At 38.7% G+C, this 61,496-nt stretch overlaps 2 protein-coding genes across 4 annotated transcripts; both read right to left on the reverse strand.

Annotated features, from left to right (window-relative positions):
* Window positions 1-6,638: 6,638 nt before the first annotated feature.
* Window positions 6,639-12,206, reverse strand: LOC110934150 (probable LRR receptor-like serine/threonine-protein kinase At1g07650). Its single transcript, XM_022177338.2, has 11 exons — window positions 12,172-12,206; window positions 12,011-12,063; window positions 11,556-11,938; window positions 11,265-11,460; window positions 10,866-11,009; window positions 10,354-10,472; window positions 10,062-10,269; window positions 9,510-9,744; window positions 8,962-9,112; window positions 8,755-8,842; window positions 6,639-6,889 (listed from the first exon to the last, which is right to left on the reverse strand). The coding sequence occupies exons 1-11, from the start codon at window positions 12,204-12,206 to the stop codon at window positions 6,639-6,641; spliced, it is 1,863 nt and encodes a 620-aa protein (XP_022033030.2).
* A 14,220-nt stretch (window positions 12,207-26,426) lies between these two features.
* Window positions 26,427-32,839, reverse strand: LOC110935251 (probable LRR receptor-like serine/threonine-protein kinase At1g07650). 3 transcript variants are annotated; one of them, XM_035988760.1, is made up of 12 exons: window positions 32,617-32,839; window positions 30,883-31,011; window positions 30,644-30,791; window positions 29,689-29,760; window positions 29,520-29,588; window positions 29,314-29,385; window positions 29,122-29,193; window positions 27,587-27,658; window positions 27,262-27,333; window positions 26,931-27,002; window positions 26,744-26,815; window positions 26,427-26,657 (listed from the first exon to the last, which is right to left on the reverse strand). In XM_035988760.1, the coding sequence occupies exons 2-12, from the start codon at window positions 30,968-30,970 to the stop codon at window positions 26,582-26,584; spliced, it is 885 nt and encodes a 294-aa protein (XP_035844653.1). In that variant the 5' UTR covers window positions 30,971-31,011; window positions 32,617-32,839; the 3' UTR covers window positions 26,427-26,581. The 3 variants fall into 3 exon arrangements, with proteins under 3 accessions (XP_035844653.1, XP_022033418.2, XP_035844654.1); XM_022177726.2 differs by having other exon boundaries at window positions 30,883-31,058; XM_035988761.1 differs by lacking the exons at window positions 29,520-29,588; window positions 29,689-29,760 and having other exon boundaries at window positions 30,883-31,058.
* Window positions 32,840-61,496: the final 28,657 nt, after the last annotated feature.

The raw sequence follows: 61,496 nt of genomic DNA on the forward strand, positions 1-61,496 counted from the left end.
CTCGTAAGGCGCGTACGGTCCTAACGAGCGTCGAAACTAAGTTCGTCTTTAAAATATATATTTTTTTTATTATTTAGTCGAAGTCGATCCGTAAGGCGCGTAGGTCCCTAACGAGCGTCGAAACTAAGTTCGTCGTTAAAATATAAAACGACGAACTTAGTTTCGACGTTCGTTAGGGACCTACGCGCCTTACGGTTCGACTTCGACTAAATAATAAAAAAATATTTATTTTAATGACGAACTTAGTTTCGACGCTCGTTAGGATCGTACGTGCCTTACGAGCGTCGAAACTAAGATCGTCGCGTAGGTCCCTAACGGGCGTTTAAACGGCTGCAAACGCAGCCGCAAACCGCAGCGATTTCGCAGCCGTTTGCGGCTGCGTTTGCAGTCGTAAACGGGCGTTTAAACGGCTGCAACGCAGCCCCAAACGGCGGCGTTTTCGCTGCCGTCTGCGGCGGCATTTGCAGCCGTAACCGGGCATTAAAACGGCTGCAAACGCAGCCCCAAACGCCTGCGAAATCGCTGCCCTTTGGGGCTGTGTTTGCAGCCGTTTAAACACCGGTTTACGGCTGCAAACGCAGCCCCAAACGGCTGACGGTTTAGACGTCGTTCAATTTTTTACAAAAACGGCTGACGGTTTGATATATTTACACTTTGTTCCCTAATTTCTATTTTTTACAAAAATGGTCCCTGATGTTTCAAAAATTGACAAAAATCAACTAAATAATTCAAAAAAGAAATTTTGTTATAAAAAAAATCTGTTTAAAAAAAACTGTCTAATAACTAACGTACCTGAAGAGCGGATCCGCAATCAGCGTACTCCTCCCCTTGGATTGGTGGTGGTCCCAATGACCGATGTCCGCGATCAGATCCCAAAACCCTAATAGCGTGGGTTTATCAACCATTACGAGCCCCTGTTTACACGAATGTTTATTAAACGTTAAATTAATATTAAATCTTAAATGTTATATACTAAAAATAATAATAATAACAATACAAAATTTGTGTTAAACGTACCTTCGTATAAAGATCCGTAGCGATCTCAGCCTCCGTATACAAACCGCTATGCACCGCAACTGTGCAAGTGACATTTCGCGCGCCTGGCCAGCCATGCGAAAAGAAACCTCGGGCGGGGGAGGGGGCTGCGCGGGGTCCACAACCTCATTTGGCCGACGAGGATGAAACTCGAACGACGACAGAAACTCGACTAGTATCTCCCTGTAGGTCGGCGTAAACGAGAGCTCAAACAGACGATCCCACGGTGAATCAACGGGAACAAACCCCCGCACCCAATCTTCAACCTCAAGCTTCCGGAGGGTTTTCCACGAAACCGCAAAATGTTCACCAATATGCATCTTCCGAAGCTTCTCGCAACGGAGAGCAGCCTCGGACTCCGGAGGAAACTCCAAATACGGGTGATTCTCTAGAGGATCCGGCGGTGGACGCGCCCGCCGTTTCCGCTGCGGCTGCTCCGGAATATCTCCTTCTAAATCCATTTCCTCCATTTTTCTGTTTAAAAAAAACAATTTAAGTTTAAGTTTAAAAAAATATATATTTTCTGTTTAAAAATATATATTTTCTGTTTACACAGCAAAACCATGGCACAAGTGAAAGCATAAAGACATTTTAAATGTTATTAGACTAGTTATGTACTTAGTTGTAACTGTTATAATCAGAACGAGTCCGGGTCGGAACGGGTCCGGGTCAGAACGGGCCCGGGTCAGAACGTGTTTCGGGTCGACAACATTAAAGAAATGGGTTGATGTGGGTTAGTGTCTTAAAGAAACGGGGCAGGTTTCGGGTCGGGACGAGTTTCGCACCGTTTCGACCCGTACCATTTCGATCAGTACCGTTTCGACGCGAACTGACCCGTACCATTTCGACCAGTACCGTTTCGAATCGAACTGTTTCGACCGATACCGTTTCGATTCGAACAGTTTCGACGCGTACCGTTTCGACGCGAACCGTTTCGAATCGAACCGACCCGATTGTTGTGTTGCAAAAAAATCATTTTTTTAACCGACCCGACCCGAAACCCGTTCTGACCCGAACCCCTTCCGACCCGAAAAATAAAAGATAATTTCATAATCTCCAAAAGATAACTACCAGAAAAATAAAAGAAAACAAATATTCTACGATTCACATACAAAAAGAAAACAAATGTGCTACGAGTGTACATGATTCATAGTCAATCGTTTACGATTCACATACAAAAGGAAAACAAATCGACAAATACCCCTAATTCACTGTAAACCCTAATTTACCTATGATAAGCCCTAATTCACTGTAAACCCTAATCAAACAAATCAAACAAACACCCCTAATTCACTTTTAACCCTAATCAAACAAATCAAACAAACACCCCTAATTCACTGTAAACCCTAATATACCTATGATAAGCCCTAATTTACGGATAAAATACTAAAAAAATCAAAATTAGTTAAATAGGTTGAGTATATACCTCGTTTATACTTCGAATTCGAGTGTATACGATCGGAAATACGTAGTCGCCTTCGTAGGGGTTCGTAGAGGTTTTGTTTGTGTAATTTGGGGAAGAACAGAGATGCGTGGGGGTTTCCTGATTTAAATCAGAACCTATACGCATCGTAGAGGTCCATACGTAGCGTATGCAAAAGTCTATTTCTTTTGAAATTACAGTTTAGCCCTTCTACCAGTGCTATATACGGGGCTTAATATAAGGGCAAAAAGGTCATTGTCGACCTTTATATACGCTCCGTATTGAGCTCTACGATACGTATATAAAAGGTCATCACAATGACCTTTATACCCTTCTGTATAGCCTATACGAAGCATGGGTAGAAGGGTATAAAGGTCATTATGATGACCTTTATATACGTATCGTAGAGCTCCATATGGAGCGTATATAAAGGTCCGAAAATGACCTTTTTGCCCTTATATTCAGCCCCGTATAGCCCTAGCAGAAGGGCAAAATGGTAATTTAACATATTTATATTTTCAAACTTTAATTTGGGGGGAAAATTGTCCGCCTTTGACATACGATGCGTATTGATCAATACGCTGCCTTGATTTTTGTCATTTTACCTTTTTACCCTTGTTCTGAGGCTAAAGGAAGCCAAAAGGAGGGGCTTTATTGTCATTTGGTTCACATACGATACGTAGGGATCCCTACGCACCTTATAAAACCATTTTTTTTGTGTTTTTCTTGGTTTGTATTTAGAGAACCTAAAAATAATACAAAAATTTTGTTTATAAAAATTTGAATTATAAATTATAAATTATAAATTATAAATTATAAATTAAAAATTAAAAATGATATTATTTGAATTATAAAAATTAAAAATGATACAAACTTTATAAATTAAAAAATTTCTACAATTTACAAAAATACAAGTTTCCGCTTAATCTTCGATAACATTTAAACTCGGTTCTCTGTCTTTGTCTCGGTCTGATTTAGGATGCATTAACTCGTAGTAGTGCTCTAACCGCGGTCTATACATTTCTTCCCATCGTTTCGCAGCTTTTGATCGATGTGCCGACCACAACGGGTTCACTAAAGGCATGGGGTATAGTCTCCTTCCAAGTTAGCATGTATGAAGTGTCCCCCGTGAACATGTACAAGCGTTATCGGTTGAGGTCGTGGATCTAGTGGGGCATCCGTTAATGGGAAGATGGTAGAGCTCCATTCAATGCTTAGCACGTGGAGGACAACATTATACCTTTGCGCTACGAGAAGCCCTACCTGGGGCATTTCCATCCAGTGACTTTCATCGCACCCTTTCACTGAATGCCATTCGATGCTCTTACGTATTCGTTTAAAGTCTCCTTCGTTATATGTTTCGAATACATGCTTCCAACGCGGTTTGTTATGTTCAATCTCCAGTAGTAAATCTCTTCGAATATTGGGCCATGCGTGTTCCGTAAAACCTAACCCGACAGCCACAGACCTGTACCCACAATGACCGTCTGGGGTCACATCTTGTATATGCGATATGTAAGAGCGAAACTCTGATGGAATTTGATTCTTAAACCTCTTAATGCATAACAAGTGCTCGTCCCCCTTTATTAATGGAAAAACCTTATCATCCCGCGTCTCCTTCTTTTTAGAACTTGTTGAACTGTTTCGTTGCATTTTAGGTTTTTCAGACTTCACAAACGAACCAGTTCCACGAGAGCCCTCAGACGGTACGTATGAGCTGTGTCGGGGTAAATCGTACCTATGTTTGGGGAAGCGGTATATACGTTGTTGTCCTCGCCATAGGAGCTGTATCTCGCAGCTTCGTCTAGCCTCGCAGCTTCATCTAGCCTTTCTTGTACTTTCTTTGATGTAGGCCGACCGCGAGTATTTTGCTGGACGATCGGTGGTTTCTTGGTTGACGATTTCGGGGTGAAGACCGCTTTTATCTTTGAAAGCATACTCTTTTGCTGAACGGGGACTGCGCCTCTAAATGTTGCCGCACATTATTGAGCTCTGCTACAATATCGACCTCCTCGTCTACCAGTTTACACGGGAGCAAGTCTAGCTTACGCCAGAATACATCTATGTCGTCGAGTTGTATTATACGCCCTGCACAGTTAAGTTAATACGGTGTGAGAAACAGCTAAATCGTACAAAATAACAAAAGGTTTGTTGTTTTAATATTTTTACCTGTACGTTTGTAGTTTTCCAGCCTACAAGCACACGGCAATCCACAGCTAAGCCACGTATGGCAACCACATGATGCGTTAAGTTTCCGCAACACCTCCAGCTTCCTCGTTAGCTCTTTTGCCAGCAAATTAAGTGCTTCATGGGAAACCTTTCCACGTAGGTTGTCCAACAGCGGGTGTCTGTGGTGGTTCATCGTTTTTTCGATGCTCTCGGTGAAAATTTTTTGTATTTCATCGTACTGAGTTTCAACTATATCAATGATGCATCTTGCTATTCGCACCAATGAACTCCCGTGCGTAATGTATCTTTTTAAATTTGCGTGCTGGCTCTCAACTTTGTTAGTGGTGCGCTGACCAAAGTTGCGACACTTATCGGTCCACGCATAAACGAACATTTCTTTATAGTCTTTGAGCCAGTTTTCGTAGACGTAATCATAGACACCTGCAAAAAATAAAACAATGAAAAGTAAAAGCGTGTGTAAAATATAATAGATTGGGTGAGTCGTTTGTTGAAGAAACACTTACTTTCTCGGTTGGCAACCACGAGTCGGTTATACAATTTCTCCAAGTTGTACTTGTACATGGGCTCTGAAGTAGATTCGCACACTCTCCGCCAGTACGTCATAAATTTCCCCCAATCTTCTTTATTGAACCCTTCCTTGCACTTTCTAGCTATATTTTGTTGGATGTGAAAGTGGCATAGAAGCCTGGTTGCGTTCGGGAATACTTTAGAACACGCGTTAATTAGGGCAAGCTCCCTATCCGTGACTATCACACGCGGCATCATACATTCATGCAATATTGACTTGATCCGCTCAAGCACCCACACGTAGTTACCTCTTCGTTCTTTACAAATAACGGCATGTGCGATACAAAAAGACTTGTTGGTCGACGTCATACCCACAACCTGGACAAATGGCATGTTGTAGAGGTTTGTTTTGTAGGTCGCGTCGATCAACATCACGTGCGGGAATGCACGCCACATAGTGATTGAATAAGGATGAACAAGGAAAATCTCTGTTACGACATCTGTTTTGGGTTCCTGTCGGGTGTCGTAAATGAATCGGTGGTCATGCAGCAGGGTTTCCAGTGCCTGCATAGGAGTCTTTCCGTCCATTAGTGTCGCTCTAATTTTTTGTACCGCATTTTGCACGTCTTTCTGAACATGCAGGCTGTCGGGGAACTGCTTTCTTAAGGTTTGAAATATGATACGTGGCTCCATGTTTTGAGCAGTTAGCTGCTCCACTAGCTTGTATTCGGCATCAGTAAATCTTCGCACAAAAGCGTGGCCCAAAAGACTCGTCGTAGGTTCGTGGTTATGGTTCGCGTTGTCCACTTTTAACTCCCACGTGTCATTCGTCACGTCCCGGATGGCGAGTAATGAAAATGGGCAACCGATTTTTTTGCTACCAGCTTTCCTAACGGTTGCTTTACTACGGTGTTCACCACTACGGTCGCACACAAGCCATACCATCCCAGTAGTACCGCCAATATTTTTTGATCGGCGGGTAACAATTACGTAACCATACTCCTTTCCCGTTTCTTGTACCCAATTCTTCAAATCAGTTAGAGACATGAAACGCTAAAAAAAGTTACGTTAGTAATAATAATAATAATAATTGAAACTATTATGGTCATTTTTGTCAATTTTTGATACTTCAGGGACTACTTTTGTCAATTTCATGATTCTTTTATTTATTTACAATACTATTTTATTTAAATTTTTTTTATTAATTTAATTATTTAGAAAAAAAATAAATAGTTTATTTACTTAACTTTCTTAACTTGTTTATTTACTAATTCTTATAATTATTTGTTTTAACTAGACTAACTAGTATTTTAACAATAATAACAATAATAAAAATTATTATACTTATATTATTTTTAACAATAATAATAATAATTATTTTAATGTGATACCTCATTTACTTGAAATGGATTGCCCGGGGAAGATGGTTCATAAAGTGATGTGTTACGGGGCTCGTAACCATATCCACCATGTTCTTCGTATCCTACGTATCCACTGTAACCACTGTCACCCCCATATATCCACCGTAGCCCCCATATCCACTGTAACCACCTTCACCCCCGTATCCACCTTCACCACCGTATCCACTGTAACTTCCGTATCCACCTTCATCCCCGTATACCCCATAACCCAGATACGATTGCTGCGTCGGGTAATATGCTTCATCAACAGGTGCATTCTCAGCACCGTATCCACTTTGTTGCACGTACGGAGATTCATACCCGTATCCGTAATCTGGACACACTTGATGCGCCGGGTAATTTGGTTCATCAACAGGTGGAGTGGGGGTCTTGTTCAAGTCTGGCAACTGTGGTTTTTGATCAACAGGGACTTCAGACACAACCTCCTCCTCCTCATTGGCAGCATTTGCTCCCCATGTGTCGTTAGAATAGCGATTACCAAAATAATTATGGTTCCAAAATGATGACATTTTCACAAGATTGAACAAAAAACAGAACAAATGATTTTGGTTTGGGGTGTAAATTCTCTACTGAAGAAGAATATGAAACACAGAAGAAGAAGAAATAATATGTTCAATAGATGAAAAGAAAGCAAAGCTAAATAGACTTTCAAATTTATTCAAATAGGCAGCGTATTGATCTCTACTCCCCGTATTACTTTATTCACGTGCCTGGAAACCATCGTATCATTGTCAAATCAGTCTGTCAATACGCTTCGTATTGGTCAATACGCACCCTATGTTAGTCTGATTTGATATGGTACTAGGTTTGACTGTCAACTCGTGTACCTACCACTTATATACGTTGCGTATTGACCAATACGCAGCGTATACCATACCTACTATATATATGATTTAAGTTTCATATTCTATCAGCTCCGAGACGGAGGATAAACTGGTTAAGGCGATGCGGTTCTAAACGATAGGTCACAAGTTCGAATCTTGCAAGGGCCGGTTCTTTAAAGAAGACCCCCTTTTTTACAGATTTTTGACATATTTACACTTTAGTCCCTGAAGTTTCCATTTTTACACAAATGGTCCCTGAAGTTTCAATTTTTACACAAATGGTCCCTGAAGTTTCATAAATTTACAAAAATGGTCCCTGATGTTTCCAGGATTTAGAAAAATGGTCCCTGATGTTTCCAGGATTTACAAAAATGATCCCTAAAGTTTTAAAAAGAGGTTTATATACGCTGCGTATTGACCAATACGCAGCGTATAGGAACTTTGTTTTCTGTGCAATGATTGGTAATCAGGCACTGAGAACTATGGTCTATCTACGCTGCGTATAGGGTTAACCCTATACGCTGCGTATTGGTCAATACGCAGCGTAGATAAACCCTAATTGTGCAGATAGTCTGACTTGGTGTGCAAATAGTGAGGGCCTAAAAAAAACTATTTACTGTTTTAAGAAATCAACAAAGTTACGGTTGAATCAAATTAACGTAAAAAAAAAAACTGATCCACTTGGATCCAATTAGCCCAGTACCCAAAAACAAAACACACGCTTTTGGTCTGCTTCTTTGGATCTGTTAGTTATCAACAGACAGACGCAGTAGATGACCTAGCACACAATGTTGCTGCCTTGGTTTTGCTCTGATCAAATCATCGTTTTGAACCAACATACCCACAAACCAATTACTAATTCAATCAAAAACATAAATAAATAAATGTGAATAGTTAAACAACTGCTCCAATCAATTTCTTACACTCATAATTAAAATTAATGTGCACAATATCTAACCATAACGAACCCACAAATAGTTATTTGTAATACGCCAACTATTTAGAGAGCAAGGTGTTACCTTAACTCGGTGATCTCTGTGACAAAGGACTCCGTTTCCAAGGGCTGGGTGGATGGTCCAGCACGGGACTCTGTGATAAGGGACTCTGTCTCGACACTGGACTCTGTGACGAAGGTTTCCGTCACGAAGGGCTGGGTAGATGTTTCACCCATTAGGAGAGCTTTTCTAAGCTTCTGGAAATTGGCGAGATCTTTTTCCTTATTGACATTACGTTTTTCATCCTGAAATCCTGCAATGTCGGCCCGACCCTCTAGCAATTGGATGGTTTCACGCATGGTTGGTCTGAGGGGGGGGGGGGCATGACCCCATGCATAAGATGGCCACATTTATAATACGCAATGCTTCTTCAGGAGAGTACTCATTCCCAAGGTCTCGATCAACCAGTTCTAGTAGGTCTCCTTTCATATCTTTTAGAACATGTGCCTGTTGAACAATCAAATGATATAGTTGATTTTTTTCGGCCATACATGTTACCTTTCTTTTTTAAGTTGTGACTAAAACCTATAAAAGTTGATGAACCAATATATGTGGATTTTCCTTACCTTATCAAAAACGGATATATTGGGATCGTCGGCAAAGCTCTGCCTGACGGGTTTTCCACTAACAAGTTCTAGGGCCACCAATCCAAAACTATAAACGTCTGCCAAAGGAGTCAAACACCCACGCGTTGCATACTCTGGAGCCATATAGGCCCTTAAGAACAAGAAAATAAATAGATAAATATGAAAACTAAGGAATAGTTATTGACTAATGCGTAGTTAGACAGTTAGTTATGAATGCACATGTTACCGTTGTGTTTTATATCAAATCACTCAAACCAAAATATGTGCTAAAAGAGGAAAGGGTCAAATATATATGCTAAATCCTCCTGGATTGTTTTTATTTGAAGATTTAGATATTAATTGTAAATGCTATTTAAAAAAAAAAACAATTATAATGAATCTTTTATAGTTTGTTTATAACAAAATGAACAAAGAAGCGTTTAATTATGGGTAAACCCAACTCCCTCATTCACGGCCTATACTAAAAGATCGCCTCTTTCAACCCTAACCAATTTTGACTTGTATGACAGAGTGTTTAGATAAAATACCTTGTTCCCTTAATATTTATGGTGTGGTCGCTTTTTCTGTTTTCATTTTGCTTTGCTATACCAAAATCCGATATTTTTGGAATGAAATTTTCGTCAAGCAAAATATTGCTAGGCTTGATATCTCTGTGTATGATTTGAACATTTGAGCCTTCATGTAGATAAAACAAGCCTTGAGCTACACCCATGCATATTTGTACCCTCACAGGCCATGTCAGCCTCCCCTTAGCGCCTTTGTCTAATCATAAAAGATTTAATCAGTAACGGTTGATATTTCTAAATTAATTAACGTGAACAAGATGTTTCTTGTTTTTTTTTTCAAGTAGATATGATAATTAACAGAAGTGGAAGTTTCAACCCGAGGGTTGCATTTTATTTTAAACGGGTCAAATTAAAAAATCTGGCCATAAGTGCAACGGGTAAAGCACATAATCTTTTCCGACAAACACTTTATTCAAATAGCTATACAATTCTTGTAATTGTAGATAATTTCTGAAAAGAAAAATGAAAAGTGTTTGCAGATTTACATGACCCACGACCAAGTTTTGAGCTCACCAGAAAGGGCCTGAGATAAACTATTGTATCTCATGTATTCGTAAACCACACACGGCCGCTTGTGATCACAAAATCCAACAAGTCTGACCAGATTTACATGATTCATTGAGGAAATCATGCTAATTTCGTCTATAAATTCTTCTCGTCCTTGTTTTGACCTTGAAGAAAGTTGTTTTATGGCAACTATTGTCCCGTCTTTCAACTTGCCCTACATAACAAAAGTTTTATTAGAAACACAAGATGATAAAAATTTATGTTTTGATCAATTGACAATGTAACACAATAACACCACCTCATACACGCTACCGAAACCACCTTCTCCACGCTTGTTCGATGATTTAAAATTACTTGTTGCAGCTTTTATCTCCGAAAATTTAAAGACACGTATATCACCTAGCAGGTGTCTATGCCCTGCTAAACAAAAAACAATGTATAGCGAGTCACGTGCCTTGTTGTTGTGATATAAAGTCGTTCACAACAAAAAATTAAAGGTGGCAAAATGGGTGTGTTGGATTGTAATGGTTCCTTTATAGCACCGGTAGGGAAAGGCCGGGTGACACCGTTTTGTTTGTTTTAAAACAAAAAGAGATAAATGCTCAATATAGTTAATTAGAAATGACTTTGAAGATTGTATGCAATGCACTTAGATTTTGGGTGCTTTTCAACACGTCCCCCTTTCAGCTAAAACTTTTTATGTGACCCATTTGACATATTTAGACGACGACTATGAATAAATTAAATTGGTCGAAATTGCCATTTCTAATATTCAAAACCATCAGAAGATAATGAAAGATTCACCTTTACCTGCTAATATGTCGTCCCTCCTATACCTAAAGCAACATTTTTTCCATATCCAAAAGTCTAGACATAAGAACAAAATAACTCCACCAATCAGCCCCACTGTCAAACCAACATTAGTCTTTTTTCCAAATCTTGGTGGCTTAAAATCTGTACAAAACATGATAATGAAGGCAAAGATTAGTGACCTTAAAACAATATCCTCTCTTTAAATATTGTGATATTTAACTTGTAAAAGTTCCATTTAACTTTGACTTAAAAAGTCAAAGGATACCTTTGTCCTTATCTTTTTGCTGGACTACTTTGACTAATTGGTAACATATTTTTGCAATCTTCACAGGTGAAACAAATATATATTGGGGAAATTGAAATATAACTATTAATTAATAAATCATATCAACTTACCCGCGTCAACAGATATAGCTGATATAATCGGGCCGTAACATCCTCTGTATGGAATATTAGTAGTGCCTTTTCCAGCCCAGTAAAGTCGTATCTTGAGTGTGTTATTCTTCACATGAATTGAACAGGTTTTTATAACTGCCCTACCAACACCTCCAGCCTCTTTTGCTATATCAAAATCTTTTAACCATAAGTCCTCCTACGGTAAATAGTATTTTGCAGAAGTTGTTAATGTTAATCACAACAAGTAACGCCAACTTTAGTTATCCAATACATAAATTACATATGAATTACCTGCAGATAAACGTCGAATACACGTTTCCCAAGGATGTTAGATGAGTTATATTGGGTTAAAACAATCTCTGCAAAGTGGAGTTTGACAGTATAGTTCCCCTCCATAAGACACAATCCATAATATGTCAGAGAAATAGCGGAGCCCCGAGCTGTTGTATATAATTCGCTATCGTGTGTAGAGATATCATGCAGATTAGACGTGTTGGAAAGAATGTAAGGACTAGAATCCCGCTGATAATCAACAAAATGCCCTGTATTGCTAAACGCCCAATTTCCGTCTTTGTAGTATGTCGAGGAACATTTTCCATCTAAATCGTGCTCGTATTTGGTCTTGTTGATATATACTTCTTCCCCTCCACAATTGATGTGAAGAGAATATATTTCTGATGCAAAAATGACATTTTAACTAAGATATAAAATGAGGTTAATTTGTACACGTAAAAAACGTTACTTACGCTGTGCAACTGCATTACTACAGGGGAAATCTTTCCTTAGACAAGGATTGATGCTGTTGTACACAAAAAATACAAGGCAAATAAGTCATTTGGTATTTTGGTCTGTCAGTTCTTACACGCCATGCAATGTAAATAGTCTGAGCCTATATGAAGCTACTTACGTTACATTTTGTGACGAAGAATAGCCTTCCACCATGTTTCTGAGTCAGTTTAAATATTTGTTTACATAAGCCATAAATGGAAAATAAAACCAAACGCAAATATAGCATACATATGATATATACAATTTGTTGATGATTTCTTTACTACAATAGAAAAAACAACAACTTACGTTGCCCCTCTTGGACAGTTTTTTTGACCGGTAGCAGCATCCCAGGTAAAATGATTATAAGAAACATCCCTGTAAAACCATAAACAAATAGTATTATGATCATATACAAATAAGAAATTTCGTGGGAAGTGTACGGAGCGAAGGGAAAAACGCATGGGCATTTTTTGTAACTATTATAAATAGTGTAACTATGATATAATTATGCTATAGTTAACGATAGCGTTCTTAATTATTACTAATGTAGTTCTTTGTTGTTGTAGAGTAATTATTTGCTTAGTCACGGAAATGTAATCACGTCCTTTCTTCTTCTTCACTTCATACAATCCGAATTACATATGTTATATGTACCGGAATCCACCCTAAATAGATATAACCACAGTCCATACACTATTACTAGTTGATCAGTTTTCCAGCGTAATTACACTTGCTTGGAAACAAGGTTATCGAATATTTTTACCAAGTTATATTAACAATATGGTCACATTTTATCTGATATTTCATTCAACCATGTACAAATACCACAAACTAATAAGGTTCTACTATGCTGATCTTATTACCATTTCAAGATTTATATTATATGGTAAATGAAAACTTCAAGAAATAGTTTTTACTTACACATTGGTGCTTGTGTAGGTCCCTTTTCTCGGAGGATCGAGAACAAACCTAAACCTTGTTATACTAACCCACTAGCGAGTGCGGAATCCAAGCTAGCGGGCAAACCGGAATGATGCAAGAACAAACACAAGAACACACAAAGTTCACCGATTAACACCACTGTATTAATACGTATGAAGGTTTACGGTTACAAGCACAAGGTTTACAATCTGTTTGCAAACTCTCTAAAGTATGTGTGTGTGTGTTTTCCAGCAGAGTTTCTCTAACTCTCTATGTGTGCATCTCTCTAACACTAACACACTGCATGGGTATTTATACCCATACCAGCAGGTCTTGGTCGAAGGATCGATAGATGGTCCGAAGGATCATCTATCGATGACAGGGAGCTCGAACGATCAGCGTGGACATCGAAGGATCATCCTTCGATGTCTAATGGTCGAACCATATCTTTCGAGCACCTCGAAGGATGATGCGTATCCTTCGAGGCTATCCTTCGATCCAGACAAACATCATGTTGTCCAAGTCAAACTAGGAGGATAGTTGACTTGGTCAACTTACAGACTGATTTAGGACATCGTTTACATACAGACCGAATACAGACAAAGTACAGACACAAGTGCACCAACAAACTCCCCCTTGGCTGTAGCTTTGTCTTTATCTTGTCTTTATCTTCTATAGATGTAGACTTGTCTCGAACTTCGACAGTCTTTGGTCTTCGAGTTTCCAAAACTCTGATGTCCTTTCAAGTCTTCATGGTCGGAGGATCTTCAAAGTCTTCACGTCTTGAAAGCAGAGAGTGTATCAACAAACTACCCGTATCATGTAGGCAGTGTGTTAACAAACTCCCCCTTAGCATAAGCTCCCCCTTGAGTTATGCTCGTGAAATACTTTAACTTTATGAAGTGAGATCCTTGTGGTGTTGATGATGGCCAGCGGCAACTCGATCATCTTCATCTTTAGAGCGCCTTCTCGTCGTGTCTTCATTCCAAAGCTAGTCATCGACCATGTTCTCCTTGCCTTTAGAATCTGCACATGCAAGAAATCTAAACGCGTAATGAGAACAACTGCTTGGAATATAGTATAAACAAATGACACACGAATGACCATGTCATAATCAAACACCGTCCGACAGTTTGAAAGTTTAATAAATTTGTCAATTTAAGTCTTTAACTTTCAAAACTTGCAAATTTCGACCGTTTATGAAGATTTAGTCAATTCGGTTTTCGTTCAGGTTTCAGGTAACGAAGACTCGAGCTCCAACATCGTACGATCGAAAATAAAGTAGAAATAAAATCTTTTTGGCTTTTATAAAGTTTATATTAAAACACGCCTAAAATCTTTTTGGTATTTTTGAAAGTAAAAGACAACAATTTAAAATCCTTTGAGTGTTATCAAACGACATCACCGCTAATGTCGTGCTGATATGCACCAAACGACGAAACTGTTTAAAAAGAAAAACAATAAAAGTTAAGCAGTAAATAAATAAATATATACAAACATTCTTTTTGCGAGTTTCGAGGGTAAGAGAATCATATCAGTGTACGGTCATGCCAAAACACTCTTGTTGTTCAGTTAGTTAACATTATAAGCATCCTATAACAATTATCGGTATTGTTGTCCACTTAAGCTCAACTTATCAGATGTAATCATGTTTAGAGGATACGTTAATGTATGATTTATACTTACCGACCGGTGTTCATCCACATCACGACACATTCCCGTATCAAGGTATGCACGAGAGTTCATCTTACCGGTGAGTATACCGATTATCATCTGTTTGACCGTATAAATTGTGAGATACTCACTTATTTTGATTTGAAAACAAGTCCTATGTGATATAATCACTTATTGATGAGGAACTTGATTTTCGTATGCATGAGGGCACAGGTGCAAGTCCGTGAACAGGTCAGTACTTCCGTACAGCAGAGAGACGAACTTGACACCCGGATAAATGTGATATTTTTATCACTTATTTGATTTGGACATGTGATTGTTTATCACTTATTGAGGTCGAATGCAGTATGCAATATGTACACGTATGTATAGTATCATGGAAGATCTAGACTTGCGTCCCCGTTATTTTTCGGTAAAAGATACAACCATGATACCCAGATGATAAGCAGCATAAAGACCGAATATCTCAGAACCTCGGCAATCTATCAAACGAAATTTCGGTACTAAGACCATATGCCAATGAATGGTTCCCACCTGGTCTTCAGTCGATTAAGATTTATATCACCCTGCACACTTTAAAATGATTGTGAGCCTACCGATACATCTTATATAGAGCTGCTTATCGTTTTGCATTTTAGGTTTAAAGAGGTTAGGATAGACCACTGATGTACTATCATTTTCTCTTTTGCTCTCCAGGAAACTCATTTTTGATTTTCTATTGTTTTTGTGTTTTTGAAATTTTTCGGTGTTTTTGTATTTTCCGATTTTTGGATTTACTCCCCCTAAAATCAACAAACTAAGAGAAATTTAAAAACACACAAAGATATTTACAAAAATGATTTTCCGATGTTGGTTTACCCTTGCTTGACCTTAATGCCATTTACCAATAATAAGAAGTCAAATCTAGATTTGTCAAAAGCTTTGGTAAATAAGTCGGCACGTTGGTCATCGGTGTGGACCTTAACAACATCGATTAGCCTTTTCTCAAAGCAATCACGTATGAAGTGATATTTGATTTCGATGTGTTTGGTCTTAGAATGCTGCACAGGATTTCTAGTGATATCTAAAGCAGCAGAATTATCAACGTAAATAGGAGTAGTTAGGAATTCAAAACCGTAGTCCCGCAATTGTTGTTGGATCCAAAGAACTTGTGAACAACAACTTGAGGCAGCAATGTATTCAGCTTCGCATGTTGATGTAGCTACACACGTCTGCTTCTTGCACTGCCATGTGACTAGGCGATTTCCTAAAAACTGACATCCAGCCGTTGTGGATTTGCCGTCGATTTTACATCCGCCAAAATCAGAATCACTAAATGCGACCAAGTCAAAGTTATTATCCCTAGGATACCACAGACCGGTGTCGGGGTAAGCCTTCAAATAACGAAAAATCCTTTTTACAGCTGCAAGATGTGAGGCCTTCGGGTTGACTTGGTATCTGGCAAGTAGGCACGTTGGGTACATTATATCTGGCCTTGATGCTGTGAGGTACATAAGGGATCCGATCATCGCGCGATAGTATGAAGGGCTAACAGGTTCACCCTTCAAGTCAGGAGTTATTCCGTGATTAGTTGGCAGTGGGGTACCAATGGGCGTTGCATCGGACATCTGGAACCGGCTCAAGATGTCTCCAACATATTTGGTCTGATGGATGAATATCCCAGACTCCGTTTGTTGCACTTGTAGGCCCAAAAAGAAATTCATTTCCCCCATAGCACTCATCTCGAACTTATCCTGCATGATGCGCTCGAAATTCCTACACAAAACATCATTAGTAGAACCGAAAATAATATCATCAACATATACCTGAACCAGAAGAAGATCTCCATCTTAATCTTTGATGAAGAGAGTACAATCGATAAGACCTCTTCGAAAACCGTTCTCCAGCAGATATGTAGATAAGGTTGCATACCAAGCTCGTGGTGCTTGATGAAGACCATAGAGAGCTTTGTTGAGCAACCAAACCCGATCGGGATGAACAGGATCTTCAAAACCTGGAGGCTGTTCGACATATACCTCTTCTTCAACCACACCATGTAGAAATGCACTTTTGACGTCCATCTGGTAAACCTTGAATCCTTTGAATGAGGCATAAGCCAGAAAGATCCGAATAGCTTCCAGACGTGCAACTGGTGCATAGACTTCGTTGTAGTCGATTCCTTCTATCTGACGAAAACCTTGAACGACTAAACGAGCTTTGTTCCGAATAACCACTCCACGGTCGTCTTTCTTGCACTTGAAGACCCATCGAGTGCCAATCTTCTTGTAATTCTCAGGCTTTTCAACAAGCTTCCAAACACCAAGCTTGTGAAATTGCTGCAGTTCTTCCTGCATGGCCTCAACCCAAGCACTGTCTTTCAATGCTTCTTTCCACGACTTTGGTTCTTCTTGTGACACGTAACACGCGAAGGACCAGTCATTTTGTTGACCAGATTCTCTTATAGCTGAATACAAACCAGCATTCCGGTTGTTTCTCAGCTGATTACGCGTCTGCACTCCGCGATGGACATCTCCTATGATATTCTGCTGGGGATGGGTGTCGTGAATCCTCATTTCAGGATTATCCGGTACACGAGCATTGATACCCAAATTGTTCAGATTAAGATCAACAACCAACTCCACACCAGGAATGTGGTTAGAAGTGGATGCATTCCCTTCAGCAGTATCGATATTCTGCGTATGAGGTGTATCACCAGAGGCACCTTGAACAGGAGCAGCTGGAGCTGAAGATCCTTCGGCTGCATCATGATATTCATCATCTTCAGAAGAGTCATTATAATCAGCAGCATCTTCATAAACCTCATTTTGAACCATATTATTGACTGACGTAGAAGCTTGAGGGTCAACAACAATAGGTCTAACCAATGGCGAGACAGCAGCGTTGTCACTTTCCAACAGCATCCGAGCAGCTGCTGATTCTTCGTCAAAGGTTGGCAGATTAAAGGAGTCAAATAGCCCATCATAATCGAACATCCACGGATCACCCGGAGCCCTAACAGGACTCGTGTACCTTTGAACCCTAACTTCGCTCCATAGCTCAATCTTTTTGGTAGCTAGATTCCAAACACGAAAATTCGGAGTTGCATATCCAAGGAAAAAACCCTCGATAGCTCTTGCACCAAACTTTCCATCCGGTTCAATCATAGTACAAGGAGCACCAAACGGTTCAAGGTAAGAAAGATCCGGTTTCCTTCTCTGAAGGAGTTCGAAGCAAGTCTTGCCATGTCTCTTAACTGTAAGAACTCTGTTCAACGTGTAGCATGCAGCCGATACCGCCTCTCCCCAGAATTGAATAGGGAGTTCCGACTCTACTAACATTGTTCTTGCAGTTTCAATAATAGTCCGATTCTTCCTCTCAGCGACACCATTTTGTTGTGGAGTATAACGAGAACTGTACTCATGAAGAATGCCTTTAGAAGTACAAAACTCATCCATAACTTGATTCTTAAATTCAGTTCCATTGTCGCTTCGGATCCTTTTCACTTTCAACGTATAGAGATTCTCCAACATTGTAAGAAGATCCTTGAGGATGCCAGGAGTTTCACTCTTGTGTGCCATAAAAGATACCCAAGAAAATCTAGAGTAGTCATCAGTAACTACTAAACAATAAGCATCACCAAACGTTGTCTTGTGCTTCATAGGTCCAAAAAGGTCCATATGAAGACGTTCGAGAGGCATGCTAACAGTGTTGATTTTCTTCAAAGGGTGAGACTTCTTCGTTTGCTTCCCCTTTTGGCACGAGACACAGATATCTTGCAAATGAAAACTTCTTACAGGCACACCATTCACAAGATTATTTTTCACCAAATGGTTCATTTTTCTCAAGTGAATGTGTCCCATTCTTCTGTGCCAAGATATAGACTCCTTTTCTGTGGCTTTTGAGACAAAGCAAGTGACTTGTGCAGATGTTGTAATCGCCTGGCTCATGTCGAGAATATAAAGATCATTAACTCTCGGAGCCGATAAGAGAATCCATTCTTGTGGAATTTTGAATCCAGGTTTCAGCACATAGCAGCCAGCATCATCAAAAATCACTGAGAACTTTTTATCGCAGATTTGCGACACACTGAGAAGATTGTGATCAATTTGCTTCACATAATTGATCTTGTCAAAGCACACGATACCATTGGAGATACTTCCTTCTCCAGTGATGTACCCTCCTTTATCACCCGCAAAGGCAACATACCCTCCTCTGATATTTCTCACGTCATACAGGAGCCGTAAGTCGCCAGTCATGTGCCTGGATGCTCCACTATCAACAATCCAATGACTATTAATAGTTCCTCCTAGAACATCCTGCACATGTCAAATAAACACATCAGTTGAGAATGGGGACCCAAGCCTTAGTGGTCTTGGGTCGTCCCTTGGCATCACGATACGTAAGCTCTATCTCTTGATGGTGTTCAAGAACAACTGCTCCCCCTGAATTGTCACCCGATTTAGGTAACCAAGTTTGTCTTTGCCTACCAGTTTTTGAAGATTCTGGTTTTACAGGTTGTGACACTCTTGGTTCCTTTTGAACTGTTTTAACTTCAGATTTTAAAGCTTTTTCAACAGTTTTTATGTTCTTACGTCGTTGTTTAGTTTCTTGTTCTTTTACAGTTCGTTTATCTTGTTTAGATAAAACTGACCGACGTTGAGGGTGAACTGCTTCAGGTGGAGCCTTTTCAACCAACTTCTTCTTTGGAGCATTTGGGCAATTTCTGATAATGTGCCCAATTTCTCCACATTTGAAACAAGTTCTCCTTTCAACAGACTTAGGAGAACTTGATCGACTACCAGATGTTGAGCTTGTAGAACCTGAGGTACTAGCTTTTTCATCACACCCGTTTGTGTGTTGGGTGTAATTGTTATCACTGTTTCGTTTCAAAATCTTGACTTGTTGTACAAAATCAGTGTTTGATTTGTTTTCAAAAGTCTCAATTTTATCTGTACCTTTTGATGCTACAAACTTAACATCTTTTCCTTTCTTCATGTAACGAGCTCCTTTTGATTCAACTTTAGCCTTTGGCTTTGGAGCTCGTTGTGGTTGTTTACCCTTAGAAGCAGTCGGTTGTTGAGTGGTTGGAGATTTTTGATTGCCAAACTGTTTCCTAATCTCAGCCTTAGGAATTGGATCACATTGTGTTACCACAATTCCCGGCAGTGTTTTTCCCAAAAATTTGTTTGTATTGTCTTCAAAGACTTTGTCAATCAAAGATTTATTTACATTTTTAATTGGAAAAACATGATCTGAATAGATTTTATTATCTCCAACCAAGGTGTACAACACATTACTGCTTTTAACAGTAGACACACCTGTCTTATCAACCTTGACAGGATCAATCACTTGCTTCTCAACAGATGGAACCTCAGGAGTATCAGGATCACAAAGGATGTGATTCTCTCGTGGAATATCTACTCCTTTCATCTTGCTAAGTGATTTATCCTGATCACTTACAGCCACATCTGATTCATCATCCGATGTCTCATAGTCCTCGATAATTGGAGGACTTTGTTTCATGGATGGTGAAGTTTCTGGTTCCTTAGGGGCTGTGTTTGAAGAACTGTCCGATTTGAACCCTAGGCCAGTGGAAAATTCCTCAAAGTTCAAAGGCACACTGGGTTCATACCGAGGCATTTCCTCTTCATCGGGCATCTTGGTATAGTTGTCCATCAAAGGGGGTGGACACGCCTTATACCCTACACCTTTCACGTTACCTTTCAGTTGTTGAACGTCTATGATGTGATCAAGCACAAACCGGGAGTTAGAATAACTATCCAATTTTTGTTTGATCGCATCATGCTTGCCTTGGGCAATGGCTAATTGCTTCTTAGTTTCTTCCACAAGGTTAATGTATTCATTTATACTTACTTGTTTGTGGTAAACTACTTTGTTAACCTCGGACACATTTTTCTTTAATGTTTCTATTACTGATTTAAATTCTTTTTCATTCCGGGTTAAAGCCATGTTTGCCTCTTGGCATTTTGACAGTTCAATAACCAAATTCTGATTATGACTATGAAGCTTTTCTGATTCAAGCTTCACATCTGCACATGATTTACAAATACTAGGAGCAGGAGGTTCAGAAGTTACCTGACTAGTAGAGGCTGAACCATTTGCCATTAAGGCAGTTTGAGAAGAAAAAGCTCCATCTTCAGAGAATAGCTTTTCCATTTCCGTTGATGTAGCAGCAGCCTTCCTAATCAGAATTGATTTCTGACATTTAAGCTCATCAGCTTCATTCAGTAGCTCCTGTATATCATCATCTCCTTCTTCATTCACATCAGGCTCTGAGTGATTATCCCCAGAAACAGAGCCTTCTTCATCCGAACTGCCAGAATAACCAGAACTGTCATCGCTTCCAGAAGATTCTTCTTTTTGAACCTGCTCGATGACCTTAGCATACAATGCAGTTCCACTTCCCTGATCACCATCACCAAACTGAACTGACCAGTCACATCCTTCATCAGCTTGAACAGCCAAAGCCCGATTGTGATTGGTAGCTCCAGGCTGTCCCTGATTGTTGTTCACTGCCACCATCCTCCTCTCACGGTTTTCTTGTTGGGCATTCACATTTGTCTGGTTTCTGAAGGGGTTATGATTGCCGTGTTTTGTTGGTCGAGTGCACTCACGTTTAAAGTGCCCTTTCTCGCCACAATTAAAGCACGTGACGGCATTAATATCAAACCCATACTTCGTGTTTTTCTTTCCTTCCAACGAAGTTCTTCCAGTTCGTGCCATGAAATCTTTTGCCCTTCTAACCGCACTAGCAAAAGCCCATTTAATATCCATCAACTCCATTTCTTCCTTGTCGATCTGATCATAATCTTCATTGGTCATGTTGATGTTTCCAAGCTGACCAGCTACCAAACCACAGTAAGCACTGACCATGGTGTTGATAATTTCCATATGTTCCTTAGCAACTTCAATGCTAAGGTGTGAAAGATTTGAGTTGTCGACTCGGATTGTGTGATGACTTTGAGGCTGAGGTTGAGGATTGCTTGTATAGTGAGCTTGCTGTGGTTGTTGTTGAGGTTGTGGTTGTGGCTGTGTTGGAACAGGAATATAGGACCTCGGATCGAATTGAGGTTGTGGTGCAGCAGCTGTTGATTGAGAAAATGGAAAGGAACTCGTATTGGACACAAAAGCAGTTTGAAGCTTCGGTTGCTGAACAGAACTAGCTGAAGGACCAAAACCAGGCAAATACATTTCTGTATTCTGAGGAGCTGGAGCACGCCTTGCTTACCTAATTTCTTCATCATTTTTATGTTCCAGCTTCTGAATGAACTCATAGATGTTAATCTCATCTAGAGCTTTAGTATGCTTCAACAGCTCAATAAACGAACTCCATTTTGGGGGTAGGGCGTCAGCAAACCTGTTCACCATGTCTTGTTGAGTAGCTGCCACCCCATAAGCACACATTTCACTAATCAAATGATAGAAACGTGTGGTCATATCATTCAGAGTCTCGTTTTCCAAAAACTGGAAAGATTCAAATTCTTTCTTCAACAAATCATGCCTAGACTTTCGAGCAGCTGCATTGCCTTCTCCTCTAGCAACTAAGGCATCCCACAATGCTTTCGTGGTCTTGCAATATGAAAACTGATGGTAGATGTCTTTGTTGAGTGCTTGAGTAAGTATGGCATAGGCCTTTTTCTCCAATTCATAAGCCTTCTTGTCATTTTCAAGCATGTTGGCGTAACCTTCTGAAGTGGAAGCTCTACTTTCAAGACTTTCATTGAATGCATTGACAAAACACATCCAAAGGTCGGTGCTTTGTCCTTGAACATATGTGTGAAAGCGGCCTTTCCATGACGGAAAATCGTTCATGTGGTTCAGCTTTGGTGGACGATTGTTACTGCCTGTTTCACTTTCACTAATCAGAAGATTCTGAAGACTTTGACTTTGATTGGATACCAAAGCCCATTGACACGAACTTATTGATTGTTGTTGTTTTGGAATGGCACTCGTCATATATTCAGCCATCGACATCTGTTTCAGATCTGGTTGTGGATCCGTACTCCAATCCCAAGGACTTGTGCAACTCATTGTGATCAAAAATTAATAAATAACCTACACACCACAAACTGTTAACAACAAACAGACAACAATTGAAAGATACAATCTGATCGAAAGATCAAGACTTGTTCGAAGGATCAACAGTGATCGAAAGATTACTGTTGAGTTTCGAGCAATAGTCTTCGAGAGATTCTCAATGAAAGATCCTTATCTTTCGACTGATTATCACGAAAGATTCAATGTTCGAAAGATTTATATCTTTCGAATACTGATCTCGAAGGATTCACAATGAAAGATCCTTATCTTTCGAGATGTATCCTTATCTTTCGGACAACCAACTTTCGAAAAGATTCCAACTACGAAGGATAACCCTTAGACTTCGAAAGACTACTCGAAGGATGCTTATCTTTCGAGCTGCCTTTGATCGAAAGATGTCGAAGGATATCTTTCGATGTCGAAGGATATCTTTCGACAGCTCTGACACACTGACACAAGTACGACGGGTTGGTGAAAAAGGTGATGTGTTGATGTACCAACTTTCGGCAGAAAGGATGGTTCTGCAACAACTTTTCACCAAACAATTGACTTTCAAAAATTTTTGCCAAAATAAGCAACCTTATCTTCAAGAACTGGTCACCGGAAACACACCGGAGATATGGCCGGAAAAATCAAGGTTTCACAAAAACGATTTTTATGTTACCCAAACCGACCCCGAACACTCCCGATAGGTTTAGTACGCGTTTTTATGCAGAAAACTACCAAAAACGGGTGCTAAACCAAGTGTCCAAACACACCAAGAACTTGAACAAACCGGTTTTAAACAAGGTAAAGAGCGAGGCTCTGATACCACTTGTAGGTCCCTTTTCTCGGAGGATCGAGAACAAACCTAAACCTTGTTATACTAACCCACTAGCGAGTGCGGAATCCAAGCTAGCGGGCAAACCGGAATGATGCAAGAACAAACACAAGAACACACAAAGTTCACCGATTAACACCACTGTATTAATACGTATGAAGGTTTACGGTTACAAGCACAAGGTTTACAATCTGTTTGCAAACTCTCTAAAGTATGTGTGTGTGTGTTTTCCAGCAGAGTTTCTCTAACTCTCTATGTGTGCATCTCTCTAACACTAACACACTGCATGGGTATTTATACCCATACTAGCAGGTCTTGGTCGAAGGATCGATAGATGGTCCGAAGGATCATCTATCGATGACAGGGAGCTCGAACGATCAGCGTGGACATCGAAGGATCATCCTTCGATGTCTAATGGTCGAACCATATCTTTCGAGCACCTCGAAGGATGATGCGTATCCTTCGAGGCTATCCTTCGATCCAGACAAACATCATGTTGTCCAAGTCAAACTAGGAGGATAGTTGACTTGGTCAACTTACAGACTGATTTAGGACATCGTTTACATACAGACCGAATACAGACAAAGTACAGACACAAGTGCACCAACAGCTTGAGAATATCCATTTAGGTATAGGTCCAGTAAAATTATTTTGTGACAAGTACCTATCAAAAAGTGGTCACCTTTAGTGAAATGATCATAGTTATTAATTAGAAGCAACAAGGAATAATGATAATTCACATACATATACTGTAGGTTAAAACGTGAGTAGGGGATCGTCCCGGTCAAATTGTTGAAACTGAGATCCCTACAAAGATGGAGAATACTAATTAAATTAAATAATTTCCAATGAACGTAAATTTAATAAATGCATGCGTACCAAATATATCAATTAAAGTGATGAGTATATATTTAGTGTAAAATTACCTAGCTTGTGGTGGTTAGCAACATGAGAACTCTGAGTTACGTTTTCTATAGTTATTTTAATGAGAAGTATTAAACACAATGGAACAAAGAAGTAAGTTTAGATTTTGATATTTCAATATCCTTGCCTTTAATTTTTTCATAATTCATTGGTTGTATTAGTCCACTATTATTACTTGCATAAGTTTCGTAGACATGATTCAGTTTTGATTTACTTTCATTTCTATTTCTTCGGTTCGCTGTCGAAAAAAACCCACCATGAACGCTGATGACATCAATCACATGCTATGGTTTGTGTTGGTTAATCAGGCTTAGAAACACATAAACATTTTGGGAATTGAGGAGGCCAGAGAGAAGAGGAGGCGGAGTGGGGTGGGGTGATTGGGAATAGGATTGTGATCGGGTGTGGATGTGGGGTTCGATAGGAGTGGCTGAGGTGGTTGTGTTTGGGGAGTGGGGTTCGATAGGAGTGGCTGAGGTGGTTTAGTTGGAATGGGTTTTGGGTGCGAGAATTAACGAATGCAAGCATGGCATGGGGAAACATTGGGTTTGGGTGTAGGGGACGGTTTTGGTTGGTAAGGTTTGGATGGTGGAGTAGGTGTGAATTCACCGAAGGTACTTCATTGAAGGTTTGAGATAGGGGTGTTGTCATCATTCTCAAGAAACGGGAAAACTTCCTCATTAAATTTGGCATGTCGTGTTATGTAAACAAGTGATGTTGGCGGGTCAAGGCAGTGATAATCTTTGTATGTAGGGTTATAGCCGATGAAGATGCATGGTATGCTCGTAGAAGAAAGTTTATGTTCCAAATAATCTCTTAGCTACGGAAACACACGACAACTAAAAGCCTGAAAATGAGGGAGGAAGCTTATAATGATGATATAAAAGTTTAAATGGAGTCTTGCAACCAAGTGTTGGGCAAAAAGCATCCACCCAAAATGAGGGAGGAAGCTTGGCATTAAAAATCATGGTCAAGGCTGTTTTGACTATGTGTCAATTTTTTCCGTTCCACCCATTCATTTTGTTGTGTGTACGGGCATGACATCCTGTGAAAAGTAATATTATCTTCAAGTAAAGACCGAAATTTGTGATTGACTACCACCATCACTTTGAAAAACCTTTATTTTGCAAGAAAGTTGGTTTTGAACCAGTTTCATAGATACCCCCTAAACATTAGCAAAATCTGATTTCTAAAACTATATAGCCAACAAAAGTGAGAGTGATCATCAATCAAAACTACATAATATCTAAAATTGTCCGTAGACAAAACCGTAGAGGGACCCCATAAGTCACAATGTATAAGGTCAAGTGGGTGCAAGGCGCGTTTATAATTAGGGTCAAAATGTAAACTTTGACTTTTGGTAAGTTGACAAGACCTGTAATGCAGAAATAAATAAACAACCAGCTTTTGTAAATTAATAATAGTGTCATAGTGTTACGGTTTGAAATTGAATGAACTCTAGATTGAATTAACAATGGTCGAGTGGATTAACGCTCAGAAGAACCGCAACTCAAATGGTTCTTGAAAGTACGTTAATGGCAGTTTGAGAGAATTAAGAGAGGGAAAGTCGTTACTTCATTTGATTGATAACCCTATTCTATTACAAAGAATCTCTTTTATACCCGAAACACTCAACTAACTGAACTAACATACAACTAACTGAACTCATCCAACTAACTGTTGACTTATTGACTATTACTAATACAACAACCAGCTCGGCTCATTTAATTTCAATTTGAACACATAAATAATTAAAGTGTATATTTTCTAATGGCACGGTCAGAGACAAAGACTGCTCCTGTTGATTCACCTCATCTTGGGTTCATAGAACGTGGGGTTTGACTACCCACGTTATCACTCATGGAGCAAAACCGAACTTCACAAAAGAATTTTATTTTAATATTTTTGCCATCACAAGTGCTATTAGGAGTTAGGAAATACTAGGCTACTTTTTTAGTATTTGTAATGGTGTTAATTGTATTTGTAATTTCTGAAACTAGAGTTACTAAACACACATCAAGAAGTGGATTTTGTTATCCAAGCATTGAAATGTAGTTCATTCAAACTAAAGCCTCAAACAATTTAATAAGTTTCAAAACACACATCTCGGCTTCAAACCTACCCATGATAATCTATATGCATGAGAAGGAAGGAACATCTTGTGAATTACTTACAACGTATTCAGCTCTTTCATATCTCCGACGTAGTTAGGAACTTTCCCATGAATAAAACAATTCCTAAGTACCCTGCATCAATCAAGGTGGGTGTAACTAATAATGTCTTCACAAAACATTAAAAATATAGAAAAAGCATACAAAAACATAAAACTCACAATGTATTCAGTTCTTGCATTTTCGCTAGTGAGGGAAAAGTAGAAGCTCCACCTTTTAAGTCACTGATTCTCCTATGTCATACAATATGTATAAAGTTATTAGTCACTTTGTATGTCTGACGAACTTATTTCATTAGAACATCAACTAAAAAGAATAAGAAAGAAAATTGAGTATAAAAAGGCATACAAATCCTGCAAATGTATTAGGCGAGAGATGCTAGAAGGTATGGGCCCCTCAAAAGAACAACCTTGTATATGACTGCATGATAAACCAAATGATGACCTGTTTTAGTTAATTTATAGAATAAAAAGGTCGGAGAAGCTACATAAATGTGAAATTTACCATAGATATTTTCATATCAAGTAACCAACTTTGTTTTTATCCTATGAAAACCATTTAACTTTAAAACATTTGATATAAGGTAATTGTAGAGGACGCATTGTATATTAGGTCTGGTTTTTTACCTTCAACCCAAGTCCCAACCTAACCAGGAGTAGTAGAGTTACAATGTTCTTACAGTTTTTCAATTCGCGTCCATTTCTCAATAAAGCTCGGTATCTTTCCAGTAAAATTGTTTCCGCTTAACCTCCTAATATGTGACAAACACATAGAAGTTAAAAAAATGATAAACCTATATGGAGGTGAGGTGATATGTAAACCTGTAAAATTAAGATGTTGGTTTTGACCCTTTTGCCGTACACACAAAGGGGGTTAACAAAATAGTTGAGTAATGTTTATGGAAAAATAATTAAAAATAAGAATTTAGGGGGTACACATAAAAAATTGTCTACGTATCACCTCTTTTTATGATCAACATCGAAGTTTATAAAATTTATACTCACAGAGTGGTCAACTTGGTAAGGTTTGCTACTCCACTTGGGAGTTCGCCAGTGAAATCATTTGACGATAGATCACTAGGAATAAAAAAAAAAAATTTACATGAGTATTTGTTAGGTCCATTTATGTTATGTATAGATGCTGGTCCAACCATTTACATATTTGTGTTGGAACTTGTAATGTATAAGTCAGAACTACATAGTCATAGTGACACTAACTTTGTTGGTAAGTGGAACCATATATGAAAAGATTATGGTATAAGTCGACCATCTTATGAATTTCGCATGGTTATCGCAGGGAGTTTCCGGTCATGTAAACACTTACTAAGTCTCTGTTATCGTAAAAGCTCACCATGAGATAGTGCAATTTAAACAAGGAATAATGGCTTTTAATAATCCTATTTATTTCCCGTAGGCCAGCAACCGTTTCAACTTCAAAAATTCCAACTGGCGGTCCCAACTTTTCACATATTGGCCTTCAATGGACCCTGACTAACAAAACCTTAACGCCGTTAGTCTCCGGTTACCGGAAAAACGTTTTTTGCCGGAAAACTCAACTTTTTCGTCTCAAACCTTTTCGTAACCTTATTACGCACCTTTAGGAACCTTTTTTAGTAAAAAGCCCCAATTATTAAGGCCACCGGAAATACTCTTTTTTCGCCAGAAAACTTCTTTTTTGCCGGAAAAATCAAAGTTTCCATCCCAAACCTGTTTTTAACCATAGATCGGACCTTTAGGAACCTTTTTCGGATCAAAAATGTTTTCCTGGCGACCGGAGACTAACGGCGTTGAAGTTTTGTTAGTCAAGGTCAATATGTGAAAAGATGGAAACACCGGTAGTAATTTTTAAAGTTGGGGTCGTTGCCGGCCAATAGACAATAGTTGAGATTATTAAAATCCATTAATCCTTTAGAGCATCCCTAATAGCCATTTTTTCTCATTTTTCCATGCCCAAGTGGACTTGTTTTTCATTTTTTCTTAATGTGGTTGATGTTTGTAGGATCCATTTTTTTATTCAAGAACTAGAAAAAAATGAGAGAATGTGGGGTAGTGTGTAGGTGGTGAGGCAAGATGGGGGGCTTGGGTAATAACTAAAAAATCTAAATGTAAAAGATGTTGATGACATGACATTGTTTTTAGGTGTTTCTAAGATTTCTTATTGAGTGAGTTTTGAATGTTTTTAAAGAGTAAATGTTTTTTTGATGTGACGGGCACCTTTTTAGATGTTTTTTGTGCTCCTTATTGTGGATGTTCTTAAACAAAGACTTACACATTAAAATAATATCTTGTGTGAAAATTCGTACTCAAGTCCCTTTCCTTCAAACTTTTGGTCACTAATGTCAATAGCTTTGTTTGATCTAGGTAAACTAATTTTAAATCTCTGATTCGTTATCAATAAAGAATTCAACATTGTAATTACTATTTGCTTGTTTCGTTTCCAATCCCCCTTTCCAAACTCAATTTGGGGGACCAACACTTTTGTAGATTTAGGAGGTTTTTAGAGCATAAAGATAGAGACTAAAAAGGTAAAGTATAAGTACAGCTCTTTCATATATGTCAAGTTTGCAATCTCTTTGGGTATGGGTCCTGAAAAGTGATTTCCTTCTAAGACCCTGCAAACATAAATTGAAGCAATTCACAATCAAATTTAAGCAAAACGATGTCATTTCTATAATTTTCGTTTATATATATATTATGTTTTTGATAACTAACGGAGTGGTGATGCGGCTTACAACGTTTGAAGGGTGGTCATTTTGGTGAGAGTTGTTGGAAATGGACCGGATAACATGTTTCCCTCAAGGTAGCTGCATACAAAGTAAAGGTTAACATCCGTATTATACGAACCAGAATGGGTCGATCTGATAATTAAGTGGTCACAGTGGGACTTTTTTGTACGCAATAAATGCAAATGAGAGTGACGAGGTTGGGTGGTCCCTACAGCTTTCTCAAAGGCATGGTGGCCCATTCAGATGGTATGGTTCCACTGAAGTAGTTTTGACTTAGATCCCTACATTAATATAGCATTAATTATGATTTTGATTTCAGTACATAAATAAATAAATACTTAAAATGTATCGACTCATAGAGAAGCTAGTTTTTGTTCTTACAAATTTTGAAGATGCCTAAGCTTGGCAAACTCGGATGGAATGGGTCCTGTGATATTCTTCTGCGTTATAAATCTGGATTGTAAAAAGAAAAAAAAAATTGAGGGTTTAAAATAAGAAAAATTTTAATCTTATTTTGTTTTTTTTTTGGTTTTACTGATATGCGGGGTGTTGGACAGGAAAATTCGCAGGATCAAAATAAACAGATATATAACAACCAAATAAGATGAAGATCAAAGTAAACTAAATACAACAGTGTTTGACAGAGCAAGTTTTATATAAACACCAAAGCAATCAATGTTATTAATTGTTCTTGTTCATTGTCTGCTTAAATACATACCTCTATGGTTACAAAGCAGGGACGCGACATCGGAACCTTAATACTAGACACCGTTCCACACTTAATACATAATACACACCTTAATGTTATGACAAATGACGGCTAGAACCACACACGACATCGCGCGTAACCTTAATACTAGACACCATTCCATACTTAATACATAATACACACCTGAATGTTATGACAAATGACAACTAGAACCATACACATATAATATAACATAATTTTTGTTTTACTTCAAAAGGGACCATGACCTAAGCTTCAACTTCATTTAGTCTAAAAGAAACATATGTTAGTGAGAGGGAAACATACGTTAATGGGTGGCATATTGTGTATTATTTTATATCCACAATATGTATTAATTTTACCCATGTTTCCTATATTAAAATTAAAAACAAATTATTAGCATATTGTGTATTTATGAATGTCAACTAGCTGACAGATTTGCTTAAAACATAAAGAATAGTAATTGAATTTGTAAGAGAAATGTAAAATTGTAGTAGGGTGAGATGAAGTAAGGTTGCCTACATCTCGAACTCGCATAACGTTTTTTGTTTGTTACTTCAGTTTCACATGTCTCTTACAAATTACCAAAATGATACCAGGGATTCGTACATTCTAGTAACACGGCACGTGGTATTTCCGTCAAAAGAACAATTGCAGTCAACACTGTAGAGCCAGTCCCCTTCCAAACTGCATGGATCCTTGTCAAAGTCCCAATCAAGAACCCTTGTCTTATTCCAAATTTCCTTCAGTACTTTAACTGCACCAGTTCAGCCACACCAGTCACTCAATTAAGTGAAAACTTAGAACTATCACTCAATAATGAAAACGTACGTACAACAATCACCTACCTTCTTGCGTATGGAGCTTTGTTGACTGTGTAAACCGACAATTTGCGTAGAAAATCAAGAAGAATGCAAATAACAAGAGCTTCTTCATTGAGATGTTTGTTGGATTATTGAGTCTGACTAAAGAGAGTGCTGATATGGAGAGGAGAAACAGTGTTAACCTATGCTTCCTGCTTTTTCTGTACATATTTGGGTAGTTTTATAATGCAACGTGAATTAAAAGCTAAACACAAAACAGAAAAATCACATCTAGCTAGGTCATAGTACAATACAAAAGCAAAAAGGAAACAAAAAAGTCAAAACCAACCAAGTACAAGCAGGATGGGTGTGGTGAATTAAGATTCATACAAAATGGAAAAAATGGCTCTTTATAATTCAAGATGGAGACCTAAAAAACTGCAATTCACTCGACATTAAGGACAAAACTCGTCAAATTTAAACATAAAGGACAAAACTTGCAAAATGGCCTAAAGATAAAGAACAAAACTTGCAATTCACTCGACATTAATTGTATATCTATTACTCTTTTTTACTTTACCAGGACAATTATAATTTACTACTTACTAGACAGACAAGACTAGTCTATACTCACATGCTTTTAACCTTTTACTCTTATTCACTAAAAGTCTAACTAGTTTGGTGATACTTTGTGAAAGTTTTTATTCATTTATTTGTTATTTATTTTCTGTTTAACTTCTAATAACTTGGTGTATATGAAAGACAGCTTTATATTTTTTATAGAGTAAATTACTTTTTGAGTCTTTGTTTTATTTAATGGTTTTAACCATTTGAGTCCAAAATGAAAATGTTTAACGCTCTGAGTCCCTAAACGCTTTTTTTATAACTATTTGAGTCCTTTTAAGTCCAAATTTTAACCTATTGAGTCCAGATTTTTTAACAAAGTTGGAATCAAACCGTTATAAAATGAACAAAATTGGACTCAAAACGTTATAAATAAATGTCTATGGACTCAGAGCGTTAAACTTTTTGATTTTGAACTCAAGTGGGTAAAACTACTAAAACACAGGAACTCAAAAAGTAATTTACTCTTTTTTATATGGTTATTTGGTTAAATATTATAAGATGAAGTTTCTTAATATATTAAATGTATTATTATTATTTTTTATTTAGATTTATTACTTTATTAAAGTTCTTATCATGGGTTAATATCATTTTAAAAAAATATAACTGAAGAACACTTGTGTAAGGTTTTTGAGTGATTCATATTAAAAATAACGTAGAAATTTCTTTACAAATGTGTATATTTTTCTGGGAAGAAATACGTAGCTAAAGGACCCTAACCAAGTATTATTGGTTAACATTCGTAGATTATAATTAACACTTCACACTTGTATGAGGTTTTTAGTTATTCATAGCTAGAAAAGGTAAAAAGATCAAACGGAAACCAAAAAAAAAAAATATTTGACATCACTTGAACCATTCAAGAAAAAATTATTACATAGCAATAGACAAACAACCCTTGAAAATTTCCACCCCCAATGAAAGAATTTTTTTTTGGGTCTACCAGTGCTTATACATACATAGATCTAGAGGTTTAGTAGTTTTAGAACAAAACACATACACGATTCACATACAAACTACACTAAACCAAGTCCATTTAACATATTACTTAACTTGTTTTAAAGCTCTTGCAAAAACGTCCAAAGTCTAGGTGAACTAACATGCATTAAACTAAGATTTTTAAAGAAAAACAAAGAGAAGATTGGTTGTTCATACCACTAGCAAAGCTAGGTGAAGATTCTTGAGAGAAACGAGAAAATCTGAGTCCTTAAGCAAGAAAACCCCTTAAAATGTTTGAGATCACCTTGAAGATGAAAGATTTAGGCTTGGAATGGGGATTTTGGAGCTAAAAATAGGATGATATGGTGAGATAGAATAATGGAGAAGGTGGTGACTGGTGAGAGTTTATTGTTTTGAAATGCTATGTGTGGGTGATAGTGGGTTTTGCTACATTTGAAAATGAGTCGAGACATGGATTTGCTAAATTAAAATCGTTTGGGGTAACACCGTGGGGTATGGTGGGGTTTGGGTTGGGTTTGGGTTTGGGTTGGGGTATTTGTTGAGACGTGGAATGGGAGCCCCTCACCGGCTAGTGACATGTCCGCAGGGTATGGCGGGGCGTGGGTTGGGCTTGGGTTGGTTGCACCGCGTGGCAGGTTATTAAAAAAAATTACAAAAAATTTATAAAATTCACACAACATTTATAAAAAAACCTACAACTTCATTAAAATTTTAAAAATTACATAATCCTAAAAATTACATAATTTCTAAAAATTACAAAATAACAAACCTAGAGCGTTAGATAAATTTCAAAAAGGGCGATCTTGTCGAACGCCTTCGCTCCTTGCCTCGAAACTCTATGTTTGCCACCGCCACCCGGTACGCGTGGCTTAACTCGTCGCTCGGAACGGCTTTATAGTAAGCCTTGAAACGATCGAGCTTGGGTCGTAACTCGCACAATTTGTGTTCGCACACGTTGAGGTTGTGGCGGTCGTTACCGACGTTATGTCGGTAGATTGCGAATGCTTCCGACCAATATTTTGTTTGGCCCGATGGCCGCCCCTTCATAGCGTCAACGACGCTTGTGACGAGAGCCAATTCTTCTTCGTGAGTCCAAGATGCCATGTGGGCTAGCGGGTTCGAGAGAAGTGGGTAGTCGGGGGGACCAGTGGGTTAGCGGGTTCGAGAGAAGTGGTAGCCGGTGGGGTAACGGGTTCGTGGGATGGGGGACCAGTGGGTTGGGGGTTACATTTTATAGGGGCTGTTGGGACCACCGGGTGGTGGTTTGGTTTTCCCCCAAGCGGTTTGAATTTAAAATTCAAACTTTGTAAATGGCCGCTATGACATGGCGGGGTGAGTGAATGGGAGGCAGCCAGCTAGGTTTGTCAAGACCGCCCCACGCCCGGGTTGAAAGCCAAGCCCCAAGGGCCACGCCCCAACCCAAGCCCCGGCGTTTTCCCCCAACCCACACCCCAACTCAAGCCCATACCCCATGGCCTAATGATGTAGACATCTTGAAGAGGGAAAACATAATTTAACACTTAGGGCGTATGGGTGCCGGGGGGGTTAGGCAAAGGATTCAGCAAACCCTTTGCCGCACGGCATATCCACCGCCACACATACATTGTCGATCAGTAAAAAAAAGGGGAGGAGGATTTCGGGGAGAAGTTGCCGCTTGCGGCAAAGGTGAGGGTGAGGGTAAGTGGTGGGGCCTAGTTCTTGTCAACCAATCATCTTTTTTATTTTTTAAATTAGTTTGCCTAATCTCAATTTAGGCATGCACCCCTTATATTTTTTGAGCAAGAGTAAAGAATAAGAGGAGAAATGACATGACACAATATGATTGGGTGAGGGAAAAGTTTGCCTAATCTCATTAGACATACACCTCTTACAACCTTAGAGTAGTAAAACTAGCTTGTGTTGGTGTGACATGTCTATTTTGATGAAAACTATGTCTTGTTCCTTTTTGTTTTGTCCTTACAAATTAATAAATACACTAGGGTTAAGACCCGTCCGCGTTGCAGCGTGGGTACATCGTAAACATTGAATGGATTAGTCCAAATGTTACACCATGCATTAACCATATGAAAACACACATTTCGACGTATCCAGTTGAACTCGGTGTAACATGTATAAGCATTGTGATTGGATCAAACGTAAAGTAAATGGAATTCATACCGAACAATCATAACGTATTATATGTGACCCAACTTATACAAAGAAAACGTAACGGGTATGAAGGAAAATATGTATATATAATTGAAAGGGATTAATTAGAGCTTTCGAAAAAGGGGAGAAAAAGAAACCATAATTTGACTCCACTCGGTTCGAAACAAACTTTACGAAACGTACATAAAATAAACACGAAAACATATTATATATGACCTGAATTATTTCTCAAAAAAGTTTACGTTGAAACGTAGAACAACTTGAATTTATACGAAAACGTACATAGAAATATGCACGTAAGAATGGTTTCTTTAAACGAAAATGTATTATATTTGACCTGACTCGGCTATAAAAAAAGTTTACGTCGGAATGTAGAAGAAATCATATTTACACATACCCGTACATAAAATATGCACGTTAAAAATAGTTTTTAAATAAAGGAATTATGTGGTAAACCAAAACAAAAAATTAGTAAAAATTTTAATAGGTTAAAAACGTTCGTAAAACCGTGCCAAGTAGCACCAATATCACAACCACATTGACTCTCAACATCGTAAAAATAAAATAGATAAAATGGTAAAATTACACTAAACGAAAAGCAGACTAAAACCGTTGAACCACACACACCCGTTACAGTGTCTTAATACCAAGAAATTAACCAGAAACGTAAAACGTAGAAAATAATAACTTAGTCGATCTGCGACCCACCCGTTGCGGAGAACTTTTCAAAAGGGGAAAATGGACACGTTGCGACGGGTCTGTCAAATATGAAAAAATAGAGCAAAAACGTTGAACCTCACATGCACGCTGTAACAACCCTTGCAAAAATTGTTGTTTCTTAAATTAATAATGCACATTAGGAACCCTAATTGAGACCCCTGATGCGCACAAAATGCAACATATAAATTACATCAATTGTGGCATAAAACTAACCCTTTTAGTACTAATGTTGGACAAAGCGTGTTTTTGTCTTCCTTTTGTATTTTCAGGATTAAATGAGCTCAAATGAACAAAAGAAGCAAAAAGGCAGCTAAATCTAACATAAATACAAGAAAAGGAACAAACGTGGCATGCCCGACCCCCCGACCGCATCTTCCCAAGAAAAAACAAGAGAAAAGAAGGCTGAACACGCCCCGTGCTCAATGAGCACGGGGGCGCGCCCAAGTGTCTGCAGAAAAGACAAAACTGTTGAAGCTTCTATTCCCGACATGGGGTCGTGCTCAGCGGACACAGGGCCGTGGTGAACTATAAGATTCGCAGAATCCAGGCAAAATCTTGATAGTACAGATACGCTTCTGCACACGGGGTCGTGCCCAGCGGACACGGGGGCGTGGTCAACTAATGCAGACAAACTGCAATTAATGAAGACAGAGAAGGAGGATGGACACGGGGTCGTGCCCCAGATGTTGTTCATGCTATAAATAGGGGTGCTTGGCTCATTTGCAAACCATCCCTTGGCACACCACCTCTCTCACAGTTCACCCACTACCCACCATTATCACAACACCATCATCCACCACCATCATCCATCATCCATCACAGAGTGTGTGAGTCATCTCGGGATCCAAGATTGATCGTAAGAGTTCTTGACAATCAAAGCCCATGTTTGCCTAAGTCTCTTACATCACTTGGTGAAGACAAGTGTTTAGTGTAATACTTTTTATTTTTAATCTTTTCGCACTTTTTATTTGGTTATGTATTAATGACTTTAATAACTAGTTTCTTATGTTGAAAGTGATTCTTCCTTATCGTTTGTCTGTGGTGTCTTGGCATTATTTTACTGTCTATATAAAATAAAAGATTTTCACCATTCATATCTCCACGGTCTATATGGAGATATGTTGGCTACCTGGTCGGGGGTTAAGGGAACGGTTTGGTAAGAGTCTTGCCATTGTTCAGTGTATAGATCCTGCAAAGGACCTGGCTCAAATTTAGTAGGACCTTCCTTCAATACCCACCGGTATTGGATGGCGGGGGTCCAAACTCTTTGACCCCCTCATAAGTAAGCTACTATTAAAACTTTAACCCGGCTACTTAGGACTGTATCCTTGCTGACTTAGAGTACTTAGCCGAGGGTAACGTCACCTTCAAAAGAGGGGCCTATCCCATTACGTATTAATACCTTAATTAATTTTTTTCAATAATCAGACCCTTTAGGATTGTATCCTTGCTGACTCAAACTACTGGGTTGAGGGTAACGTCACCTTCAAAAGAGGGGCCTACTACAATAACTAAGATAATCTCTTGAAAAGGTCAAAAGTGCGAAAATAATCAAAGGTTACACTAAACACGAGTCGGATCCAAGTGATTCATCTTGTCTATCTGTTTTTATTTTATTTTTCAGCATTTCAGTTAGTTTTATTTTTAGTTTAAAAAACCTTTTTCTAACTTTTGATTTGATTAGACGCTGAGGATAAACTGGTACTAAAAGCTCTTGTGTCCTTGGACAACCTCGGTATCTTGCCACACTATACTACGCTCACGATGGGTGCACTTGCCCATATGTGTGTTTGGTGTTAGTAAAATATCGTGTTTTGTAAATTTAAAACTTGGCTAACGTGTAAAAAGGGGTTAAAATATACTTAAATATATATCACACCACACGCGCACCAAGTTTTTGGCGCCGTTGCCAGGGACACAAGGATTTTAAGAAAGTTAGGAATCAACGGCCTAATCGTATTTTTTTTTTTTCTGTTTTTTTTAGGATTTTCTTAACTTTTCAGCTTCTGCAGAACTCAGCACGGGTCGTGCCCGCTGAACACGCCCTGTGCCCAATCTTTGGAACTGGCAATCCTGTTTTAAGTCAGACAGTACGCTGAATACGGGGTCGTGCCCACTCAACACGCCCCGTGCCCAAGATTCAGTAACTAAAAACAGAACCGTAAGATCCCGACGATTGGTAATTTCTGACACAAACATGAGTGATACTGATATTTTTTACTTTTGACACTCTTATGGTACATAGTGTCAAATATGTGGTAGCTCTCATAAAGAATTAGAATGTTATTTTCTAAATTATAAGCCCCACTATATAGACTTATTGTTTTCCTGTAGCCTTAAGAGGGGCGAAAGTAAAAATAATCCCTATCTCTCCCTCGAATGCTCTCAACCGGACATTATAGGAGAAATGCTTCTTGATGAACTATTTCATTAGAAGATCTAATTCTTAATTGGTTAAAAGAACTTAAGATGGATTTCATTGATTCATCTCAAGACGATATCGAAGAGGAATTGTTGGGATCGCATTCGAATAAAAACAACTTTGGTGTTCCCGAAAATACCTTTAGCTCTAGCGAAGACTTGGGCGATAGTCGTCCCTGTGTCGATTGTGCCGTGAAGGACTCTCCAACGACTTCGTTCGGTACATACATAGTGTAGGATCGTTTTCATACCCAAACGAGTCGATCAGAAGAGGTCTTCACCAACACAAAAGGCGGAAACAGATGTATCGGTGTTATTTCAGCTGAATTGCACAAGAAATCACTTTAAACTGTCTTTTGATTGATATCAGATCAATTACAATGTTGTAAACACTTTGGCAGAGCTTCACTACCGGAATCAGAATCGTTACAAATGAAATGGCACGAAGGGTATGTATAGGTGAGTTGATATCGCACGAAATAGCTCATGTGAAATCTGATTTCGTATGAAATCACTTCAAACGAAACCAGTTTCACACGAAATCATATTTCGTGCGAAATACACAACTAATTTCATACGAAATAACCTATGTGTCATTTCGTGCGAAATACCCATAAACACACATTTCCTCGTTTTTCGTGCCTTGATCTATCTAATACAATACAAGACTCGATACAAGACGAAGTCGACAGACGTATGCACCAACAGACTCCCCCTCGGATTTTGACGAAGTCTTCGGTGTCGAGTCTTCGGTTGTCAAACCTTCAGTCTTTATCAGTCTTCATACTCTCTCCAAAGATTCTTCGTTGTAAGCATCTTCAATCAATCTCTTTTCTCTTCTTTCTTTCTAATCTCTCCTGGATGTTGATCTGGCTGCGTGGATACAGTTCCAGAATTGAACACTGGCTCTAACACATCAGGATTGTAACCTGGCTTTCTACATCTTTATACTCCCTCTTGATGTCTTCAGACTCCCCCTTTCGACAATGCTGGGATCGCAGTCTGGAATTTGCGTTCTAGGATCGTGACCTAGCTCACACTCTACTCAGGTATTGAAACCTGGCTTTTCCTACACAAACTCTACCACAAACATAAGTTTCATAAATTTAAAATTTTTCAAATTCAGAAACCACTTGCAGGAATCATACAAAAATTATTTAGCCTCTGATGAACCACTTATAGGAAAAATATTCTTTTATACATACTCTCCCAAACCTGTTCATCATGTTTAGCACTAGGAATTTTGAAAATCAGCTTTTCTTCATCAGTTGTCAAAAATCTTTTTGTATTTTCAAAAATTTATGCTAAAACATACTTAAAATCTTTTTGAATTTTTTGATTTTAAAGAAATGCAGTAAAGAAATATTTACAGATAATATTTTTGTGAGTTTGTGTAAGAGGATCACATCAGTTTTTGAGACAAATCACCAACACCGTTAAGCTTTTGACATTTTAAGTTCTAAGTGATTCACCTAGATTGTCAGTATACTGATCCACTTAAATTTTCACACAAATTTCAACTGTTACGAGATACGAATTTAGTGTTTTAAGTACTTAAACTTATTTGCGTGTTCCACCTCAGAATATACTCTCGTATCCAGATCCCAATATTCAATCTTACAGGTAAGTATACCTAGATGATATTTGTAAAGGGTTTAATGTGAGGGCCATGAGAGCTCAGGCTATTGCTTCCGCAAAATTAGAGAGATGATGGCTTCGACTTTTGGTGTGTTCCCTTTAGAGAATCTTTTCTTCAACAGCACATGACTAACATTTTGCAATGTTTCATCATTTTTATGCTGAGGGTGTTTGCTTTTATTTCAAGCAAGCGAAAAGTATTATACGGGGACTAGGCCATTGCTTCTGCAAAATCAGAAGTCCTGGGATAATACCCCCGATATCACTAAGCATAAAGACCTAGTATCTCAGAAAGATGGACCTTTCAAACAAGATTTTGGGGGTTACCCATATATTCGAGAGATGTTCCCCACAAGATAAGTAAGTTTGAAATATAAGTTTATATCTCGAAAACAATCTACTGAATGTGCAACAACCTACTGACACATCCTACTGACACATCCTCAGTGAGACCGTTTATCACAATTTGACTTCACAATTCTTTTGCGTGCTTTGATAGTCCACTGATGTACTATCATTTCCTCTTTATCACAACAAAACTCATTTTTGAATTTTTCAAATGTTTTTGGTTTTTTCTGGTTTTATCATGTTTTTGGATTTTTCAAATTTTCGAAATTTTCTAATATTTTTACTCCCCCTAAAATAAAAATTTGTTCCAATTTTGATTTTCTGGGTAAATTTGAAAACAAACTATAAAAACTTGACAAACTAATATCAAATCGCTTCAAATCGCCATCCACTTGGCATAAACAATCAGAACTCCCCCTTACAAAAAACTATCTTCCCATTATGATTTCAAAACACTTAAGTTTGTTTTAATCAAAATGATTTTTCCGGAAAATAAGTTTTGTTGATTTTACCACTTGCAAAAATGGGGATGTGATCATCACTTTGTTTTTCAATCATCTGAATGAAAGTTAAATCAAGTTCAACATAATGACCTTGATTAACCACTTGTAGGAATAACTACCAACCACATGTATGTAAAACCTCTTTTTCAACCACTTGTTTGTTTGCTTACCAACACTTACCACTTGTAGGTTGAAATCTCAAAATGCCGATTCCTACTCCACACTTACCAACCTGGGAGTTCCGGCAAGTCACACTTAACCATTTACAATTTTAAAAATTTCTAAGAAAGATGCTGATTCATGCTCCGCGATTACCAACTTGGAAGCTCCGGCAAGTCAGGTTTTTATTCTTTGGAAAATATTGACACCCAGGCCTGACCATCCTTGGGTGTAATTATCTCTTTTTCAATGTCACTTTCAACAGACTTGTGAACTTTCTTTTTGGAAGCATAGAATTCTTTCACTCCTTTGGCCTTACCATCGACCATTTTTCCAAAAATATGTTTCACATTTCCGTTGAAAGTCTTTTCAACATCAAATTTATTCTTTTCATAATAAAATTGATTTGAAATTTCAACTTTCCTAATTTTAGATTTCAAATTCTCATCCCGCAATGGTGGAAAATTTTCATCATCCAAAGGCGGAACTAATTTCTCAACTTTTTCTTCAACTTGTGGCTCCTCTGATTTTGTGGAATTGGATTCATTGCCTGAACTATCACTTGAATTCTTAACAACCCATTTTTGATTGTTAAGCTTCTCCTATCTTTTGTAAACACTTTTCGAACATTCACCAACTTCAAAAATTGAGCTTTCAAAAACTTTAAACTTGTTGGTTGGTGGTTCGATTTTTTCAACAATCTTTTCTTTCAGTTTACTAGAGACTCCCTGTTTTGTCTGTATTGCCTTTGGAAAATTCCTGGCAATGTGACCAACTGTTTTACATTGAAAACAGGTTCTTGTCTCTATCTTCTTCTGAGCAACACTTTTCTTCATTTCTTCTTGCTTCTTGGCAAGGAATTCTTTGTTCGTCTGCTTCCAGAATGAACTCTTTTCTTCTTTTTCAGCATAAGTACCTCAAACAAATACAGGTTTTGGTTTATAAGTTTTCTCATTTTTATAGTTTTTCGGTGGAATAAAACCTAGACCTTTCTTTTTGAAATTACCGTTATGGTTTGGTTTCCTTTGAAAAGCCGAACCAGAACTGTAACCCTTTTCTTGTTTAATCTTTGTTGAACTCTTGAGGTGTAAGGATTGGGTTTTTTCAGAAAAAATTTCATCTTTTATTTCAGAAATATCTATTTCTGTTAGTTTGAAAACCTTTTTTATCATTTCAGTTTTAACACCTCTTATTGGAAAAGCCTCATCAGAATATAATTTGTCAGAATCTTTCAAAGTATATGTTACTTTGATCGGTTCGTCATTCAAATTAGATTTTGATAACAAGAATTCTTTATTATAAACTCTTTTGCCCTTTTTGACTGTTGACTTTGACGAGTTGGACTCAGACTTTGACTCTGACTTGGACTCCTCTGTTTCATCGTTATCTAACACCTGATCGACCACTTTCTTTATTAACTCGGACTCATAATTAAAAGATTCTTTGTTCATTTTGTTATAAACAAACTATAAAAGATTCATTATAATTGCTTTTTTTTTAAATAGCATTTACAATTAATATCTAAATCTTCAAATAAAAACAATCCAGGAGGATTTAGCATATTTGACCCTTTCCTCTTCTAGCACATATTTTGGTTTGAGTGATTTGATATAAAACACAACAGTAACATGTGCATTCATAACTAACTGTCTAACTACTCATTAGTCAATAACCATTCCTTAGTTTTCATATTTATCTATTTATTTTATTGTTCTTAAGGGCCTATATGGCTCCAGAGTATGCAACGCGTGGGTACTTGACTCCTTTGGCAGACGTTTATAGTTTTGGATTGGTGGCCCTAGAACTTGTTAGTGGAAAACCTGTCAGACAGAGCTTTGCCGACGATCCCAATATATCCGTTTTTGATAAGGTAAGGAAAATCCACATATATTGGTTCATCAACTTTTATAGGTTTTAGTCACAACTTAAAAAAGAAAGGTAACATGTATGGCCGAAAAAAATCAACTATATCATTTGATTGTTCAACAGGCATTTGTTCTAAAAGATATGAAATGAGACCTACTAGATCTGGTTGATCCAGACCTTGGGAATGAGTACTCTCCTGAAGAAGCATTGCGTATTTTAAATGTGGCCATCTTATGCATGGGGTCATGCCCCCCCTCAGACCAACCATGCGTGAAACCATCCAATTGCTAGAGGGTCGAGCCGACATTGCAGGATTTCAGAATGAAAAACGTAATGTCAACAAGGAAAAAGTTCTCGCCGATTTCCAGAAGCTTAGAAAAGCTCTCCTAATGGGCGAAACATTTACCCAGCCCTTCGTGACGGAAACCTTCGTCACAGAGTCCAGTGTCGAGACAGAGTCCCGTGCTGGACCATCCACCCAGCCCTTGGAAACGGAGTCCTTTGTCACAGAGATCACCGAGTTAACGTAACACCTTGCTCTCTAAATAGTTGGCGTATTACAAATAACTATTTGTGGGTTCGTTATGGTTAGATATTGTGCACATTAATTATGAGTGTAAGAAATTGATTGGAGCAGTTGTTTAACTATTCACATTTATTTATTTATGTTTTTGATTGAATTAGTAATTGCTTTGTGGGTATGTTGGTTCAAAACGATGATTTGATCGGAGCAAAACCAAGGCAGCAACATTGTGTGCTAGGTCATCTACTGGATTTGATCGGTCCAAAGAAGCAGACCAAAAGCGTGTGTTTTGTTTTTGGGTACTGGGCTAATTGGATCCAAGTGGATCAGTTTTTTTTTTTACGTTAATTTGATTCAACCGTAACTTTGTTGATTTCTTAAAACAGTAAATAGTTTTTTTTTGAAGTCAGCTCCTCATTTATTATTCGGTTTGTGTTCAAATTGGAACTCGGGAATTAAACGTGTAGAACGGAAGAAACTGAAAAAGTTTACACCATGTTTAACTACTTTTTACGTACAGTCGACGAGAGAAAAAGATGCTTGAAGGTGAAGGCAGTGGCGACTCGAACCCCCCCCCCCAAGAAATCGGTTCCAAATTCAACATGACTACAATGCCCAATGTTGAATTCACCTATATATTAAAAACATAAGGGAATGAACAGTGATAAAATATATATTAAAAATAGAATGGAACACCTATATATTAAAAACATAAGGGAATGAACAGTGATAAAATATATATTAAAAATAGAATGGAATTAACAGTAATAAAAATATAATTGAATGAATGGTATCGGGTACCGGTGCCGGTATTAAATTTACGAAACCGGATGTATTTTCGGTACCGGTTCGGCACCAGTATTCGTCGGTTTTTACCCTCGGTGTCGTACCAGTACCGACCGGTACTCTACCAAGTATATTATACCGGTACCGGTACCCACTTTTGGGGATTTCGGTAACGGTATTTTCGGTACCGGTTGATACCGAGCTCATCAAATCCTGTAGCAACGTAGCAATGCAAGTAATTGCACCGTTTAGATTACTTTTCATACACACAATAAGTAAACTGTATTTCGTTTTCATGAGGTTTTATATACACAACAACTTATTTTGCTTTATTTTTTGTCTTTTTCTGTAATGAATGCATTGTAGCATATCAAATTAACTTAGATATTTAGATTATTGATGAGCAATCGTATCAAATCCTGTAATTAAACCGGTATCGTATCGGTACCAAGTTTACTATCCAAATCATTTTCGGTACCAATTTGGTACTCACCTTTTGGCGTTTTCAGATTGTTACTTTCGGTTCATGTCACACCCCAACCGATGGCGGAATCATCGGGGCGCGGCACTAGGCGAATCAGATTGCTCAAGAGAATCCATAACAACTATATTGCGATAATATTTATTACATTTGCCATCCCATACTAACAAACAATACAATCACGTAAGTTATCACAGATTTCTTGTCCTCTCGAACAATTCAAATCCGACAACCTAGATTTTAGATGAGTTTCTAGACTTCCTAGCTTGATTCGATGTAAACTTCGGCTAAACCTGCAACATACGTTAAAACTTTGTCAATACAAAAGTATTGGCGAGTATACAGGTTTGGTATGTGTAGTATGATAGATTAAAAGTGCTGCGAATTTCCACATGCATAAACGTAATACACGACATATATACTCACGAAACTGATACTACCAGCTAAGTCCTCGATGCTCGACTCTTGATGGCATAACTAGACCCCGTCGGGCGAAATAGTACTATACTAGTTGTTGGTGGGACGTCACGAGTATAAGTCCTAGCATACATGTAACTAGCATCACGTATATCTATGCAAACAGTTATTCGCAAGTGATAAATTGTCAAATTGAATCATTCATTTGATAAGTTCGGTTTTTATGGAACGTATGTTACACCCAAAATTCGATAAAAGGGGTCAAGTATACTCACAGCGCGTAGTCGGTTAGGTTAGCGGAATCGGTGCCGGAGAATGTCCTGATTTCAGATAATTTACGTGAGTGATAGATTACTATGCGTTAAACGGTATCGATTTGCGCGAAATCGGGCGAAATTGGGTTAAAATTGGACAAAATGATGAAATTGGGCTGGCCCAGTCGAACAGGCCACTCGATCGAGTGGGCCTGGTCGATCGGATGGGCCTGGTCGGTCGGGTGGGCCATTCGAGCGAATGGGCCTGATCGATCGAATGGGCCGCTCGATCGATTGGCCTGTTCGATCGAATGTGCCGCTCGATCGATTGGCCTGTTCGATCGATTGGGCCACTCGATCGGTTGGGCCATTCGACCGATTGGACCACTCGATCGACTGGTCCAGTCGATCGATTGGGCCGTTCGATCGATTGGTCCGCTCGATCGATTGGGCCGCTCGATCGGCCATCCTGTTCGGCTGTCTTCGTTGATTTTTTTCGAGCGTTTTGGGTCGAGATGTTACGATGATGTGTTAAGCAACTGAAATCCCGTCAATTCCGACCTGTTTTTAACGGCCGGGAATCACCCCGTTCGTCAGAATTGGTCGTTTTTGTCGGTTTTTCCGTGTTTAACCTGAAATCGATCATTTTATCACTGGAAATTAGATCGTAGACCAACACGACACTAAGAAGTAAGTAGAAGGTCGGTCTAAGTTCTGGTTTTACCGTTTTTATGCATGGATCTGATGCAAAAACTTTGATTTTACTTAGGAAATGCCTGAGATCTGAGTTGTTCTTGGTGATATGAGGTCAACACTTGAAGTTCATAAGAACTTCGTGATGAAATCTATCAGAACATCCCAAATCCATGGCCTTTTGATTAGAAAAACATTGATTGGACGAGATTCATGAAGATTCGTATGGAAATCATTCGGATCTGAGTTGTTCTTCATGGGATGACATCACCTTTGAAGAACTTTATGGTGACATCACCTTAGAACACCCCAAATCCGTTGATACACGGTTAAAAGTTGAGATTTGAAGGGTAGAAAGATGAAGGATTGCATTTTGATCAAGAAAGTACAAGTTTTGAGTCGAAAATTTACAAGAATCGGAAGAAATCGAGAGATTTGAGGGCTGGAGCGTCTTGGTCGGTTAGGAGCAGCAACACAAGTGTTTGGGAGTGAATGGAGGGGTATTTATAGGCAAGGAAGGAGAAAGGGAGGCAAAACAGCAATTGGATCGGCTGGCCCGTTCGATCGGACGGCCCGTTCGATCGGACAGCCCGTTCGATCGAACAGCCCGTTCGATCGGACGGCCCGTTCGATCGGACGGCCCGTTCGATCGGACGGCCCGTTCGATCGAACAGTCCGTTCGATCGGACTGGTCCATCCGATCGGCCGGTCCATCCGATCGGACTGGCCCATCCGATCGGACTGCCCTATCTGATTGGGCCGGTCTGACCAATTGGACTAGTCTGATTGGATTGGTCCGTTCGGAAGCCTTTTGATCCCGTTTTTGGTGCGATTTCGACGGTTTAAGCCTTATTTTCATATATTTATATAATTATCAAATTATTTATTATAATTAATCACAAAAGGGCCGTATATACGTATTTATGTATCCAATTCTCAGTGCGGTGATCGAGTTACGCGTGCCTTCGAGTGCGTTCTTCGATGTGATGTTCCACAATGATTACCGGGGCACTACTTACTCGTATTGCCATCATCGTCATGACGGCTGGAGTCATAGTACTCACCCGATAATCCTTGTTAGCGTTGATTACTTACGTTTTGACACCTCACGCTTATCGAGAAGGGTTGATTAGGCCCTCACTCAACATTATCGCGAGTGTTATGCAAAATAGGTTTGTACTAATGATAGAATATGCGTAATTATTCGATTATACTTCGATTTAGCGATATAACTGGTATAGTTACATTATGATCCGAATCTCTGGTGCTAGGCGTAACGAGTGTATCGAGTTGTAACAACGCACGAAGGTGCGGGTTGTTACAGTATCCCCTCCTTTAGGAAATTTCGTCCCGAAATTAATCCAATAGTAGGGTCGTATGAGCTGATGCGACTGAGAGTAGAGGTTAATAGCGTCAAGATAACGAGCGATCAATTACGATTCGATGAGTGAGAACGGAGAGAAGATACGATTCGATTAGTTAAAAGCGATGACACACACAGAAGCAATTCCATAGCGTTTTAAACTTACCAATACTTGTTTAATCTTCGAAGTTATTTAAGAAAAATCTCCTCATGGCGCGGCGTTGGCTGTATCGATGTCCACACCAGCGCTATGGGGAGGGTTTTGTTAATTGATAATAGGTTTTGAGTTTTACATTTTAAAAGAATTCGGCGGCAAAATAAGTTTTAAGAAAACTTTCCTACAACGTGGGTTCGAGCTGAAACTCGATTGTCGAACCCTCGTTCTCGGGAAGATTCCTTTCTGTCATTGTAAAAGTTTTTAAGGAAAAGAACTGGACTTGTGGAACTTCCATTGGGCATGGAGCTAACCTGCTTCGATGTCTGCTCCATGTTATAAGGAAATTTCACCTGTCCAACGGTTTTTAACAAAATTTTATAAAAATGGGTTTTTTTTTCTTTAATAATACAGAAACAATTTACATCGGGCCCCACGTGGCACTTTCCCATGAAAGTTTGTTAATATTACTAAAACACTTATATATAGGAAGTACCAGCGGCGTATCCACCATGTTTTAACCATATTATCTCTGTTTCGTGCGGCGGTGTCACGTGTGCCGATAAGACACAGATGGAATTTCGATTCCCTTGGTCCTAGCGATAGGGTGCTAGACCGAGTCTTGAATAGAAATAAGTTGGATGCAAACCAAGCGTGGACAGCGGGTGCGAGTAGTCCGGTCGCACAACGCTGATATGGTATGCTTGGTTGTACTACGAGTGACACGATTTTGAGTTGACTAGATGCGATTTAGATTTGATTCCACACAAACTTCGCATGGCACGTTTCCACAAGACTTGCTAATACGACAAACGCCACGTTTTCCATATTAGTTTTATCTTGTGAAGCGATGTCACGTACCCTAACGTTACACCACCTGCGATGACCTTCAAGTAACATTCGAACATTGATAGGCAATAGATTCCGACAGATTGACAAGCGACGATTGTTGCATTGCGAGTGATAGACGATTGATTGAACTGATTACACCACAATTAGTACTAATGCTAGCCCACACGGCCTTTTTCCACAAAAGTCAACTAATATGGTCAAAACATCACCATGTTTCAACCTTATCAGTTTCGTCTCGTGAAGCGAGGTCTTGCGCGCTAACATGACACGTAGAATGCATGCATCGATAAGTAATAGCGAACCGCGATAAGAGTATTGAGTTGATGTATTAGGGTGCGAGGCGCGTTAAAGTGAACGGCGGCGAGTGATTCTCGATACTCGTCCAGCGATTCACAATAAGCGATCCATACTAGTTGATAGAGGTTCACACGATAGACGATAACCTGCGTTTAGAGATTTGCGAGACGAACACATGATGCGATTGCGATTTCGAGCCATATATCGATGGATTTGATTGCGAGATAGATCCAGCAAAACTGCGTTAGAGTTGCGTTCTAGACTCTACGACCAGTCTTGCGTTTGCTCCAATTGCTCTTCGGGGTGAACTTACCCAAGTTCATCGATGTGGCAATTGCGTTGCGTACGCGGACTTACGAGGAGTCTCGCAGTGATGCGATTTAGTTTGTTACGCCTTGAGATTGTTTGTAGAGTGTTAAAATAACCATAATTGCATAATAGGTCTAATAACGTCCAACTCCACATGGCACTCTCTTCACGAAGTTTCGGTAGTATGGTCAAGCGTACCCCCGCGTTACCCCTACTACTTATGCCCCGTGCCTTGGTGTCACACTTTGTTGACATGGCCAAGACCCTTGACCATGCTTTTAAACGTTATAGCACCATTAGAACTTCGCTATGATCTCCGTGCACTAGCCAAGATAATCCCGTGTGCACCCGTGATTAGTTGTCCCTTGCACGTATACCATACCTTGTTCTAAGGGTGTTATAGGGATAAAATACATAATATAGTACATAGTGCTAGCGTTTAGATAGTGCTCGATTGTAAGAGAAATAGAATCCACATACGGCGATATGTAAAATAAGTTCCAGAAATGGTCAAAATAACGTTGTTGCGAATGACACCTGCGGAGACTGTGGTTGTTGATGACTCCCTTCAAGGTTTCGGTCCTGTACGGCACTGCGACGTATAATGTCCATACCAGTTGCAATTTGCGCAGTAGCGGCACCTTGCTTCTAGCGGGTGATGATACGTGCATGTGAAACACAGGGGGTGAGATCCATTGTAAGCACGTTGTGACTGAGCTGGGACTGACCGGAGAGGTTCGGGTTGCGGCAGTCCAGTTGTTGAAGAGTCTGGGCTCACGGTCTTTCGTTTGCGGCTAGGTTGGGCTTCCTGAGTTGATGCAGTGTCGTCTTCGGATTCGCCTGATGATTTGACGGAGGCACTGTCGGAGCAATTCTTAGAAGCATCCTTCGAGGAGCTGTCAGATGAACCATCGACCGATTCTCCAGAGGAATCGTCGGATGAGTGGATGATGATTGCTTGATGAGCTCGTTTGACAGGCTTCTTGGAGAAGAATCCGTCCAAGACTCGTTTGTTGTTGATTTCTGCGGCTAAACGGTAGGCTTCTTCGATGGTAGTAGGTTTTGCAGCTTCGACAAAATCACCCACACACTCCGGTAAGCCACGAATATACTTCGCGATAGCTTTCTTTGGAGTATCGACTTGACTTGGGCAGATTACGCTAAGCTGTTTGAACCTTGCTGTATAGCTCGCATTGTCACTTTCGGTTTGCTTGATTTCCCAAAACTCGTTCTCTAGCTTCTGGACTTCGTGAGGGGGACAATATTCTTCCTTCATGAGTTCCTTCAGCTCTTCCCATGAGAGGGCGTAAGCTGCGGAGATTCCACGTTTGTTGCGTTCAGCGGTCCACCAGTCGAGTGCTCGTGATTGGAATACTCCGGTCGCGCAGGTAGTTTGAAAATCCTCGGGGCACCCACTCTGGCGAAGGGTAACCTCGATGGCATCGAACCACTGGAGTAATTGAGAAACGTCTCCTTCACCCGTGAAAGGCATTGGATCACAGGCTTTGAAGTGTTTGTAGAGGAATGCAGATTCCGTCTTGACGTCTTCCGGGGCTCGAGAGTGGCTTTGAGAGTGCACTTGCGCGACAATTTGAGGAATGAGCTTGACCACTTCTTTGGTCACAATCGAGGCAATCCTCTTATCGGCGCGTCGTTGGGCTCTTCTCCTAGCTACTCGTCTTGAGATCGAGTTGTTGGAAGGAATCTAGACAGAAGGATTCGGAATGAGATTCGATCATAATGATTTTTGAGCTTTTGATGCGATTTGATTCGATCAAAACTTGATATTTAATTAAACACATAGGAGCCACATAGGAAAATTCTAGATTCCTAAACTCTCACATAATTGATTCGTTTTGTATTTAATACGTATAGATATAGCTGTAGGTTACACATAGATATTGATTCAGAATTCGCGAGGACGCGATGAGAGAAATAGCGTAAGCGAATTCGAGTACTTAGACGTTTGTTTTGTTGCGATCATTCGGTCTTTGTTTTAGATTGCGATGGCTGTGCGAGTTGTGCGCTTTTTGTAAATCTAGGATCGTAAATCGGGAAATCGGGAAATCGTAAAGCTTAAATTCGAAAACACTTAGACGTAATTGATACCATGTACGTAAAAGTTTAGATAGAATGCCTCGGATGTTTAGGCGTTGACTACCCAAGTAACCCAACTATACCCAACAAGTTCGGGCATACGCGTTGACCTAGAGGACTTATGCTTCCACTGGGATGCAGCTCCTGACATTCGTCTCTCTAGTCTTCGCGTAGCCTGAGTCGTTGTTATGGTCGTGTTCTTGGTGGGAGCTTTTGTAAACCATTTTATGGAGTGGAACAGTTGATTAAGGTATGGGTTTCACCCCTGGCTTAACAACTTCGTTCCTATTTGCGGTGGCGCTCATCGAATAAATTCGAGAGTTCCACTAGAATTTCGAAATGGAGACCTTTTGTCGAGATGCGGATGTCACTCCTAACTCAACGAAGAGTTCTCGTGCTAGAAAGATACGCTGAGTGAGCGATCTTATCGAGAGTTCTTGGTTTTCACACCTGGTCTCGACTAGATCACTCGGTTTTATTATACGAGTAGTTTTGAAAACATGTGTATTGTGTCGGCCTTAGGAAAGGCTAAGTAACATTCTAGCCTTAGGAAAGGCTCTTTGTGTGAAGCTGTAGTATGCGGTGTTCACACAATAGTTGTAACTTTCAACAAATTCGATCGAGAGTAGCAAGTTGGCCCAAACAAACCCTAACGAGTTCGTAAGAGTCGGCCTGTGGGTACTTAGACTATAGACTAGGTCAATTCTCTAAGACATCGACCCGGACTAGGTCGAGTCTCAAACTTTGCCTAATTCCCTATAGTTATGGCTCTGATACCAATCTGTCACACCCCAACCGATGGCGGAATCATCGGGGCGCGGCACTAGGCGAATCAGATTGCTCAAGAGAATCCATAACAACTATATTGCGATAATATTTATTACATTTGTCATCCCATACTAACAAACAATACAATCACGTAAGTTATCACAGATTTCTTGTCCTCTCGAACAATTCAAATCCGACAACCTAGATTTTAGATGAGTTTCTAGACTTCCTAGCTTGATTCGATGTAAACTTCGGCTAAACCTGCAACATACGTTAAAACTTTGTCAATACAAAAGTATTGGCGAGTATACAGGTTTGGTATGTGTAGTATGATAGATTAAAAGTGCTGCGAATTTCCACATGCATAAACGTAATACACGACATATATACTCACGAAACTGATACTACCAGCTAAGTCCTCGATGCTCGACTCTTGATGGCATAACTAGACCCCGTCGGGCGAAATAGTACTATACTAGTTGTTGGTGGGACGTCACGAGTATAAGTCCTAGCATACATGTAACTAGCATCACGTATATCTATGCAAACAGTTATTCGCAAGTGATAAATTGTCAAATTGAATCATTCGTTTGATAAGTTCGGTTTTTATGGAACGTATGTTACACCCAAAATTCGATAAAAGGGGTCAAGTATACTCACAGCGCGTAGTCGGTTAGGTTAGCGGAATCGGTGCCGGAGAATGTCCTGATTTCAGATAATTTACGTGAGTGATAGATTACTATGCGTTAAACGGTATCGATTTGCGCGAAATCGGGCGAAATTGGGTTAAAATTGGACAAAATGATGAAATTGGGCTGGCCCAGTCGAACAGGCCACTCGATCGAGTGGGCCTGGTCGATCGGATGGGCCTGGTCGGTCGGGTGGGCCATTCGAGCGAATGGGCCTGTTCGATCGAATGGGCCGCTCGATCGATTGGCCTGTTCGATCGATTGGGCCACTCGATCGGTTGGGCCATTCGATCGATTGGACCACTCGATCGACTGGTCCAGTCGATCGATTGGGCCGTTCGATCGATTGGTCCACTCGATCGATTGGGCCGCTCGATCGGCCATCCTGTTCGGCTGTCTTCGTTGATTTTTTTTCGAGCGTTTTGGGTCGAGATGTTACGATGATGTGTTAAGCAACTGAAATCCCGTCAATTCCGACCTGTTTTTAACGGTCGGGAATCACCCCGTTCGTCAGAATTGGTCGTTTTTGTCGGTTTTTCCGTGTTTAACCTGAAATCGATCATTTTATCACTGGAAATCAGATCGTAGACCAACACGACACTAAGAAGTAAGTAGAAGGTCGGTCTAAGTTCTGGTTTTACCGTTTTTATGCATGGATCTGATGCAAAAACTTTGATTTTACTTAGGAAATGCCTGAGATCTGAGTTGTTCTTGGTGATATGAGGTCAACACTTGAAGTTCATAAGAACTTCGTGATGAAACCTATCAGAACATCCCAAATCCATGGCCTTTTGATTAGAAAAACATTGATTGGACGAGATTCATGAAGATTCGTATGGAAATCATTCGGATCTGAGTTGTTCTTCATGGGATGACATCACCTTTGAAGAACTTTATGGTGACATCACCTTAGAACACCCCAAATCCGTTGATTTCACGGTTAAAAGTTGAGATTTGAAGGGTAGAAAGATGAAGGATTGCATTTTGATCAAGAAAGTACAAGTTTTGAGTCGAAAACTTACAAGAATCGGAAGAAATCGAGAGATTTGAGGGCTGGAGCGTCTTGGTCGGTTAGGAGCAGCAACACAAGTGTTTGGGAGTGAATGGAGGGGTATTTATAGGCAAGGAAGGAGAAAGGGAGGCAAAACAGCAATTGGATCGGCTGGCCCGTTCGATCGGACGGCCCGTTCGATCGGACGGCCCGTTCGATCGGACGGCCCGTTCGATCGGACGGCCCGTTCGATCGGACGGCCCGTTCGATCGGACGGCCCGTTCGATCGAACAGTCCGTTCGATCGGACGGCCCGTTCGATCGGACTGGTCCATCCGATCGGCCGGTCCATCCGATCGGACTGGCCCATCCGATCGGACTGCCCTATCTGATTGGGCCGGTCTGACCAATTGTACTAGTCTGATTGGATTGGTCCGTTCGGAAGCCTTTTGATCCCGTTTTTGGTGCGATTTCGACGGTTTAAGCCTTATTTTCATATATTTATATAATTATCAAATTATTTATTATAATTAATCACAAAAGGGCCGTATATACGTATTTATGTATCCAATTCTCAGTGCGGTGATCGAGTTACGCGTGCCTTCGAGTGCGTTCTTCGATGTGATGTTCCACAATGATTACCGGGGCACTACTTACTCGTATTGCCATCATCGTCATGACGGCTGGAGTCATAGTACTCACCCGATAATCCTTGTTAGCGTTGATTACTTACGTTTTGACACCTCACGCTTATCGAGAAGGGTTGATTAGGCCCTCACTCAACATTATCGCGAGTGTTATGCAAAATTGGTTTGTACTAATGATAGAATATGCGTAATTATTCGATTATACTTCGATTTAGCGATATAACTGGTATAGTTACATTATGATCCGAATCTCTGGTGCTAGGCGTAACGAGTGTATCGAGTTGTAACAACGCACGAAGGTGCGGGTTGTTACAGTTCAACACTGGTCTAGCACCATACGAGTATTTATTGATTTTAACCTTCAAATACCATACTGTATTGTACCGAGCATTTTCGGTGTTGGTACCTAATTTTGATGATTTTCTGGATCTGTACTTTCGTTGCCGTTATCGGTACCGAGCTCATCCATATTTTAACATTTTAACATGTTAGCATCGTAATAATTGAACTTGAAAACAACCGAATTTCCAACGTGTAGGACGTGTGGGTCCTATTATTTTATATTAAGTTATTTAAAATCACTTTTTTAGGACGGAGTGACTATCCTTTACATGACATTTTTATTTATGTTTTGATATTCGGTATCTTTTTGCCGTTACTAACACGCGTTTTGCAGTCATTGAACCGCCGCCGCAACGCGCGGGCCGGAAAATCAACTAGTTCGGTTAACTACACAATTTGGGCGATGCGTATTCACCTGATTTTTATTGCCCATGGCATGTGGGAGGCCATCAAACCCTGGATTAAAACAGGTGTGAAGAAAAATAACATGGCAATTGCTTTATTGTTTCGGTCTTTACCCGAAGAACAGATCCTGCAAGTTGGTAATCTGAAGATGGCAAAAGAGATGTGGGCCGTCATCTCGGAGCTGATCGGGTATGTGAAGCAAGATTTCAGACACTCATGTCGGAATTTGAGGCGTTAAAGATGGATGATTCGAGTACAATTGATGAACTTTCAAGCAAGTTAATAGGATAAAAAACGGCATCTCTCGGTTTCGTAATCGAGGAACAGAAGATCGTGAAAAAGTTTCTCACCGCTTTACCAAGGCGGTTCATCCATATAGTACCCTCGGTTGAGCAACTTGTGGATCTTAAAACAATTGCGTTCAACGGTGTTGCTGGTCGAATGAAGGCGTATGAGGAGCACATAAAAGATGAAGAATCATAGTCGGATAATCAAGGTACACAAACGAAGCTTATGTTTAATAATTCTAATTACTCTTCAAGTTCTAGACTGAATTCACGCAATTCGAGTAAGGGGCGCGGGAAAGGCTTGAACCATGGACGTGATGGTGGATGCAATTTTTTTTGAAAGGTGTGAATTATTTGCGAATGTTGGGAGGTCTAGCATACGTTATCTTAACCGAGTCCGCGCTGGAGAGCCCCTTTGCACAATAGTTCCCCAATTTAAGCCCCTCAATGAGAACCCCTATCACCGAGACTCTAACTTAAGACATGGGGAGGAAAACTCACCCGGGCCCACCATAGGTGGACATGATTGTGACATCCGGTATTTTCAACTATGTTTCACCCCCTAGCTTATTAGCAGTTTCCCCTGTACGCTATCCTGATCAATGAAACGCCTCATATTTTTTTTTTAAATATGGAATATAATGTCTAAGAAATACAAATTAAAAATAGGAGATTTTTTTAAATTTATTAAATAATTTATTTATTTATGGTACTAATGAGATTTAATTTTTAAATATTATAAAAATACAAAGTTTATAAAAGAATTGAATCTTATTAAGACTTAAGATCTTAAAATAATATTTATAAACTCTTCAAAGTTGAGGGGCTATTCTTGTATATCTTAAAAATTAAATTATGTTTAGTTTATTTAATTTTATAATTGTTGTCATACATTAACAAAAACTAGGGACCAATGATGCCCAACTTCAAATCTTGTTTAAAACACTTTTGCCCCAAAAGTCCTCCTTCCTTTCCCAATACCATTTCCAGCAAAAATCTTGGCATTCTCTAAGGGTCTGTTTGGTATGGTATGACGTAATGGAATTGATGGGGGGAGTGAAATAGATGATGGAATGGAATTAACAAAGGAAAGAAATGTAGTATTACCATTCCGTGTCATTGTGTTTGGTTAACCTATGAAATAGAGGGAGGAATGAAACACAATTTATAGTAAATGACAAAAATACACATGTCTCAAAAAACCGGTACCAACATATGATATATTAATCTTGATTTCCCCCTATATCAAAACATCTCCCGATTCTAAAATAACTTTATCTGCTTCATCAACAGTTCGGTTTCACCATATAAAAACTCTATAGAGTCACCTATTAAAAATGATACATCGAGTTGGTAAAAACCTCCATCACTAGTTCCAAGGTCCCTGCATGTTCTTACAGTAGTAGTTACCACAATATAATCAATCAAATGAATACAGAAGCAAAATCATTAAAATATAAGCTTTAAAAAAAGTGTACCGAAGGCCCTAAAATTATGATATCCCTTTCATGGATTGTTTAATTTAATTTTGTTTTTTCTCAGTACATCACATGTAATGGAGCTTTTAGCTTAATTACAAAAATAATCCTCTTTAGACATATATAAAATACATGATGCTTTAATTTTCCATTATCATCATCTCTCTTAGATTTATCCTATTTTTTTTTCACTTTCCAAGAACTACCATTATCATCCATTGAAAACTTTATCGTTTAAGATATTTAATATCAAAAGCCACATCTTTAACAAAACACTCTCAAGTAATGATTTATCAGTTTGGGAACAGGAAGTACTATACGATAGTAACCGAATGTACAAATAAAATATTACTAAAAACTATTGCGCAGCTAAATACCCTTAATTTGGGTTCAATAGATTGAACAATCACGGAACAATTGATTAAAGAAAAGAATAAAGGAAAACTAAAGCATCAACTCGTCAAGACGAAAACACCTTCAAGAAATCACGATCAGAACTATTGTGCAGCCTCAATTTGTGGTTGAATGTATCTGATTGAGCGTCAAGAATAACCCTAATTGCAGGAGAAGATTACCCTTTTTATGTTGATGATTTGTCTTTGTGGGGAAGACAAGAGCTAATTCGTGAAGAAGAGGGTACATCCAAGTAGAGAAAAATGGCAAAAGGAGGGTAAAACTGAGAAACAATGTTGAATATGAGACGGAATGGAAAAAAGGAGGGGGTGGGGAATGAATTTGAGAGAATGGAATGCTCTATGTAATGGGTGATTCCATTACCTTGACTAACCAAACATATTTTTTTCATTCCCTCGTAATAACGCATTCCATTCCGCATCTCATTCATACATACATACCAAAAACTACCTAATTGACCATTTAATTCCAGATCATCCAATTCAGGCGCTGACCTAGTGTGCCGCCTGGGGGTGCGGGCGCACCCATTTAAAAAAATGTTTAGTGTTATACGGGTGTTAAAATCTCGACCGCCCCCATAAAATTTTGTAGTCGCACTCCTTGAACTTTGACCCTATGATGAAGAAGATGTGAAGCAAAAAAAAAGTCAAAAGTTTTGTTGCAGAGGAGTGAAAAGAACTTGTGAATAAGAAGATGGTTTAACTCTTTTTTTTTTTATTCTTTTGTGAAGGCTATTTTGGTAATAAACTTTCCTACAAAGTGTGGAATCCCAAGACAAATACTATAGTACCATACCCATAAAGTATTGTACTTCAACTCCTTTACGTAAATCATCTAAATTAAAATCTCAAGTACAAGACTTACAAGTATTTGATGCATGAACATCTCAAGTCCAAGTAAAGAATACACAACAAATATTTCATAGAGCTATACGACTGTATCAATAAATGTTCAAACTTAATTTGTGTTGATACATTTTTGTGTGGACGCGGCACGTTCAGTTCGAGCCTCTAACGGAATGAAGACAAGTCGGATATCCTCCTATCCAACTTGGGTCCGACAACTTTGTTCCGTTTAATTTTTATTGTGTAAACAAACAATGTATGTTGCATGTAGGGTATTAGTTGTTTTGTGTGTTTATTTAGTACACTGGGCCAAATCTTCATGTGGGTCAAAACCTTCTTTGGGCCTTGACTTCACTTGGGCCCAAACATTGTCTTAGTGAAACACTTCATGACGAAACACATCTGAACATGGGGAAACAAAGTGTTTCATCCACTACAAGACAAAACCACGATGAAACACAAAGTGTTTAACCCAATAAAGACAAAAACATGAAGAAACACAATGTGTTTCTTCCATAAAGGACAAAGCCATGGTGAAACACAAGTGTTTCATCATACTACATGACGAAACACGACGAAACACCCTTTGTTTCGTCGTGTGTTGGGCTTCTTCAGGCCCAGTGTCTGGCCCAAATGTGTTTCGTCGAGTCCCCTTGTGTTTCGTCGTAGTTAAGACCCAGGTTACAATATAAACAGCTTTTTGGTTTCACTTTGAGACCAGATGAGAGAATACCCGGAGAGAGTTATTCTGTAAAAACTGTGTGTGTATCAGTTGTTCTCGATTCTCATCCCGTTTAATCAATAGATTGTGTATCATTGGTTATTCCGTATTGTCATTAACTGTGTTTGGTTTGCACCGTCACGGGGATTCCGCACCCATTACCGTGTTTGTGATAAACAAGGATAGGTTTACGTTATCGATCCACCGGAAAAACGGGACCTACAATTGGTATCATAGCTTTGGCTCTAATCCTTTTTTAAAACCAAACATTGTCGTGTTTGAAACAAGTGTGTTCTTGTGTTTTTCATATTCTTGTTCTTAAAAAAAATCATATTTTCTGGAAAAATACTTCAAAAATCAGTTGGATATTGTGTGTTGCTCAAAAGTTTTATAAAAAACCTTGTTAAATTGATTGTTTACGTGTTAAACCGGGTTTTTTGTAAAAGTTTTAAGCGAATTTGGGTTTCGGAAAATTGTTCGGTGACCGGAAAACCCATCGATTTCATCACTGTTCCGGTTGGTCTTCAAAGTGTTCATAATATTCTTGATAAAAAAATCTATGTTTGATCTGCCTTGTGTTTGAATTATAGTTGTTATTGTGTTTAGTAATATTTTATGTCAAGTGTATTGACTATTGTGTACATTGTGATGATGGACTTTTGAAATAGATAAGTATGGTAGGTTGAATATGATGTCTTGTGTCACACATAAGATAAGGTCTACTCATTGAAAAATCTCACCAACCTTACCAACTCTCTTGATCTTATCCTTTTTACACAAAGAGTTTCGTCAGATTACATAGAGTTTCGTCCAGGTCCAACAGAGGTTTTGTGGAACAGTGAAATCATTATTGGGTTTCATCGCATTATTAAAGAAATTGTGTTTCGTCATCCAAGTTTAACAACCATTCAGTTTCGTCGTCTGATATAATAATCAGTTTCGTCAAAGATTTATTTATAATTAAGTTTCGTCGCACACAGTCGAATCAGTTTCGTCGTTTACATATCATCCACTTTCGACGGACGTTATCCACTCACTTTCGTCGCATAAAAGGCATAAACTAGTTTCGTCGATCATCCAGTTTCGTCGCTGATTTAATATCATTCTGTTTCGTCGATCCGGACCTTATCCATTCACAAACATTTAATATCATTCGGTTTCGTCGTTCATCAAATATCATTCAGTTTCGTCATAAGCCATTTCGACGAAACAGAAGTGTTTCGTGGATAGCGTTTCGTTGAGCTTGTTGTCAAATTTTAACATAAGACTTGCAAAAGTGTGATAACAGTCTGTTGTTAAGTGTGTGATCAGTTTTTCACTTTCATATACCAATCATGAGTTGTACGAGCCCATGGGATTGAGGTATGGACCCACAACCAGGTCAAGATCAAACTTCCGCAGCCGCGTCGGCAAGAAATATGTTTCCTCAACCATCCATAAGTGCAAGTCAATGGGCTTTTTGTCGAATCAAATCAAAACATACAAGAACTGAATACATTGTGAAAATGCAAGAACTGAATACATTGTGAGTTTTATGTTTTTGTATGCTTATTCTATATTTTTAATGTTTTAGTGAAGGCATTATTAGTTACAACCACCTTGATTGATGCAGGGTACTTAGGAATTGTTTTATTCATGGGAAAGTTCCTAACTACGTCGGAGATATGAAAGAGCTGAATACGTTGTAAGTAATTCACAAGATGTTCCTTCCTTCTGATGCATATAGATTATCATGGGTAGGTTTGAAGCCGAGATGTGTGTTTTGAAACTTATTAAATTGTTTGAGGCTTTAGTTTGAATGAACTACATTTCAATGCTTGGATAACAAAATCCACTTCTTGATGTGTGTTTATGATGCAACGCGTGAAACGAAAAAATGAAGATTACACGTTGATTCTACGAATACCCGTGTAGCTCTTCCCCAACCCCCAAATTGTAACCCCAAAGGCCACGGAATTTGAAGTGAAAAATCAGTTTTCTCAAAATTCAATTCTGAACTTCTCATTTGCTTTAGCAACATATAAATAAAGACTGAAATTCGAAACGGGCCTAGAAAAGATAACGGGCCAAACACACGGCCTAAAACAAAAAGCCCAAAATAGTTAAAAAAAACATAAAAATGCAAATAAGTAATAGAAATAAGCGTTTTTTGATCAAATTGAAAGTATAATGTTGTTATATCATATTAGCATGTTATGTGTAAATTTTGAGAATTTTTAGCTATCAATTGGAATTTTGGTGAATTATTTATGTTTTAATCACTGGATAAATCAAATAAAAATACAAGATAATTTTAAATAAACTCAATAAATATTTCTATTGGTCATTTCAGACTATATCAACACTAGGGAATTTCTATAAAAAATTTTCTTAATTTTTGGGAATTCGTGGAATTTAATTTGGATTTATACATTATTTAATTATTTCAAAAATACTAGATTTTCACAAATAAATTCTATGAATATTTTTACTGATTTCTATAGATTATATAATCGTTGTGTGAATTTTATATAAATCTTCCATAATTTTAGATAATCATTTAAGTAAAGAAGTTATGGAAATATTAAGCAAAGTAAATTTCCTTTATATAATTAATCATTTTATGTGAAAATCATTTAATCGACGATATACAAATTGTTAGATGGTTTTATTGAATTTGTTTAAATATGGGCATTGACAAAACTATTAAACCCTATTAAATTGATAATTCCAAGAATATCTCATGGTAAATAATCCTAGAAATCTATACGTACATAAATTATATTGGTTTGGTTATTTTGTCAAATAGTTATTTTATATAATTTAAAGTCCTCAAATAGAACCCAATTTCCTAAAATTAATATATTGTCCTTTCGTTCAAGTATTTCGTTACTTAGAATCTTGGTTATATTTATTCTAGGGTGATTTAGTCAATTGTTATACCTTGTATACTCGTGCGGTAATTCTCGTGGATTAACTATTCGCAATCTGTGAGTAATTTCTTCCATTTCCCCTTTTTAATACAAATTTTGGGGTGCATCACGTTACACTTTTCGATTTACTTAACATGCTATGATCAAGTGTTATTATGTGAACGTCCTATGTGTATTCTATTATTCTATATGCTATCTGATGTCAAGTCTATTGCATGCTATTATTCTAGTGGATCCACACGGCTGACTAGGTTCCCCACGACCATGGGTTGTAGCCTAGTATCGCCAACAATATTAGACTCGCTCCTCGGGGCTTGAGCCTAATGAACGCTATTATCAGGAGTCTATTTATTTTGGTTGTTTGTGTTGTTATTGATGGTGTATTCTTGTTTGGTAAATTTGGATTTATGGATATGTTTACTATGTTGATGATATGAGACCATTTACACACTAACCTTGAGGTGCATGTTAAAAATATTTTTTTAAAGAAATAAAGATAAAACTATTTTTTATAAAACGGAGGAAATTATTCACCAACTTATTTGTTG

The sequence above is a fragment of the Helianthus annuus genome, chromosome 4, assembly GCF_002127325.2.
Source record: "Helianthus annuus cultivar XRQ/B chromosome 4, HanXRQr2.0-SUNRISE, whole genome shotgun sequence".
Taxonomy (NCBI): domain Eukaryota; kingdom Viridiplantae; phylum Streptophyta; class Magnoliopsida; order Asterales; family Asteraceae; genus Helianthus; species Helianthus annuus.

Excerpts from the sequence above, each read along its gene's own strand:
- LOC110934150 (XM_022177338.2), bottom strand. The coding sequence starts at position 12,206 with ATGGTGGAAGGCTATTCTTCGTCACAAAATGTAAC. Across the intron at positions 11,939-12,010 it reads TAGTAATGCAGTTGCACAGC|AAATATATTCTCTTCACATC; the intron begins GTAAGTAACGTT and ends TTTTTGCATCAG. Across the intron at positions 10,270-10,353 it reads GTTTCGGTAGCGTGTATGAG|GGCAAGTTGAAAGACGGGAC; the intron begins GTGGTGTTATTG and ends TTTGTTATGTAG.
- LOC110935251 (XM_035988760.1), bottom strand. The coding sequence starts at position 30,970 with ATGAAGAAGCTCTTGTTATTTGCATTCTTCTTGATTTTCTACGCAAAT. Across the intron at positions 30,792-30,882 it reads AAAGCTCCATACGCAAGAAG|TTAAAGTACTGAAGGAAATT; the intron begins GTAGGTGATTGT and ends GAACTGGTGCAG. Across the intron at positions 29,194-29,313 it reads ATGACCACCCTTCAAACGTT|GGTCTTAGAAGGAAATCACT; the intron begins GTAAGCCGCATC and ends TTATGTTTGCAG.